Raw genomic sequence first — 72,089 nt, 5'->3', positions numbered from 1 at the left:
CGGAGTTGTCGGAGTCGGAGTAGAGGGTCGGAGCTCTAATCGGAGTTGAATGGAAGAACAAAAAAAAAAAAAAACAGAACAAATGAAAATCTCAACAAAGAACATTCCCCAATTCTTTTGCAACCCAATATCAAAATCTCTTTTGCAACCCAATATCAAAATCTCCGAACAAAGAACATTTCACAAAAAATAGATTTTTGCATCCTAACAAACAACAAATAAACAGAAATTATAAAAAATAACATAAATTATAAAAAATAATATAAATAGATTCACAGAAGATTTTCGCATCCTAGAAGCATATTGTAACAAGTCCACCCTGGAAGCTCCTTAATGCGGTGGAGAAGAGGAGGCTACTGATGGTGAGAAGCGGCGGGAAGAAGTTAGGGATGAAACCCTAACCCACGTGTAGTGGAACTCGAACACGGTTCTGAGAAAATGATGGAAGTGAGAAAACGAATTGAGTAATATTAGTTGACTAAGGGAACTTGTGAGAAAACAAAGGAGGAATTTGTGAGAAAACGAATGAGGAAGTGAGAAACATTGGCAAGAGAGAAAAGAGAAGCTTTCGGCTCTAAGAAAATGATGGAAGAGGTGAGAAACGGCGTAGGGTTTCGACCTGATTCCTAAAGGCTGAAGAGATAAATATATATGAGGCCGAAACAACGCCGTTTTGAACTTTTGAGGGTTTTTTTAAAAAAAAACTTGGCAAAATATATCATTTGTACGTGGGGAGGCTCGAACGCGGGTCAACTTATTGGCAAAACACCCCATCGCACCATTAGGCCACTCAAGTACTTGTTAATTTTGTTACAACATTAAATATATTAAGTTAAGTGTCGGAATTCGGAGTCGGAGCTCGGAGCCAATATGGACTCCGGACTCCGACTCCAACTCCGACTAAGGGAGTCGGAGTTAATTCCGACTTCGTCGGAGTCGGAGCCTTGTCGGAATTCGGCCGGAGTTCGGAGTTCGGAAATTTTGCCCACCCCTAGCGGCTATTATGTCGCCTAGTTCTTACCACTAAACATGCCGTCCAGTTGTTATTTTTTTTAATTTTTTTAATTATTAAGTAAAAAAATATGTTAATATATTTAAAATTATTTTTTTAATTATTAAATAAAAAGCTAGCAGTCAAGTGAGCATGCTCCAACGGCATATTAGTTTGAGAAATGATTTTTGCAGTCGACAAATGTAAGTAGCGTGCAGTTGTTTTGAAAAAAGTAAATTAATATGAGACCTACATGAAAAAAAAAATTATTTTTATAACTTTTGTTATTCATTCCTTATAATCATTAAAAAAAAAATTATTTTTATAATTTTTTTATTTATTTCGTACAGCCATTTATATTCTATTTACATTTATCGACTACATCTAACAAAGTCTTATTAATTTTTCTCTTTATATCATTCTATAGAGTGCAAGTTATAAATATATTATATCCAAAGAAATATCATCTTAATTTGAAAAATTTTATAAAAAATAATTCTCAGGTCCGAGCAACTCCGACCATCTCTTCTATGGCCGGTGAAATTCGACGATGGAAACGAGATTTGATGAGAAATAAGCGATAAATCGAACTTAAAAAAAAAAAAAAAACTAAAATTGGAGCTACTTACTGACACGTGTCGGTTACTCGAGTAAGAAAGTCAATATATATTGAATGAGTGCTCGGTAGTTGATTAGATTTAGACAGCAAAGAAAAAGAAAAAGGACCGTTTGGTTTGATGTGACGTGACGAGACAGGCAGGCCAGGCAGGTGGGGCCCTCTCGGGCACGTTATCTCTCATTCTCATTCATTTTCTTTTCCCCTATCGTGCGCCCCCTCCTTGCTAAGATGTGCTGCGCGTATGGCGCAATCGATCCAGTCTGATTTGGTCGAGATCGGTTCCATCCAATTTTCTGATTTTAATATAATATATACAATAATATACGATAAGTAATACTTATTATTAATTTAAAAACTCATAAATATTTTAACTTTCTTAAAATATATTTTTTATATTATTATATTATGACCTATTTATTATATTATATTTTATAAAATTTAAAATATATTTTTCTAATTAAATATTACAATAAAATAAAAATTTTAATAATTAATTATATATATTAAAAAGGTGATAATTAGCATATTGATAACATTATTGTAATGTTACTGTAGCGTTAATTGAAAAAATAGAGATGAGATAAGATTACTGTTTAGATATACAGATGAAAGATGAAGTACACCTGAAAACTATCTCATCTATGTATTCAAACCGGATCTTATAATTCTTAATTTTATCAATTTATTTATTAAATTAATAATTTTTTAAAAGATTTAATGCGACACCCTAATTAAAAAAATTAGAAAAAACCAAAAAATTAAATATGAAACTTGAAAAATAAGAAAATAAACTAAAATAAAATAAAAATATGAAACATGCCTAGGTGGTATGATGTCTCCTTGAGGCCGGAGGAGACTTTGGTAAAACTGCACGTTGCTGTGAGAGACGGGAGAAGGTTTAGTAGTAATAAAAAGACCCTTGTTATGTAAAATTTTAAAGAATATTGTCTAAAAAGTGTATCTAATGGATGTTATATTGTATTTTTATTTTACATTTCTGTACAGTATTGCTGCTAGATATAGAAGCAATTGTATACAAATGTAAACATGTTTTTATTTATTTTCTATCTCTTTTTATACTTTTTCTCTTAAATTAATTTCTCTTATTATACTTTTTCTTCTATAAAATATTAAAAGTTATAATATTAAAATAATATGAAGAAAAAATAGATAAACTGATATATAGCATATTATAAAAGTCAGTATGTAAAATAGAAAAAATAAAATTTGATAATATATTTTAAATGATACGATGAAAAATTTATTAGGAATGCTCTAAGTAGAGGACTGTGAAGAAATGTTAAAGAGTATGTTTACTAACGTAATTGTTATTAAATATTTTTAAATTATTTAAAAATGATTTATTATTATTTATAAATTGTAACCACTTGTTACATTATTGATCATTGTTGAATTTTTTCACAAATAACTAATTAATACATTTAAGATTTTAGCGAGTTATGATAACAATTTCAGTTAATATGAAATTAAATGTTTATTAAGGTGATACGCCCCTTTCATTCATGTATATATTCTACCTTTGATAATCAATATATGATATACTCTCAAATTTCTTTTAGAATTTAGACTCAACATTCGATTGAGTCTAATTTTAAATTAAGACTAATATTCAAAATTTTAAATACTCAAGATTTAAATTATTAAATTCATATTAACTCAAATACATACGAGATTTATAATTTTTTTAAATTTATTATAAATATATTTAAACTTATCTTATGTAGGTTTTAGAAAACTCACTTATTATCTTAATTTATTATTATTTATAAAAAGAATTAAATTAATTTCAACAGCTCAATATACAAAATCAAATAGTTTGAAAAAAGGGAAAAAAAAAATTATAGTCATTGAGTTACTATGGTGGGGGCTTAGGCAGAGGAGTGGAGTCCCAAAATCTAGGCATAGATCTCAATCAGTGCGGACATGAGTGATTGGAATTATTTCGTCCTGGCCTCCTTTGTCGCTTACAGACAATAATAACTCACGCGGTTGGTAATAATAGTTTTGCTACGGAAAGGTCAATTCACTTAATCATTAATATTAATAAGAAAAGAGTTTTTCTACATACAAATACAGTTATACACTAATCTATGTATTAATATTAATTTATTTATATTTTAAATTTAAATTAACATTATTTTTAATAAAATCTACTTTTTAACTAATCACATCATATTAATGTACAGATTAGTATACAATCATGCTTGTAACTATATTTTTTCATAAGAAAATGCTTGCTTGCTCTCTCTTCAAAGTGACTACTAGTAATAAATGTTTTTTAATTTTTTAATTTAATAATTAAAGAATTAATTTTAAATATATTATTATTATTTTTTAGTTTTTAAAAATATTTAAATATATTAAAAAATTATGAAAAAAAGAAAAAAAATATGCATGCGGTCTAAATGAGCGATATACTCTGAGCGCATATTAATATATCATATCTTGGTATTAAACATTTAAATTAATATTAATTTTAATAAAATTTATTTTTTAACCAATCAAATTATATAAATATATATATTGATATATAAAATCGTTTAAAATTAAATTTTTCCTAGTAATAATATTAGAGATTTTCGTTTTTGTTTAATAATATTTTAATAATTTTATTTACAATTTTGATATATAAATTCAACTTTTTTATATTTTAAGATTTTGTCCAATTTTAAATCTATTTTAAATGATAAAAAAATATTGGTATGATTTATTTATTTGCATTGGAACCAATTATTTAATGATTGTGTATTAAAAAATAAATTTAGTGTTAAAAAATAAATACACTCAGCATGATATGTCATTAAAGTTTTTTAAAAGTCAGATAAAAAAATAAGTGTAAAATTAAGTGGCTAGCCCAGAACAGTCGACCAATAATTCAGTTTATTTAAAGTTTTAAAATTTTAATTTATTTTTAAATTAACTTATTATTTACCAATTTTATTTTTAAGTATTTTTCTCAATTTAAATGGTTCTTAGTTGATTTTATAATGTTAATTTTTTAAGTTTTTTCTGTTTTAGGTTTTTTATGTTTTCAGTATTTTTCTAATATTATTTGAGTTTTTTTTTTTTAAAAATTGGTATATTCTTCATTTGTAATTGATTTTTGAGTTCTTAGTTAGTTTTTGTCTATGTTTTTATTTAGTTGAGTCTCTTTTAGATAATAAGATGAGATTAAATGATCTGTAAATAATAGTAAAATAATTTGAGAATAATAATGATGTAATTTGAATTAATATGTTTGATGAAATTTTGAAAACGAGAGAGAAAAAATTTAATAAAAATACTTTAAAATTAAAAATATTATTAGAATATAATTTTTTAATATAATTTTTATTTTAACATTTAATAAAGTTGAATTATTTTTTATATTTTATTTGAAATTTTAGAAAAATTATAATGATTAGATGAAAAAATTTAAAATTTAAAATTTAAAATTAAAAAATGTTTGTAAATAAAATATGATAAAATGAGATAAGATGAAATGAGTTGATAAGATTTTATTATCCAAACTTTAGTATTATTTATGCAGGTAGATGAAGAAGCCTCACTTGTTTTCGTAGATGAGATTAATTGAGATAAAAGTTGAATAAAATATTATTAAAATATATATTTTTAATATTATTTTTGTTTTGAAATTTAAAAAATTAAAAAATTTATTTTATTTTATATGAAAATTTGATAAAATTGTAATAATAAGATGAGAATAATTGTGAAAACAACCATTAGATTAGCCAAATGTATTAGATTAGTCAAATGTCAGTGCCCTTCATATTTTAGAGAATGTCCACTAAATTGAGCTGACATCGAATTAACTAAACACAATTCATCTAAAAGATTAGCTATAATAAATTCATCCAACATTCCATACATGAAGCGCATTGTAGCACCTTCATATTAATATTTTATTATTTTAGAGATTCCTCTCGCTCACACCCAAAATTCAGAATTTATGTAAAGGACATGCAAACCAAGACAATCTTCATGAGGGTAAGAGTGAGAATGATCTCTATCCTTTGCGATTTCACAAGACCACTCACAAGAGTAGGCGTGGCTTGGTGGCTGTACTTGGCATCAAGAATTCTTTAAAATTTTGAAACTCTTGTTGCCCAGATGACTAACACAAGAGAGGAGGTGAATTGAGTTGTATTAAAAAAATAACAATTATAAATCAAATATATAATATAAAATATAAACAAAATATGAAATAACAATAAATATAAAGAGTAAGGGTAAGAGAGAAGCAAACTGAGTATGTTAACGAGGTTCGGCCCCACTGCCTACGTCCTTGCCTCAAGCTACCCCTTGAGGATTCCCAAATTCACTATTCAACCTCCTTCAGGTGGAGATAGAAACCTATTACACCTTTGAACAACACCGCTACAAAGGATCCGTGTAGAACACCCTCTACACTTGCAATCACCTTACAAGTGGTGATTCAACTATTCCCCGTATAGAATACTTTCTACACGTACAAGGGTTATACATACCATTTTTCTGATACAAAAACTGATAGTGGGTAGGTTATCAGAAAACAACTCCTCAATGAGTGAAATAAGAACAATACAGTACAAACTATATCTCTCAAAATGAATAAGAATTAAGGCTCAATGCTTAGAGAAAAGAGAATGAAAGTTTTGAATGAATGTTGTATGCTCTGGATGTTGTGAATGTGAAGCTCTTAAATGATCTATTTATAGGCATATGAGACTTCATATTCAAATTTAAAAAGATTCACATGTCAAAGACAAAATCATTCATTTTTTCAAAAAAAAATTCAAATAAAATGTTCTTCTTTTTCAATTGTCAAAGACAACATTATTCACTTTTTCAAAAAAATCAAACCTAATCTTTTACTTTTGGCATATGACAAAATGAGCACACTTTCATTTTCAAAAAATTCAAACCTAATCTTTTACTTTTTGCATATGACAAAAGGAGCACACTTTCCTTTTCAAAAAATTCAAACCTAATCTTTTACTTTTTGTATAAGTCTAAAAAAGCATCAATCACTTTTGAAAATATTCAAATAAAACATGCACATGTGAAAGATGACAATCAATCATCTTTAATATTTTCAAAGTTCAACTCTTTAATCAAGTCATGCACATGCAAAAGATGACAATCAATCATCTTTCAAAATTTTCAAATTTAATTTTCAAAAATATTCATGCACATGTGGAAAATGTATTTTAATGCTTTATGATAAAATATTAATTTTGAGCATTAATCTTAATTTCGAATTTTGAAGAGATTTACAACATTATTCTATAATTTTAATGTGAACTTGTTCCCTTCTTGCTCATGCTTGTTTCCTTGATATGCTTGACTCCATTGTGTAGACAACTTGAGTTTGAGACTTCTTTATTCTTTGAATTCATTTGTTATCATCAAAATCCATGTGTAAATATATAATTACACAAAACTTAAAATCTTGGGTTCAACAACTCTAAATTACGACACCATTCTATTGATGTATTCTCTCGTGTTATTAAGCAAAATAAGCTCCTTATTTCAAGCAATGATCTTAATAAAAATACTATTTGTGATTCTTGTCAAATAGGCAAGGGAAAAAGATTACCATTTTCTGCTTCTTCTCGTATATCTACTACCCCTCTTCAATTAATCCAACATTTGAACCTATGTGATACTTTCAATGAGTGGGTGCAAATATCATGTAATATTCGTTGATGACTTTTTCTTGGTGCACATGGTTGTATTCTCTACAACAAATCTCAAGTCTATGAAATATTTTTCAAGTTGAAACATATGGTTAAAAACCATTACTCTTCAACCATCAAGCACCTCCAATTATGTGATGGCCCAAACTCTGTTCGGGATCTGACAAAGCTTGAAGTACTAGGACATGCAACACAAGGTCAAATACACCCGTTCATGACAATTAAGAATACAATTCACTTAGTATACATCTAACAGTATGCATTATTTATAGTAGATAATTTCTTTTTCTTCGAGCACTATACAATGTATCAGAATACTAATCCCAAAATATCTTTATGTTTCATTCATATAAACATACTCAAAAGTAATATTATAGTCCAACCAGTCTTCAAAGTAAATTGACATTGTATTGGAGCTGAAACTCCTTAGTTGTAGACTAAAATAAATCCAGTTTATATGCCAAGTCACTCATGGAGCTTCGTTCTCACTACTGAGACCACATTAAAAAACTGAAGTATCATCCACATTAATTCTTTGAGGTTCATCCTTGATCTACTCGACATCATCCAATCTAGAACATGGTGATGCTCCATCAAACCTTGGCACAACTCCTACCATTCTCAGGGAAATTTTAGTTAGGACTGCCAAGTGAGATTTTCAAAATCTCAGAAAGTGAAGCTTCTAAGCGACCAATAGCATGAATAGACATGCATGGCAATAAATGACTTGTATGTTTCATGAAATGGACTTAACACGTATGACTTGGTTTGAAAATAATGTGGCATGAACTTGACTTAGAAATAACATGACCTGCTTGCGTGAGTATGAGATATTGTTACAAATACATGGTTGAATACTGACTTATTCAGAAAATGTAAAATGCCAAAGCCTTGATGTTTTGTCAGGAATATTTAAACAAAGCAGGTTGCCTCCGCCAAAGATTCCATCATAGATACTCATACAAGTAAAATGCTTTCGCCATGAGTATTTTATTAGATGTACTCTTAACAAACAAAATGCTTTTGTCAAGAATACCTTATTCAAGTTGTTATTAGAGATACTTTGACAAACAGAATGCTTTCGCCATGAGTATCATATGCATGCCAACTCAGAAAAATATTTCTTGACATACTCAATGATGATGACATGGCATTCATGCTATGTGACAAAATAACATGTAATAGTAATGATGCTATGCCATTCGTAGCATGTAACGGATAAACATGTAACAACATAATGACGTGACATTCATGACATATAACAGATAAATATGTAATAGACATGATTACATGACATTTGTGACATATAATAGATAAAAGCGTAACACATGATGACGTGACACTCATGGCATATAACAGGTAAACATGTAATAGATAATCGTGTAACAATGATAGATGATATGTAGCAGATAAACGTATAATAGACATGATGGCGTGTTATTCATGGCATGTAATAGATGAGCGTGTAGCAGATGACATGACATTCAAGTAACAGATAAATGTGTAACAAATGACATGGCATTCAAAGAATAGGTAATCGAGGACATTGCATGGTATATTTAAACGATTGTAACACTGAGCATAATAAACATAAATATAAAGTTCTTACTACCACACATATGTGAAAATATCGAAAGTAAGTTAGAAATTAACTTATAAATTTTTTGTTTAAAGCAAGAGCGTAGCGTAATGTTAAGCAAAGCGTAAAAAGATGTTTACTAAAATAATATATTTTCTAAAGTAAGAGTATCTGACTTAAATTCCATAAAATAAAAATTACTAATTTAGAGCTAAATTTGTAAAGTTACTACTCTACTTGTGAGAAACTATAAATTTGCCCATAAAAATAAGGATTTTGCAAAAAAACTTTAAAACTTAATCAAAATTTACATTCCTGATTTAAATTCCATCCTAAATCCAAATATGGACTCAAAAAAATTAAAACTAATCACAACTATGCAAACTCTCTCTTGGCTAATTCACCATTAGGCAAAAACTATGATTTTGTTGCTTCTTGGCCATTCAACATACTAACATACTTAAACCGAATTTCCCAACTTTCAAAAATCACATCCTTAGTTCTAAAATAATGCTAAGACACTAATTTACATATTTCTTAACAACTTAAACACACTACCCCATAGAAAATATCAAAACATTAAGATAAGGTAAAACAGAACCAACTCTTGAAATTTTGGGTCTAACACCTTCAAATCAACTCTAAGGACTCCAAAAGTCTATAAATACTCTTCTAACAAGTTCATCACTCCAAACTAAGTGATAGCATGCTTGAAAAATCAACAAATTACAAAGTCACTAGATTCTTGATTTTCTTGAAACAAATCTTCAAATAACAAAACCATATACCTCACATTCAAGTTCTAACTTGATATAAGCATTAAATCTAGCATGTCGTGATAAAAATTTCATCAAAACATATTATCAAACCCGAGAACCTCCAAATTAAGTTTTAAACAAACTCTTGCATGTTTATTAACACTCTATCAAATATCTAAACCATAACTCTTAAAAAATAAACTCATAGCACATAGATTTAAGTCTTAAGAATAAAATATATGAAAATCAAAGTCATAAGATCAAGTTCCTAGAACCAAAATTACAACCTAAACTAAAATAGAAACTATTTTGAGACAATCAGTTTCTAAGACTTTGTAATCATGCAAAACTCTTTTTATAAAACCTAATATGCTTGGATCACACCATTCACTTTCACATAAACATGTGAACACTTCATCCTATCAAGATCTACCTAACATTTTATCAAAATTTCACAAAACAATCAAAGTTCCACACAAATATCAATACTATTAAAACTAAAACCTTTCCATCATCAAGCCCAATTTTCATCCATCAAAACTCCACAAACAATTCACCAATACACATCCAAGTAAACTAGACTCAATGATAAATAAAATGGAAGATGTTAGAGCTCAAGAAAATACTTACAAAGGCTAGAAACTATCTTTAACTTTCACAGTTTTGCTCTTGGAAAACAAAGGAAAAAATAACTAAGAGTGGAGGTAAAGGCAAGGGGTGTGGGGTATAGATGAAGGGGCTAACATGGGTGGGAGGTTTGTGAAAGTGGAGAAGAAAATGGCTGAAATGCTACTGATTTTTCAGTTGTTTTTTGGGTCAAATTGGTGAGGGTTCTAGCTAGGGTTAAGTCCAAATGGAAATTTTGTTGGTCAAATATAATTACCAAAATATAGGGGAGTGGTTAACGGTGTAAGAGTGTGAAATTGAGTGATTAGTTTCATATATAAGTGATTTAATCAAATAAGAAATTAATCAAAACCGGGTGTGTTTAGGGTTTGGGAACCAATTTGGGGTGTCCGTTTCCTCTAAGGGTTCAGGATTTTGGTTCGCTTCTAATTTTTTGGAGTTTCAATAGGGTTGAAGCCCTCTTTTGGTTGACCAATAGTGTTTGGTGTAAGATAATATAATGACAAATTTGAATCACACTCCATATCTTCACACTTTGTTCTCCATTTGACCTATGTCCTAGGGTTTTCAAGTGAATGGTTAGGATTTTACCATGTGTCTAACTAAAAAGTATTCCTAGTGATCTTAAGTAGATTTTGACATTCTACATGGCGATTTGACAATTGTTTGAACCAGTTGCTATGTGATGCTCTCTCGAAAGGTTACTATTCATCCAAAAAACTCAAGCTTTTTATTATACCATAAAATCTTAAATATTTTTATGAGTTTAATGATGCAATTTGTTTCACAAAATTATATTCCTAAGTGGCTTACTTAAAAGAAAGGCAACTCCATCTACTATTCTTCCAAAAAATTGAAACTTATTATTATACTGTAAAACCCTAAAATTTATATGAATTAATGGTGTGATTCGTTTTATAAAATTATACTCCTAAGTGCCTTAGTTAAATAGAATTGCAACTCCATCACTATAGTGGATTGGGATCCGACTATACTAACAGACTAAAACCTAGTCAATCGCTCCGTTCGTGAAATCTTTTTGGGATTTTATGATGTTTCTAAGATTTAAAGAAATTAATTTATCGAATTTCTTTTAGATCGATACAAATTAGATGGTGAAGGAGAATACATGTCTTCTTATTTTCAAGCTTTCCTCTTCAAGCATTACATTATCCATCACAAGTCCTGTGATATAAAATATAATATAAAAGAATATGGATAAGAGAGAAAGAGGGAAAGAGATTCTACATTTTTGTTTTCTCAATTGTTACTGAATACAAGGCATACATTCCTATTTATAAGAAAATTACATTCAGATAAAAATAAGTTAAATATCTTAAACATTATGAAAGTCAAATCAGGATAATATCAAATTAAATTATTGATTTGATATTATTTTTAACATCATTCCTCAAACTCAAGGTGACAAATTTTGGAATCTTGTGTTTTAAATTTGAAAATAGTATTCATATTCATTAATTGATTGTCGATGAGATGATGATATTGGTTATGAAGTGACTGGCAACTAGAATATCAAATCTTGAGTTCTGACTAACAATGGGGGGCTATATATGGCCTTGGTCAACTATTGGATCAAAATTAGATATGGGGGGGCTTCAAACAATGTTTACAACATATCAAAATCTAATAAATGTAGGTCCCATGACTAATACAGATACTCTAAATGCATTGATTTGAGACGATATATAATTGAACGGCGATGATTTTAGACCACGCACCTCTTTTGTGTGTAGTGTGTGGTGTATGCGCCTTCTCCACAACAATTTTCTATCTTTTCTTTTGATGCAAATAGACATTTTTATTTGCTTTCTCTTTTGAGAAAGAGGGTGTGGAAAATTTATTCAAATTCTTTGAAGTAGTCGAGTTCAATACATCATTACCTATTGTGGCTTTAGGATGCAGCATGGGAATCCCATTTCAATGAAAACCATCTTTTAACTATTATTGTGAAAATTTGTTGCTCTAGACGAAATGAAGCCTAATGAATTAGTCCAGGGAGCAAAAAAATATATATTTATGCTATTTGATCAGCCAGCCTAATGAAAATAAGGAGGAAGGCCCAACAAATCCCTCCGTTCCCCCCTACCCAAAAAAAAACAAAAAAAAAAAAAAAGCACGTGAAAATAAGGCCCAATGAAAGCTGACAAAGAAAACAATAACAAAAGTTCTATTCTCAAATTCTCGTCTGAAACGTTAACTTATATTGGGGGCCCAAGTATATGTGCAGCAAAGTGGTTCAGTTCCTTTTTTTTTTCCCTGCAATAGGCCCAAACCCTATTTACTTTCCGAATCAACTCAATATACGACTCAGTAGCGTGTTGTTTTTTCAATATGCCTGCGAAGAGAGAGAGAGAGTTAAACTGTGACCTTCCTATTAATAATTAAATAAAAAGAAAATCAGTGGTTTTGTCGGGCTTTGGATTGGAGCCCCCCATGTGTCTTAAAAAGATCAGTTACTTGTTAGAATTTTCAACCATTTCTAAGATATTTTATCACCGAATTTCTTTATATTATAAGAGCAATTTGAATATAAAATTGAGATGAAAATATTTTAATTATGAGATTTATGGAGACAGAATTTCTAATCCAAACTACAAATCTCCAAAATGTTAATATATATTTAAATACATAAGTTCTGTTATATACAATTATTTTTACGTATTTTTTGTATATTTCACCAATATGATTAATCAAATAGTTATTTTATATTAATAAAATTGTGAAATAGTCAATCGCATCAATAAAATATGTAAAAAAATATATAAAAATAATTGTACATAGTTTTTTTTATAAATAGTCAATCATTACAAATACTATGTAATAATTAATTGGATCTACAGCTATCAAATCTTAAAAAGTTAAACCCGTATCATCTTACTCGTAAACTCAAATATACAAATTTTTAAAAACTATCTCATTTTATCTCAATTTAATAATTTTGCTATTATTTATAAATCATCTCAATTCATTTATTCTCATCTTAATATCTAAACGGGACCTTAATCTTTATTTTCACATACATCATATTCACATGACTAAATATAATAAATATTTATTTTTTAAATATAATTTATAATGTCTAAAAATGTACTAGTATTGTAGGATAATATGTAATTTATATGAAGAAATTAACTTTATTCATGGTCATATAAATTAACTTTATTTATAGTGGATATTTTTTGAAGTAGTACCTCAGATTTGTATTAAAATGTATTTAATATTATATCTAGAGAAATCTATCCAACAAAATTAATTAATATTTACGCGAATATTATAAAAAGAAATAATAAAAAAGGAAGATTGAAACGACATCACATAATTTTACCGAATAACATAAGATATTGAACTGGGGACGCTAATGGTATAGTTTCCAGACTCCCCAAACCTCCACGCCTCCTTCACAGCATTTGCTTTTCGTCTCTTATCTCCGCTCGTTTTCACAAAACCCTAGTTCTCTTGCGGAATCTGTGCTCCTACTTCACGATGGGTACGTCGCCAACTGTTTCTATCTTTTTATCTTAGAATCTCTGTTTCTTTGGTTTCATTTCTCTATCTAATACCTTCCTTTACGCATGCAGTTTTTGAAATAATTTTTCGATAGATCTTTGTGATTATTTGAGCTCTGATCTGAATTCTCCTAGTGTTTATTTGAAATTCCTTGCAAATTTTCCGAATTTTTGTTTGTCACCTTTTTATCTTTTGCTCAGAGTTCTTTTTTTATTCTTTTTTCTTTTTCTCTTTTCCATAAGGATTCCAATTATCCTCCGTTTGGTTAAAGAGAACAAAAAACTAATTCAATTTGGGGACTAGACCTTATTTCTTTTGTTACTAAAAAAGGCTTAGTTAGTTAAATTGAGCTTGAGTTACTGGAGTTTCTTTCTCGAATGTTGAGAAATCCATAGAAATGACTTGTATTTACTTCTTCTGGTAGACGTGGATGAGAAAAAAATGATAGATATCGCGGAGGATATACGGTCTTTGCAGCTCGACTCGGCAGGTACTATTGAGAAGACATTATTTGTTAAAAAAATAATAGAAATGGTTGATTATTGCTCTTTGTTTGAATAATTTTGTTTATGTTTTTACGGGAACTTAGCAGAAGACAGTAATGGGGTTGTAAATTCTGAAGATGCAAAGGCAGAAGAACCTGTGGAAGTGGATAAGATGGAGGAAGGTTGGTAGTGGCATTAAAGTATTGTTTTCTACGTTGTTATCAGACATTTGTGTTCAAGGTTTCACTGTATTTTTACTAAATATTTGATTTATATGGTGTCTGCTTCTCTTCAACTGTATTTTGTTCCTGCTAGAGTTAAAAAGGTCATTGAAATGGTGAATGCTGTTAGAGTTTTTTAAATCAACAGAAACATGTTGAAATTTAATATGATAGATAACTTCAAATTGTGATAACTCTGAATGTGAGTTCTTGAATCACACAAATGCTTACGTACAAAAAAAAAAAAATGAAAAATGTTAAGTGTAATATAATTGTGTTCTATCTTATATGTTTTTATTTCTATCTTTTTACATGTAAATTGTGTTTATTATGTCTCCATTGAGTTGTAATTTTTTACATTCTATGGAGCTGATAAAGACTTGAGTTTATATATTTTGAGACTATAGTTTCTTTCTGCTGCATAGAGTTGAGGTACACTTCTCTCATTAGATGCTTTCTTGTATACCCTTTATTTTCTTCAAGGGTACCTATCCCAATTTATTAAGTATTAATAAAAATCATTATGGAAGGCAATGATTGACTTTGCTCATTTGCCAAGGCCTTTAAAGGGAAAGGCTACGCTCGGCTCTTGACAATCTGGGTAGGGGTTGAATTTGTTGTGTTGAGGGTTGCAAGTGTGTTAGGAGTAGAGCCATTTGAGGTAAACAAGGTGATAAAATCTTGGGTTGAGGAAATCAAATATTCTATAGTATTTCTGGAGCCAACAATCATCGAGATCCTTAGTGTAGGAGATGGAATTTCAAAAACCTATTGGGCTCTGCTTGTGGAATAGTTGTACTGGAGAAATACTTGGGCCACAATTATAGGCCTCTAAGTGAAGATGGGCTTTGTCAATAAAATGTGGGTATGTTAATAAAAACTTGGGCTTTAATTGAGCCATTATCATATCCCTTTTTTTTCAAAGCATCAACCAAAAGCCCAATGGTTGGCCAAGCTGTGGATTGGTATGGGGCCTTTGAGTATGAGTAAAGACCTGAGTGGCACTGTGGGCCAGAACCAATACTGAATTCATAAGCAACCATGGCTGAACAGGTTGGAATTGGGGGCTACGATGATCAATGGTGTTTGGGGGAGAAGGTGAGCCCGTTGTCTAGAAATTAATATTAGTTCACGGGTTAGAATTGGAATCAGGTCTAGAGAGTTCAGGACCTGAATGTGCCAATATGTCAAGCGGAGAACAAAGACAATCAATGACGCTCTTGCCTGGTGACAAAACTGAATAGAATATTTTGGGGAGTCCAACGAGGTAGTCTCTAGTGGCTGGGGGGTCTGTTGTTTGCAGAGATGGACATCACCTTAGTTTTGTTCTGTTATTGCCCACGATTCTTGAGACCATTATCATGGTGATTGGCAACAAAGCAAGCAATACTGCCGGTAATAAAAAAAAAATTGTTTTGCCATAGAGTAGCGTGATTTCAATTTTGCTCAATCGGATGACCCTCAGTGCTATGAATGTTCCTTGATTGGCAAGTGAGGATAGAACCAAATGGGACAGGGGCAAGGAGTTGATTAATTTTTAAATGGCTGAGCTAGGTGGTATTGGTATGAATAAGTGCGATGTGCATCATCTGGTTTGGCGTTTGGAGTTGTATTTAAGGGTGGACGTGTTTCCGTTGAATTGTTGTGCTTCAAAATATAATATGGTTTCATTCGCTTGAATTGACACAAAGTTATTGGGTTGGGTTATTCAAAAGGTGAAGGAAATTCAACATTGTGTGGGGTTATCATGTGAGGGCTTTAAAGAGCTGTTTATGGGGTTACTCATTGACATCAAATTAGGGAATTCTCTTTAGGGGTCTCTTGCTTCCTTCAAATTGGGTTGAGATAGGAATGGAGAGCTAAAAGGACTATGATTATGATGCAAATGAAAGGTTTCTAGTCGTGGCAAGCCAAGTGGAGGGTGCACTAGATTCGCTATAAACCTTAAAATACTATCGTGGAATGTTTGGGGGTTGAATGCGGCAAACAAGCACCTTAGTATAAAAAACCTCTTTGGCAATGGAAGCTCGATATTGTTTGTCTAGATGAAACTAAGCTATACTTTGTGTCTAAAGGCATTGTTCACAGCTTGCGGAGGAGGTATCTTGTGGGGATGGGCTTGTTTAACCGTTTGTAGTTTTGCTAATTTGGGATAATTGGGTGTTAGAGAAAGTGGCATGGGTGGGGGAATGCACAATGCCTTGTTCTTTTGAAAATGTAGAAGTAGCTTTTGTTGGGATTTTGCTAGGGTTCATAGCCTAATTCTTGTAGTTAGGTTTTTGTTGGAGGAGTTGGGTGGTGGTTGTGGGAATTACTGTGGTATATAGGTGGAGATTCAATGTCACTTCATTTCCAAGTGAGAGATTGGGTGAAGCTCAGCTTTGCTCAGCTATGGTGGAGTTCGTAGATTTCATCCATGAGCATAATCCTATGGAAATCCCCATTTTCAGAGGTTCTGGTCTAACAATCAGGACACTCCTCCTTGGTCTAGAATTGATAGATTGCTTATGGCCTCGTTTGGTTACACAGATGAGATGGGATGAAAGTTGAATAAAATATTGTTAGAATATAATTTTTATTTTAGGATTTGAAAAAGTTGAATCATTTATTGTATTTTGTATATGAGTTTGGAAAAATTGTAATAATTAAATGGGATGAGATGACATGGTCTGTGTAACCAAATGAGGCCTAAATCTCACGACGGGGAAGTGAACATGATATGGGTATGGAGATATTCAAGGAGGTAGGAGAGGTATTTCAAATTTCAGAATATGTGGCTAAAAGTAGGAGGTTTTGTTGACGAGGGTGGACATCCCACTTAAAGGAACTCCCAAGCTTTATCTTGGCCCGAAAACTTAAGGCTCTGAAGAATGATCTAAGGTTATGGAATGACAGTCTTTGGTAATGTGAAACATCGGAAGTCGCTTCGAGGAGTTGTAGGTTTTGGATGGTATGGAAAAGGAGGGAGCATTATCTCAGGAATAGAAGTTAGAGAAAAACGAAGTGATCATTGATCTAGGAATGGTCACTTTAATGGAAAAGGTGTCTTGGAGGCAAAAGTCAAGGGCACTAGGGTTAAAAGTGGGTGACAAGCATACAAAGATTTTCCATTAGTGGCTAATTGAATAGGAGAAACAATGACACTGTCACCTTGAGATGCTTATTTGCTTGGTGTGGAGTATTCGGGGGGAAAGGAATGATAGAAATTTTGAGGATTGTGAGAAGACGATGGAAGAGCTTAAGTTGCAAATTGGAGAGGGTTATGCGGCAGCCCTCAAATTGTGCAATGTGGAAGATGGCTCTTATTTGCCTAGTGTGAGTGTTCAGAGGGAAATGAATGAAAGAAATTTTGAGGATTGTGAAAGGACGATGGGAGGGCTTAAAATATTCTAATCCAATGCTCCATTTTCAACTTGTACTTCGGCTAAGACTTCGTGCTCTTCATACATGTTTTGATTACTTTTTGATAAGTAACGAGTTTTGATTATGTACCTTGCAGCAGGAGCTTATGTCCACTGTGTCGTTCGCTAATACTTGTTTTTCTTTATTATAGATCCTGCCTTGTTAGTGCATGAAAATAAGAAGAATGTAGTAATGTGGTTTTCCCTGTATACAGTGACCTTTTAGATGCTTCCCAGTTCACCATTCTTCTTTACTTTTATAAAAAAATAAAGATCCTTCCCAATGAAGCATAATTAAGTTTTCAGATTTTACTTGCATCCCATGTAAAGTATGGTTGATGGAGTAATGTTTTAGATATGTTGACCTTAATATGCTGTTAGAGTTGCTAATATATTAATGTACGCATTAGGAGCCGGTTTGGAAAATTGTGGTTTGCATCTATGGTTCTTCTTTTTTACTTTTTTTTTTTTTCTCTTTTTTTCTCTCTCTCTCTCTCTGTTTTTTTTTTTGATCGATGAGTTGAACATGGACCATATGGGTCTTGAGTTCATGACCTTGTCTATTACCCCATTTCATGGTGGGAGGAGATGGTGGTTGAGCCAAAGTCTAATGTCCACTTTTACCCAATTTTGTATGATTTTTATTATATGTTATATGAATTTGGAATATATAACTAATCTGAATAGCTTTTTGCTTTGGTTGGTTTCAGATTCAAAGGAAGATGTCCATAATGAGGCAGTGCAGGTTGAACATAAAGGTGCTGCAGGAGTATCTTTTAACTTTTTATTTTTTACAAAATTATAGTTTTAACTTATTGTTTAATAGCTAGATTATTTTTTTTAATTTTGGCTCCAATCATCATTTTCTTGTGTGCTTGGAATCACAGTAAAAGACAAGAAAGTCTCTGCCGCGGACGATAGAGCAGCAGCAGAGGAGAAGGAATTATCTAAGAAGAGACATTTGAATGTTGTTTTCATTGGCCATGTTGGTAAGTTCATCCATTTCATGGCTGTTCTTAATATAGACTGCTGACTTCCAGGATATATTCTATCTTTTGTGATGATTATCTTTGAATGGCCATTGATGATGTCATTGGTAATGTGTACTAGTGAGTTATCTGCACTAAAGATCAGCAGTGCAGTTATCTAGATGAGTGATTATGATTGTTGCTTTTTTCTTTTTCTAAAGTTTTCTCCTTTCTAAAGATTTTTGAGATGAGGGGAGGGGAGTTATTGTCACATCCTCATCCTATTAGGGATACGATGCTGCATATTGTTATTTCATAGTGCAGAGAGAGAAAATTTTGTAAACCAAAAGCCTAAGCAACCTTTATTGATGAACTTTTTACAATGTACCATGTAGTTATAACTCCTGAAAAATAAACTTGAAGATTAAAATTAGTCTTGAATCTAAAAAACATGATACTAAACATAGGCCCCTATTTTGCCACAAGCACTTGCTAAAAACATCTTCTTGATGAAGACACAATTCACACATTCTTTAAAAAAAAGAACTCCACACTATTCCTGGCGTGTAGACTAGTTCTTGATAGTATCTGGGTTGTTAAATGAGTCAAATATCCAGTAATAAGCATATTAACGTCACTCATTTTTGAAAGGAATTAATAAATTATAGATAAAAAAAGAAAAGAAAAGGCATTAATAAATTACTTCACACATAATAAAAAAAGGCATGGACAACACTTGATAAACGATAGTGTACTAGAGTGGGCAACTCGACAGACCATACAGGATGGTTGTCTTCGTTTGTTACTTCTGTACCATTGCCGTGTTCATTTCATTCATACAGCCAAAAACATTTAAAACATTTCATGCATATTTCTTTCATTTTTTTTTGATAGGTAATTTCTTTCATTATTTTTATTCATTCTTTCCTTTGTTCTTTTTTTTTTGGGATAAGTAATATTTTTTTTATAATTTTTTATTTTAGATATCAATAGGAGTAACCAATTATACTGGACGTATACAAGAAAACACTTAGCCCATACTAAAAAGCCCCTAATGGCCCAAAAACCATGAAAACTACCCAAAATACACCAAGCCTGAATTTGAATGGAACATACCTCCCCAACCCCAGCCCCTTGTTTTCCTGTTAAACTAATCATCTACCCGAAAATCCCACTACAAGAATGCCAGAAAATCCTTCACAATGTCCTCCCTTTAGTCTTCCCTCGATTTGAGTTATCTCCCTTAGCATCATAGTTGATTGCCCATGCAAGATGCTTTAACTCCCTGCTTTTCTTGAAATGTGATTTGGTTTCAAGCACGTGGCTCGTCTTGATTGCAGTGAGTATTGCTTTAAATTGGTCTTCATATTCTCCATGTGAAAGCCCCAGGATTTCTTGACACTTATTAATTTTATTCAAAACCCAATCCAATGGAGAACCCACTATATTGTTTACCGGAGGAAGAGAAACCTGGGGAACGACATTATCCTCAGACAAAGTACCCAACTGCACTCCCGACTCTAAACCTTCCTCCACATAAGGCACCAACGATAAACTGATAATTTCATTTCTTCCAAATGGTTGCTCAACAGCTATATGGTGGTTGTTCATTGTTTCTGTCACCTCCCCACCATCAACATTGCGTGTATGTACTCCATCACCTACTGCTCCCTCATGAGACATAGAACAGGTAGGGGAAACACAAACTTCTGTTACCCTGTTTGCATCTTCTAAAAGAGGCTCGACTATTTCTTCCAAAGTACACAAGACCCTGGAGGGACTCCCATCTTCAACTAAAAATGAACCCTGTATAGAAGTACCAACCCCATGTGCAACTGGTGTTTGAGGCCCTACTGCTCCCTCAGGAGGCATAGTGACACTGGCATGAACAAAGATGCCAACATCTAACGACCCTATCTGTGATGGTGTTGAAACCTTTGCCGACATACTTGTGGCCTTCAAACTTGAAGGATTTGCCCCCTGCCCTCCCTCATCCATTCTCGACCCACCACCAAAACCCTCAACTAGGTCCAGCCCTTTATCCACTTTAATCATTAGTCTCTCACATATTCCATAACTCCGTTCAATTGAGCTTTAACATCCCACAAGACCCCCTCCACTTCTCCCAGTGTCACCTAACGGCTTTTGTCTCCTACAAGTGCCTTCTCCTTTCCTTCTACCACTGAGCTAAACTCAGCCGGACTACTCGTTAGTGACCTCAATACTTCAGCATATGAAGCACCTTTGAATGAAGAAGGCTTTCCCACTATTTTTCCATCAACAAACTCTCCCCTGTTTTCATGCTTCAGAATAGTGGTTTTGGACCCGGTAACACTTTGAATGGACTGCAGAAAGCCTCTCCAACCAAAGCCATTTGCGCCCTTCGGAATAACCAACAAACCTTTCCTACTTCCATTCCGGAATTCTGAGAGTTGCAGAAAGCTACCCCTTGCGTTAACATGATGTTGAATTATAAAAAATCCATTATCCATCCTTAACCCTCTGAAGAAACCTTTATGGCAGTTGAGTTCTAAACAATCCTCAATCCCCTTAGCCACCCACGAAGCTGCCATCCCACCTAGACACATGAACTTAGTTATCCTTTTGCTACGTTCAGAAATATGAAAACTATTACCTCCCTCTTTCGTAAAAACAAAAGTTTTCGATTCCACTTTCAACCACCTCTCGCCTTCCAACAAAAAGGAATCCGCATTGCGTGTCGTCATCGACATATCCCAAATCCCAAATCAAAGATACCCTACTGCTCCCACTTCATCATCTTAACGAAAAGAACAGTTCTATGCCCACTACAAATCTAATGCAGAGCCACTGAAAGAACTCCCAGATGCAAGAGAAGAACTACCACAGACCCAGGCAAACGTATCCTGACTCCAATACAGCTCGATCAACCAATAAACTCGAGTAAACGATGACCCAAATCAGAAGCTACAATGCAGCACACGATCAAACAAAGGCCCTAAAAAAACACTACGGAAATTTCTGTGCAAAAAGTAGACAGAAAGTGTTTCCACTGTTGCCGGAGAAGTTATCGGCGCCCGAGTACTCCCAAATGGTTCGCCGGTCACGGTCGACCCTTTATGTGTAAATGACCGTTGGATCCGACGGTGGTACAATCACTATTCCACTGCCTGTTAACTGCCCTTGTGAAAACCTCTGTCGTTGGAAGGAGAAATAGCGTTGGACGTCGGCGAGGTTGCCGTCGACCTTGTCTGTGCCGGAGGTGAGACGCCACTCGCAGGACCAAGGGTGGTGGCATGTAGGGTTACGGTGCTCTCTCTCTCTCTCTCTCTCTCTACTGCCTTCCCAACATGAAGATGACTGCAGTGCCATTACTTTTGCGATATTCTACAATATTCAACTCCCTTTATGTTTGGTTAGCTGCTCAAAATAGCTCCCAATTCTCTAGCCCTGATTCTTTCCTTTGTTGTAGCATATTTGGATGTGGTTGATCCATTGTTACTTATGCTTCATAGTTATAATCATGTTTTGTGTCTTGGTTGCAGATGCTGGTAAGTCCACTATTGGAGGCCAGATACTTTTCCTCAGTGGTCAGGTGGATGATCGCACAATCCAAAAATATGAAAGAGAAGCAAAGGAGAAAAGTAGAGAAAGTTGGTGAGTCCTTGCTTCATTTCTTAACTGCTGTAAAATAAAGTTTGCTGATGTATGTTAGAACATGCAGGAATGCAGATTGGTTATAATTTTTTTATTAGATTTGTGCATAGAGCGTAGTGTCCTAAATTAGTAGACCTTGGGCATTTGACCAATTGAAAAGACAGGACATGTTTGGTGATTTGAAGCAATATAGTAAGCACTGTGCCCCCGCTTAAAGGGGTAGTTTCTTGTACATACTGGGCTAGGCCTTTTCTTTAATTAATACAATTTTGATTACTTATCAAAAAAAATATAGTAAGCACTGCAAACCATGTAGTGAACTTCTTAGGTTCCTCTTTCATAATTTGTCTAGTTTGTTCTTTCACGTAACATTTTTATTGAATTCAATCTTGTTATGAACTTGTCAGTTACCTAAGCCTGTACATAGGTTATTGCCAATCATTTTCCTTGAAGAACTAAGACTCAAATAACTTATTAGGGTAATTTTCATTTTTGGCTGAGATTTATTTTTGCTTGTATGTACATTCAATTTATGACTTATTTGGTTATAGTCATCTCCTCTTCCCCCTTCTCATCTTTGACCTCCTTCGCCCCTTTTTCTCTTGATGCATTAATATGTCTATTGACATTGCTGAACGGTGCTGGTAAAAGCATGCTTCAGTGCAAAACACCATGGCTGAAGCGTTTTGCTTACCAGAAGTGAAGAGCCATTTACAAAATAATGCTTTTGCTTAAAGGACATAAAAGTGTGTTTTTGTAATTTTGTTTGAAAAGATATAAAGTATTAGTTCAAGACCCTGAGAATTATGTAAAAAAAAATTCTTATGATAGGTGAAAATGATGTAAACAGATATTCTTTGGTATTTAGTTGATATTGAAGATCATTGACGTACTGTGGTGCTACATGTTGTCATATGTGATGCATATGCTTTTGAGTTTTGAACCCAATATAACTGTCCAAGTTGGCTTTCTAGATGGATTGATATTTTTGATTCTTATGTTAGCATAGAAATCAATACATACAACTCTTGAGCTTTTTTGGTAATGGCCTTTTTGTTCTATTTTGGTTCAACCTTGTACTTTAATTTGATAATGGCTATTACATCTTGTAAGCATGTATTTGCTAAAGCACAAGGAAATTATATAAAATGTTGTTTAAATTTTATGTAATTAGTTGATCATGATTTTCAACCTTTTTTGTTTTTAATTGAGTGTTTATTATTATTCATAATTTGTATAATTGCACACTCTATTTAAATCAAGCATGCGCTTGTGCTTTGTGCCCATGCCTTAGATGGTATTTGCGCTTACTTGCGCCTAGTGTTTTCACCAACACTGTCTATGAAACATGTTAAATGATGCTTTCGGGTGAAATTACATGAATTATAGTCTGGATCCACAGTTCATGGTAATGATCTTATAATTCGTTTTCCTTTTCTGACCACTAATACTATTATTGTGTTATTGTGTTAGGTATATGGCATATATTATGGACACTAATGAAGAGGAGAGAACCAAGGTATGATATTTATATGTATGCTAATAGAATTTGCATACTTTCTAGGCAATATAATTATTTCCTGTTCTTGAAATAACTTTATTCATAATATTTTATATTAGTATAATCGGACTTTTCAAGATAAGGAGCGCTCATTGGAGGAGATTAGATTGTTCTTTGTCAAAGCTTTATTCCTATGGGCTAAAGCTGTAGATTTCAATGTCCTGGATTTTCTTGTTTCTATTTCTTTCTCCTAACTAGGTGTTACCTCTTGTATACTCTCTGTGTACTTAGGTTATGCCTATTTTCATTAATATAATGTTTTACTTATCAAAAAAGGGGGAGAAATATTTTTATTCAGAATTGTTAGAACTTATACGCTATAACCTGCATTTACCCTATAATCTAATAAATTTGTGATGCTGATTGCAGGGTATTACTGTTGAAGTTGGAAGAGCTCATTTTGAAACAGAGACGACAAGATTTACAATTTTAGATGCACCGGTGAGGGAGCCTAATGCCCACAATTCACTTTCCAGACACTATTTTTCCTCTTTACATGGATTCTTTAGAATAATTATTACTGAGGGATGAGTTGACAAGCTAGAGAAAGTGCGTCGTACTATTTGTTTGACCACATCATAGAAACTGATAGGAGACTTTCTTGGCCTGTCTCTAATTTTGTTAGCTACCCCTCTACCCATGCCAGACAACGGGTCAGCTAGATGGATAGATTTTAGGTATCAGTTTGTTCATATAAGATGTTTGCATCACATACTTCAAATTGGTAGTCCTATAGTTTTTATGAAAAGTAATGTATAATTGTTTCAATATATATCCGTAAGCATCCGTACACAAACACAAACTCTCTCCGTACACATGCAACACTCTCGTCCGACTGGCGTTTTGACGGTGGTGTAGTTTGTACGGTGGAATATGATTCTGTCTAGGGAGTTAGTGGTAGAATCAAAGAGGATTGCTCTGGTAAGAGAGGGCGAAAACATTCGTCTATTGGAAAGGGGTTGGAAGGAGAAGTATGAGGTGGTTGTGTGCCGCAATACGGTGTTATGGCTTGTACGTGTGTTGGAGGAATGCTTGAGAGGGGGGAGGAAGGAGGTGTACTCGGTGGTAAGGGAGGGCTATCGGAGCTTTGTCTCACAACGTTGTACAAACCATCGAGGACGTTATCTATCGTTGCAGAGTATGGACGCGAGGGAAGAGTTTCCTTACTCTGTTTTCCGGAAGGTTCAGGTGGTTGGGGATGGAAGAGCCTAAAGGAGCTGGCGGAAGAGATGACCCAGACGAGGGAGCCAGCAGTTAAAGTTGTCGGGGATCAGGCGAAACGAAGGGCAAGGAGAACATCCAACCTCACGTACGCAGAGGCCCTCACGGTGGCGAGACCAGTGCTCGACGAGAAGAAAGAGAGGGATTTCGACCGGGATGGGGGTGTGTTTCGAGCCCCTCAACCAGTACGGAGGTCAGGCTATGGCAGGCCTACGGTCGGGCAGGAGACGTGGGTGAGCAGTAGGCGACTGTTGGAATTGCAGGGACAGTTGAGGAAGCTGCAAAAGGAAATGGACGAATTACGTACGTATGTTGGGATGAGAATGGAAATAAAGGGGAAAGGGGAGATGAAGCATGGAGAAGCATATATGGGCTCGGGGCCGTGTGATCAAGGGCCACAAGGTTTTATATGTGGCCGCAGCCCCAACCCGTAAGTCAACAGGAAATAGAGAGGCTGGGCTTTGTGGACAAGGCCCAGCCCAACGTCGCGTCTGAAGAAGTAGGACTAGGGCTTGGGTTTGGGCTCGGGCTGTCCCAGCCCACACCAAGTTTAAGTCCACACCCATCACCCAAGAACCCGACTCCTTTTCCTCTCGACCCGTTGTCCAGTTACGGGGCTTCTCGGTCAGGGATGGACAGTACCCAGTGCCGAATTTAAGTGTGTTTTCGCCAGAGAGTTCAGAAAATTTTTTCTCACTGTGTGGTGGCCATACAACGCCGATTTGTGTAGGAGATAGGATGGAAGGCGGTTTGGAACTCTCAATCCACTCAGGTAGTGATTCGGAGATGTAGGAAGAGAAGGGGGGCGATGACTGTAACCTTTCGGTGCAGGGGGATTTCGAGCTTCCTACTGATGGTGGACAGATGGGCTTGGAGGATATAACTTTGGATGGAGTTTTTCAAGAAAATCAGATAAGTAGATTGGAGAAACCCACCCCTTTGAATTTTTGCTTGCCTCCTCAACCGAATGTGTCGGAGTGGGTTTTTCACAAGGTGAAAGAGATACAGAAAATAGTGGGGCTTGAATGCGATGGGTATGAAGAGCAGTTCATGGCCTTGTTTACAGCAATTGAGGCGGGGCATAAACAAAAAAATAGGGATGAATCCAAGAAGCACCGGGAGCTCAAAAGACTGACTTGGTCTATGAATATGAAGGGCAGTGCTAGTAGGGGGAGGATAAAAGGGAAGGGGCAGACCGTTACTCCATGAAACCAAAAATTGTGACTTGGAACGTCCGTGGGCTGAATGATGTGGATAAGCGCATGCGGATTAGAAATATGATCAGGGAATGGAAAGTGGATATTGTATGTTTGCAAGAAACTAAATTGAAGTGTATTGATAGGGGAATTGTGTGGAGTTTATGGAGCGGGGTCCATGTGGATTGGGCTTATTTGGCCTCAAATGGGGCGTCAGGAGGAATTGTGGTGCTGTGGGATAGACGTGTTGTAGAAAGGGTCGATGAGTTTATTGGCAATTATACGGTGGCATGCTCGTTTAAGAGTGTAGCCGATAACTATCTTTGGGCTTTTGCAAGTGTTTATGGCGCCAATTTAGACACAGAAAGAAGCTTGTTATGGGATGAACTTGCTGGGATTCACAACTAGTGGGATCTCCCCTGGTGTATAGGGGGAGATTTCAATATTGTGAGATTCCCAAGTGAAGCGTCGGGAAGTAGAAGAGTACGACCAGCAGTGGAGGCTTTCTCGGAGTGTATCTTTGACCTGAACTTGGTGGACTTGCCTTTAGCTGGTGGTACCGCTACTTGGTCTAATAATCAATCATGGTCCTGACTGGACCGGTTTCTAATTTCACCAGAATGGGAAAGCCATTATCCGGAGGTTTGGTAGAAGCGGTTGTCCCGTATTGGTTCAGATCATTGGCTGATTATGCTCGATTGTGGAGGCATTTGGAAGGGTCGGCGGCCTTTTAAATTTGAGAATATGTGGTTGAAAGCGGAAGGATTTGTGGATAGGGTTAAACAATGGTGGTCTTCCTACCAATTCCAAGGTACTCCTAGTTTCATTTTTGCAGCAAAACTAAAAGCTCTCAAAAAAGATGTACAAGCATGGAACTTGGAATCATTTGGCAATGTAGGGGAAACAAAAAAAGCGAAGTTGTTGGAAATTCAGGAGATTGAGAGACTTCAAGAGGTACAACACCTCACTCAGGCGGAACAAGAGAGGAAAGTTGAGCTGGTTGCAGAAGTTGAAATGTTGATCCTATTAGAAGAGGTGTCTTGGCGTCAAAAATCAAGGGCATTATGGTTGAGAGAAGGGGATCGGAGCACAGGTTTCTTCTACAGAATTGCTAATTCACACAGGAGAAATAATAATATTGAGATGTTGAAAGTGGATAGAGTGGAGTGCAGAGATGAACAGGTAATCCACAATCATGTTGTGGAATTCTATGAGAACTTACTAAAGGAGCAGTTGGGATGGTGGCCTCCATTGAATGGGCTGGTTTTTAACACCATTGGGTTGAGTGAGGCATCAAGACTAGAAAGGGACTTTGAAGAGAGAGAGGTCTATGAAGTTGTGCGGAAAATGGCTAAAGACAAGGCACCAGGATTGGATGGGTTCTCTATGGGATTCTTTCAAGAGTGCTGGGATATTATTAAGGAAGACTTAATGAAGGTCTTTCAGGAGTTTTTCAGGGTTGGAAGATTTGAAAAAAGCCTTAATACCACGTTCCTTGCATTGATACCTAAGAAGGTGGGGGCGACAGAGATTAAGGATTTCAGGCCTATTAGTCTTGTGAGTGGGGTGTATAAGATAATTGCCAAGGTACTTGCTAACAGATTGAGCGAGGTGATGGGGAAGATTGTCACGCAACCCCAAAATGCCTTTGTTAAAGGAAGACAGATCTTGGATGTAGTGTTAATTGCTAATGAATGCCTTGATAGTCGATTGAAAGACCGGAAAACAGGGGTCATGTGTAAACTCGACATGGAAAAGGCATATGACCATGTCAATTGGGATTTCCTACTTCATTTACTAAGGAGGTGTGGTTTTGGGGAGCGGTGGAGGGCCTGGATCCGTTGGTGTATTTCTTCGGCAAAATTCTCTGTTTTGTTGAATGGAGTGTCAGTAGGTTTCTTAGTGAGCTCACGTGGATTGAGACAAGGGGATCCGTTATCTCCCTTGTTATTCATCATAGTCATGGAGGCGCTAAGCAGGATGATAACGGTATTGGTTGCGAATGGTGTTCTGGCAGGTTTCCCGATCGGAACCCCGGATAGGGGTATTATTAATATTTCCCATTTATTATTTGCATATGATACCTTGATTATGTGCGAAGCTGACCAAAGGCAGATGCAAGCGCTAAAGGCCTTACTTTTTTGCTTTGAGGCAGTCTCTGGTTTGAAGGTAAATCTGGACAAATCAGAACTGGTGCCAATTGGGATAGTCCCTAATACCCGTCTCTTGGCACGAACTTTGGGTTGCAAGATAGCTTCATTCCCTATGACATATTTGGGACTTCCATTGGGGAGCGCTTCGAGGGCTTATGCGATATGGGATATAGTGTTCAAGAAAATAGAGCAGCGTTTGGCGGGGTGGAAAAGAATGTACTTGTCTAAGGGAGGTAGGATTACTTTGATAAAAAGTACTCTATCTAATCTACCCACCTATTTCTTATCTCTATTTCCTATACCAGCAAGTGTGGCAAACCGCATCGAGAAGCTCCAACGTGATTTTCTATGGGGGGGATTGGGGGAGGAGTTCAAGTTTCACTTGGTTAAATGGAAACAGGTGTGCCACTCGATCCCCGGGGGGGGGGGGGGGGCTGGGAGTTAGAAACCTAAGGGTTTTTAATCAGGCACTGTTAGGCAAATGGTTATGGAGATTTTCCAGGGAACCAGACTCGCTATGGAAATTGGTCATTGAAAAGAAATATGGCTGCTTATGGGGAGACTGGTGCTCTAGAGAAGCTAGAGGGGCTCATGGAGTTGGGTTGTGGAAACACATTAGAAGAGGATGGGAAGTCTTTGACCACTTTGTTAAGCTCCAGGTGGGTACAGGATCCAGGACTAAATTTTGGAGCGACGTGTGGTGTGAAAGTAGGGCCCTAAAAGATTTGTATCCCTCTTTCTTCCAATTGGCAAGTGCAAAGGATATATTAGTGGTGGATGCTATGGAGGTTTCGGGGGGACGGATTACATGGAATATAAACTTTGGTAGGGCAGTACAGGATTGGGAGGTAAGTAACATCGCAGATTTCTACAGCTTTATATACTCCATAAGATTAAACAGCCAGCAAGAAGATGTCATGTGGTGGATGCCAGCAAGAAAAGGTATTTTCTCTGTAAAGTCTTTCTATAAGGCTCTCACCTCAGAGCCCAATTCTCATTTTCCATGGAGAAAGATCTGGTGTTACAAGGCACCTCCAAAAGCTTCATTCTTTGTCTGGACAGCAGCCGTGGGTAAGATTCTTACCATTGATAATCTAAGGAAAAGAGGGATCATTATCGCAGACTGGTGTTGTATGTGCAAAGGAGGGGGGGAGTCCGTAGATCATCTTCTACTACACTGTGATGTGGCAAGGACTTTATGGAATGAGGTGTTTGTTCGTTCGGCAATGGTTTGGGTGATGCCAAAAACAGTTGAGGCAGCATTGGCCAGTTGGCCAACCATAAGAGGCAGGCAACCGATTAAAACCATGTGGAGAATGATCCCTATTTGTATCTTGTGGTGTTTGTGGCGGGAGCGCAATGAGAGGAATTTCGAAGACCAAGAAAGATCGTTAGAGGAGCTTAAACTGTTATTTATTAGAACTCTTTGTAGATGGGCCATAGCTGTAGATTTTAATGGCATGGCCCTTCGAGATTTTCTTGCCTCTAATGTGCCCACTTAGGTGGGACATCGGAGTTGTATTTCAGGCGTTGCCATTCTTGGATCAATAAAATTTATTTATTCATAAAAAAAAAATTGTTTCAATATTTTTTGCATTTAAGATCTTTATTTCTAAAACTTAGAAATACTATCTAGATTGTATCTTTATTTTATGTTTGTGGATACATCTTGTTGAGCTATCTTCTTGCCACCTTGCTCAATTTTATCTATTATTGAAATTTTTGGTTGTGATAGTGTTTTAATTATGTGGTGTGCCATTGAAGGACAAATTAACCTAGGATTGATGAGCAGATCTAAATTGACTATGACTATGGGGGGCATCCTTAGCTGCGAGTGATAATTGCATAGCTGAGGATTTAACTGATATAAATTGAACTGATTGGACGCAGTGACAAGAGGAAGAGGGGGAGACCTGGGCTAGTATGTGGATTTAGTAGATTTGTTCTTTTGATAAGTAGTAGAGAAGATATTCTACATAGGGAGATAGTCGACAGATATTTTTGATAGGATAAGAACAACAAAAATACATGCGGCCTGCTGAGTTAATTAGAATCCATAAAGCTGATCTAATCTAATTGGGAATCGGTCTTAATTGAGTTTGCAGGGGGTTTGTAAGAGGCTGCTGTTGAATGAATCATGTGGTCTTGATGTGAAAGCAAAGGGAGAGATTTATTGGCTGAAAAGGTGCCATGGAAGGAGGAGACTAGTAGAGAACTAGAGCAACTACATCTTTTGGAGTAGTGAGTTGGAGATAGAAACCAAGGGCACCCTGGCTAGGGAGGTCTATAGAAATACTGAGTTTTCTACCAACTGGCTAATTCAAATTGGGGAATAGTTCCTATGAAGCCCCCTAGTGAATTGAGATCCACAGCCCTAGCCACTTCACAGTGAAAAAAATGGTCAATAGTTTCTCCTTGGTTCTTGCACATAAAGCATGAATCCAACGTCATTATGTGTCTCCTTATCAAATTATCGATTGTTAGGGTCTTCTCTAAAGTCACTGTTGATATAAAGAAAACCATTCTTGAGGTAGACTTGTTCAGTCATACTTTTCCATGAAAAAGAACATTCGACTGCAGTGCAGGATGTGATGATATGATTTGACCTAAAATTGCTTTCTGCTGGGATGGATCCCCCCATCTCATCCTCATGGTTTCCCTTAAGCTCGAGTGAGTAGTGAGTACAAGGGGGTTTAAGTAGCAAAGAGGCCAATTTCACTTCCTAATCAAGCACTAATATAATGATTGAAATGCTCCTCCGTGAATTGCGATTTGTAACTTGGTGAAGTTCAGCCACTGATGCTTCCTGCTAGAAAAATTTTAATTGTACAAAAAAGTGGTACCTTTAATTGTAAAAAAAGTGGGGTTGAGTATAAGCTGAATGGACTGGAGGATACTGTGTTCAAATGACCATTATTTAGACCTTGGATTGGGATTTTAAATCTTTTTATTTTGGCTCTTATAGTGTTTGTTATCTATCATAGGAATTGAATGAGGAATCACAAAATATCACGATTATCTGGTTTCAAACATTATGATCTAAATATATTTTTCTGCCATAGTTCCAGTTTTTCAAAAGGGTAATGCTAGATATAGTTATGGGATATACAAGCGCCTTGTACTCTTTCTAGAAAAGAGTGGGGTCTACTATTAAAAAAATAGTTTTGTCATATGGGTCCCATATTTACTCACTTTTTTCAAAAGGAGTGTACAGCGCTTCTGTACTCCTATGATTGCAAATATAATTTTTTTTTCAAAATGTCTTCTCTCTTTTTAGTTTAAATTTTAAATTATCTTCTTGGAGAAATGCTTTTGATATTTTTTTTTTGTTTTGAGTTTTCAGGGTCACAAAAGCTATGTCCCAAATATGATCAGCGGTGCATCTCAAGCTGACGTAGGTGTATTGGTAAGATTTGTTAGAATTTTTGTACTTGATATTTAACTATCATGGATTTTGTACACTATTATTTTATGCATTGTTCTTTGATGAGTCGTGCATCATGGATATTTATTACTCTCTCTCTCTCTCTCTCTCTCTCTCTCTCTCTCTCTCTATTAGGTAATTTCTGCTCGGAAAGGGGAATTTGAAACTGGATATGAGAGAGGTGGACAGACCCGTGAACATGTTCAGCTCGCAAAAACCCTGGGTGTGTCTAAGCTGCTTGTTGTTGTAAATAAAATGGATGACCCAACTGTCAATTGGTCAAAGGAAAGGTGCTTTTCCTCTTCCTTTCCCTCTTTCTTTTTGTTCACGGTTCTGCTTTTCTACTCGTATGATCCCCAGTAGTTTCTTCATATTGCATTTTTTCCAGGTATGATGAAATTGAGTCAAAGATGGTACCATTTTTGAAGTCATCAGGATACAATGTCAAGAAAGGTATTGGAAGAATGGTTTTCTTCTTTTCCGTGACTTGTATTGTTTTTGATTTTCACAAATCTTATTAGGAAAATGCTAGTATACCCCATGAGTTTGCTCCCTCATTTTGACCGCTCATGTATTTAATTTTTTTAAATTTTTTTTTTCTTCACTTAATGATTAAGAAAGTGACTTTTAGTGTGTTGGTGTATTTTTTTTTTAATATTTAAATATGTTAAAAAAATATAAAAAAGAAAAGAAGAAAAAAAATAAGCTGGGCAGCACACTAGCACCACCCTTCTTATTATCATCTTGCATTTTCTGTTGGCCTATAGATATACATTTGTATAATTTTTTTGCCGATGTAAATGGCGTGGACTCTTTTAAGTTTTTGTTGGAATGCAGTGACATTGTAATGTGTGTTTGATGACATATTATATTTGTGTTGATTAATAATGGGAGTTCAGTAACCATGAGATTCATTTCTGTATGTATTAGAGATATGACTGCTTGGCTCCACTTTGCACCCTTTTGATGCTGTGTGCGCTATACTCAGCTTTGATGCCTTTGATGGATTGTATGGTTTTTGGATTTGCAAGGGTTCATTGATATTACTCACCACATTGATGTTGTCAATTATTCGAAATTACCTGTGCATGAGTGCTATACGATATCTGGGCAAGGTTTCTGATGCTTGCCTCTGAATTATATAGCATTTCTTCTTAGTATTCAACTCAGCTAAGCTTTCTGGATAATGTTTTCCTTATAATTACATAATAGAAAATTAATCTGACCTGACTGAATTTAAAAGTATTGGGTCTTCAGAACCAAAGCCTATAAAGGGTTTACTTGAAACATATATGTTTTTATTTTTTAAGACTTGAGCCATATTTTTCAATGCACATGAATTTGCCAACCTGACTTCAACGGTTCAACCCAATTAACCAATCTGTTAATAAATTGGTGCTTGGTGTTGTAAAATACTGGGTATGTTTTCATTGTTCTTGGTTTGTGATTCTGAACAGTATATTAATGTTTCTGATATAGCACTAGTCATAAATGGGTCTTGAACGTATTTGAACCAAACCTCTCTTCTGGCCATCTAATTTTAGTTTTATTCTTGTGAAAAATATTTGAAAGAGTAGCATGATGATCTTGAGCAAGACAAGTCCATGTACAAAGCTTTTGACTTTGGGGGTATGTTAATTTGGTCATCTATTGTGCTATGTTTGGGCTGTAACAAGAAATGAATGATAGGATTTTAACATTGTGCTAAGGATTTGGCAAACATTTTGGGTTGTAAGATCTCATCCCTTCCCATGAGATATCTAGACCTCCCCTTGGGCACCCTTATAAATCTTCATTGATTTGGGATGAAGTGATTGAGAAAGTAGAGAGGAGATTGACTGGTTGGAAAAGGATTTATTTGTCCAAAGGGGGAAGAATTACTCTGATTAAAAGTATGTCATCTAATCTTCCAATGTATTTTCCTTTCCTGCTTTCCTTTGCCCGTTGGGGTTGCTTGTAGAATTTTTTTTTTTTGATAAGTAAAATAAATTATATTATCAAAAGAAGGCAAAAGCCTAATACAAAGATTAGAGACTGCTTGTAGAATTGAGAGAATCTTCCATAATTTTTTGTGGGGTGGCCTTGGGGAAGATAGGAAGTTCCATTTAGTAAGTTGGGATAAAAGTCTGTTCCCCGGCTGCTTGTGGAGGATTGGAGATTCGTAATTTGAGGCTTTTTAATAAAGCCCTTCTTGGGAAATGACTTTGGAGATATTAAGTAGAGAGGGACGCGTTCTAGAAAAATATTATCAATGTTAAATATAGGAGGGCTTGGGGGAGTTAGAAGTGTGTATGGTGCGGGTTTGTGGAAGTATATTCAGAATGGCTGGGGGGAATTTCTTAATCATGTTTCGTTTAAGGTTGGAGGAGGAGATAGGATTCGTTTTGGCATGATATTTGGTGTGGAGACTTGGCTCTTAAGAATGCCTTTCCTTCTCGTTTTACGATGGCAAGGGACAACGATGTCACTGTGGCTGATTCTGTAATTTTTTCTAATAACATCCCCCAATGGAATGTGAGATTTATTAGAGATGTTGATGATTGGGAATTGCCGGTTGTTACAGTTTTTTTTCAGTAGGCTGCATGATATGAAAATTGTGCAGGGAAGGCAGGACAGGTAATTGTGGCAACATGCTGGAAACTCCATTTTTTCTGTCAGCTCTTGTTATAAAAAGCTGAGTGCCATTGTGCCAACCAATTCCCTTGGAAGTGTATTTGGAGATCCAAGGTGCCAAGTTAAGTTGCTTTTTTCTGCTGGTTGGTTTCCCTTGGGAAGTTTCTGACAATGGATAATTTGAGAAAGCATGGTATAATCTGCTTAGACTAGTGTTATTTGTGCAAGAAAGATGGGGAATCGGTTGATCATTTGTTTCTTCATTGTGAGGTGGCAAAGACCTTTTGGGATGAGATTTTCAGCAGGTCAGGTATTGCTTGGGTGATGCCCCATAGTGTGGTGGATCTCTTGGCTTGTTGGAAAGGATTTATGGGTGGTCATCTCATTGCTGCTATTTGGAAGATGATTCCTTTATGTTTTATGTGGTGCTGTGGCTGGAAAGGAATGGGCAGCGTTTCGATGATAGAGCATACTTGTTGGATTTAGAGAGTTTTTCTTTCGAACTCTGTCTTTGGGAGAAAGACAGTTCTGATTTGGGAACATCAGTGACTCATGAAGCCGAAGATTCTCTCTTGGAATGTATGGGGATTGAATGACCCATGTAAGCGCCTTCAGGTAAGAAATCTGATTCTGAAATGGAAAGTAGATGTCATTTGTTTGCAAGAAACCAAACTAAAATATGTTGGCAGAAGTATTATAAGAAGTTTGCCGTTCTTATGTGGGATGGGCTTCTTTAGCTTCTCAGGGGGCTTTGGGGAGTATTCTTTTGATGTGGGATTAGAGAGTTGTAAATCTGGTGGATGAATTTGTTGGGGAATATCTGGTGGCTTGTTCTTTTATGAATGTTAATGATGGCTTTGGGTGGAGCTTTGCTGGTGTATATGGGCCTAACGTTGATAGGGAAAGAAGATTTCTTTGAGACGAGATTGCTGGCCTGTGCAGTTGGTGGGAGGGTGCGTGGTGCATTGGTGGTGATTTTAACTTCACCCGGTATCCAAGTGAAAGGTTGGAGGACTCTCATATTGGTTTGGCCATGGTTTATTTGTCTGATTTAATCTTTGATCTGGAATTGGTCAATTTACCTTTGGCAGGGGGCGACTTTACTTGGTCAAACGGGAAGGCATGGTCCAGTTTGGACAGATTTTTTGTTTCCCCTTGCGAGTTGCATTTCCCTGATTTATGTAAAAAACGTCTCCGTAGATTAAGTTCTGATCATTTTCCGATCCTCTTGGACTGTGGGGGTATTCATGAGGGGCGGAGATATTTAAAGTTTGAGAACGTGGTTAAAAGCTGATGGTTTTGTAGAAAAGGTAAGAGAGTGGTGGTCCTCTAATCAGTTGTCGGGTACACCCAGTTTTGTATTAGCAAGTAAACTCAAAGCTTTGGAAAAAGATTTGAGGAAATGGAATGAGGAAGTATTTGGGAACTTAGGGGACTTATAAAAAAAAAAGTATTTGGGAACTTAGGGGACCAGAAAAAGTCTATTTTAGAGGAGCTAATTTGCTTTGGTGAAAAAGAAGCTGTCGGGGTTTTATTGGTTGATGAGAGAGAAAGAAACTTGGTGTTGCTACTGAATTGGAAAAAATTACTCTCATGGAGGAGATTTCTTGGCGTCAAAAGTCTCGGGCCCTTTGGTTGAAGGAAGGGGACAAGTGCACCAAATTTTTTCACAGAGTTGCCATTTCTCATCGAAGGAATAATGCCATAGAGGTGCTTTACTCGGAAGGTAATGTCATTACGGAACAATCTGAAATTCTGGACCACATTGTTCATTTTGATGAAAAGCTCCTAATGGAGCCTTATTCCTGGCGTCCTAAGGTTGATGGGTTGGAGTTTGATTTGATTGACCAGCCTAGTGCACTTTGGTTGGAGAGAATATTTGAAGAGGAGGTGCTCAATGTGATAAGAGGAATGGACAAAGATAAAGCCTTGGGTTCAGATGGTTTCTCTATGGCATTTTTTCAGGTATGTTGGGACATTGTTAAGGAAGACATCATGAAGGTTTTTCTTGAATTTCACTCATTTATGAAATTTGAGAAAAGTCTTAATGCTACGTTGATTGCACTTATTCCAAAAAAAGTTGGGTCTGTAGAGGTGAAGGATTTTTGTCCCATCAGCCTTATTAGTAGTGTTTATAAAATCATCTCAAGGTGCTTGCTAACTGTTTGAGTGTAGTTATGGGGAAGATCATCACAAAATTTCAAAATGCCTTTGTCAAAGGAAGACAAAATCTTGATTCTGTACTTATTGCTAATTAGTTCTTGGATGGTAGAATCAGAGGTGGCATTCCCGACATCCTTTGTAAATTTGATATGGAGAAGGCTTTTGACCACGTCAACTGGGATTTCTTGGTTTATACCCTTGGTAGGTATGGTTTTAGGGAAAGGTGGTGTAATTGGATGAACATTGCATATCTACAGTTAGATTTTCAGTTATGGTCAATGGTACACCAGCTGGTTTTTTTAACAGCTCTCAGGGATTGAGACAAGGGGATCCACTGTCCCCTTTCTTTTTTGTTTTAGTTTGAATGTGTTGAGCAGAACATTGAAGGGGGGCAGATAAGGGATTCATATCAGGCTTTTCGGTGGGCAGCCCTTCGTATGGTTGTGTTAATGTTTCTCATCTATTCTTTGCGGATGACACTTTGATTCTTTGTGAGCCAAACTGTGATCAGATCCGTTCTTTACAGGCTCTCCTGTTATGTTTTGAAGCTATATCCAGCTTAAAGGTGAATTTATTGGAGTCTGAAATGATTCCTGTTGGTTTGGTTCATAATTTAGGGGAATTGGCTGATATTTTGGGCTGCAAAGTCTCCAGCTTGCCTATGAAGTATCTTGGCCTCCCTTTGGGGGCACCACACAAATCCAAGGCTATTTGGGATTGGATTTTAGAGACGATTTGAGTGTCGATTGGCTGGTTGGAAAAATGATATATTTGTCCAGAGGTGGTAGAATCACTTTAATCAAGAGAACCTTATCTAATATACCAACCTATTTTTTCTCTCTTTTTCTTTTGCCTACAGGAGTGGCTAATAGAATGGAAAGGATATTTCATGCTTTCTCTTGTGGGTTGGTATGGAGAATGAGAAGAAATTCCATTTGCTTACGTGGGATAAGATTTGTACTCCTCTTTCATTGGGTGGTTTGGGGATTAAAAAGCTGAACTTTCAATAAGGCACTTTTAGGGAAATGGCTATGGAGGTATCATCAATAAGGGGACGCTCTGTGGAAGCTTGTTATTGATGCCAAGTACGGGAGTACTTGGGGTGATTGGTGCTCCAATGAAGTAAGAGGGGCATATGGTGTGGGGGTGTGGAAATTCATTCGTAATGGATGGGATGTGTTATTCAGAAATTTCAGATTTGAGGTGGGTAGGGGAAACCAGATCAGTTTTTGGCATGACTTGTGGTGTGGGGACGAGGCCTTGAAGAACGTTTTCCTCTCTTTCTTCAGAATTGCTTCAGTGCCTTCGTGGCTGATTACATGGATAATTCTACTGGATTTATTCAGTGGTCAGTAAGCTTTATTGGAGATGTCCAAGATTGGGAAGTGGGGGATGTTACTGATTTTTACAGCTTGCTTTATGCTTTAAATATAAATTCTGAAGGGAGGATAGGTTGCTTTCAGACTTTCCCAGCTCCTAGTCCCTAGCTTGTATTTAGGTGTTTCCGCTTGTGTACTTGGGCAATGCTTATTTACTTGCATTAATAAAATCTCTTATTACTTAAATATAGAAAAAAACATTGTGCTAGAAAATCACTTCATAAATCTAGTTTGAGTCTCTCTGTGCAGCAAAAATGTTATTGTGCAGATTTTGAACATACGTGGTGTTGTGGTTGCATGGGGATTTAAAGACTTGCCTGTGCACTAATACCTTTCTGGCTTGCAGATGTCCAGTTCCTGCCAATTTCTGGCCTGCTTGGTGCAAATTTGAAAACAAGAATGAATAAAAGCATTTGTCCATGGTGGGATGGTCCCTGCTTCTTTGAAGCCCTTGATGCCACTGAAATTCCTCAACGAGATCCCAAAGGTCCATTTAGGTGTGATTCAGTCTTTATGTTTCCTTTTTACCACAGATCTCCCTCTCTCTCTCTCACAGCTTAACTACCTCCATTCTCAACCCACCCAGCCTGTGGTCCCTGTGGAAACAGTTCTCTGGTTGACATATATGAATTCTGGTTCATGTTTCAAAATTTATTTATTTTTTCATTGACAAGATGCATAATTAAGTGAGCATGTTTTACATTGGATGAGAGGATACCTTATTGTGTGAACTGCTTTCGTGCCAGCCTGGGCGTTATTAGTTATCTGGTTAGAAATTCAGTGGATCATTGTCTCTTACAACACGTTGAATTTAAAAAAGAAAAATTTACTAGAAAAGTTTCATTACAAAGAAAGTAATAAAGATAATGCTAAAAATAATAGAAGTAATAAAGAGCTTTCATGAGGTACATAAAAGTGGGCAAAACTTAAATTCTAAGTTACAAACGTATAGCAATTCCAAGAAAGATAATGATAAAGTCGCTGGATTGCCTTTATACATTCCAACTTTGACCTATAATTCTTTTTTTTTTTTTTTTTTTTTTTCCGGGATGAAAAAACACAATGAGTGGCTGCTGGGAGAAAATTTATGTTTTAATATTAAGATTTGCAATTCCTTTCCTCCACAATAGGCAATTTTGTTTGGCATTCCAAAACATCATCTAGCTTTCTATATTTGGAGGAATTTGCTCTTTTCTTCTCAGTTGTTGGGCATATACTTTTATAGACCTCCTATTTACTAGGGTTGTGCCCTTCTGTGATTTCAATAAGATCCTATCATTCGTGTCACCCTATCAAGCAGGTCAATGTATTCAAACAATACTATTTTAGTCTTTATTATTAGTAGTCTCTTGTGTGTTAAGCACTTGGTTGATCACAATTAATTTAGTTTCTGATGGGAATGTGTAGTTACTTAATAAACTTGATTCAGAATTCACATTGTGCTCCTCTCATGATTGCTTTGATCTTGCTGATGTGGTCTTGTTTATTACTATGTCAAACTTTTAGGATGCCTATTATAGACAAGTTCAAGGAGATGGGAACTGTTGTTATGGGAAAAGTAGAATCTGGTAGTGTGCGTGAGGGAGATTCATTGCTGGTCATGCCAAATAAGGTATCCTTATTATTTTTGCTCTCTCTCTCTCTCTCTCTCTCTCTCTCCAGGAACTTCCCAACTTACTGTTGACTGACGAGTTTTCTTATTAATCTGCAGGCTCAAGTTAAGGTTCTTGAAGTATACTGTGATGAAGATAAGGTTAGACAAGCAGGCCCAGGTGAAAATCTACGGGTTAAACTGTCTGGGATTGAAGAAGACGGCATATTGTCAGGCTTCGTTTTGTCAAGCATTGGTAATTTTCCTTTCTGGATGTTACAGTTTTCTTTGAGTCTGGTGGCTAGAATACTTTTTAATGTAAACACCTTATAAAATTATAAATTCCAACCTTCTTCCTATTTCTTCTTCCCATGCCCCTTTCTCCAAAATCCCAATCCGAATCCCATGTCCATCCACTGCTGGCATTATTATTATCTGGTCTACTTTTAACATTGTGCTCTTGAACATTCATTTTTTTTTTTGGGGGGGGGGGGGGGGGGGGGGGCGGCGTTGTTGCTTTCTGATGTACTAAATTTGCTTTCCTCCATGCAGTTAAACCAATATCTGCTGTTACCGAGTTTGTTGCCCAGTTGCAGATCCTTGAGTTGCTAGACAATGTATGCATTTAACTTCCCCCCTCCGTTTAGTGGTTTGCTATTTTGTTCATCTTTATCTTATATTGTTGCTTATAATTAGGTATGTGATTTCTTAAGTACTGTGAATGTGGCTGGTTTCTAGGCAATTTTTACAGCTGGCTATAAGGCTGTCTTGCACATTCATTCTGTTGTCGAAGAATGCGAGATTGTTGAGTTGTTGCAGCAAATTGATCCAAAGACGAAGAAACCTATGAAAAAGAAAGTTCTCTTTGTGAAAAATGGTGCTGTCGTCGTATGCCGCATTCAGGTTGGCTTTGTTGCTTATTAGTATTAAAATTCACGCCACATTTCTTCTGAAAATATATCATGCATGTTGCAAAAATCTCTCAAATAGAGTTTGCTCCCAACTTTATTCTATCAAATAGAGTTTGCTCTCAAATAGATGGATGGAATCAGATTTCTCTTTCTACACCTTATTCTATTTCATGAGGCTAGTTTTAGCGGTTTTCTTGCATCCATCTTTAGCTCCCAACTTGTAATTAGGTGTTCTGTTTTGTATACTTTCTGTGTACTTGGGCATCTTCTATTTATTTGTTTTAATAAAATTTCATTTTAGTTGTCAAAAAAAAAAAAAAAAAAAAAATGATCCCTTGTGGGCGGCTTGTGGTTCTTAGGTGAATAATTTAATATGCATCGAGAAGTTCTCAGATTTTCCTCAACTTGGAAGGTTCACTCTTCGTACTGAAGGTGAGAAACTGATACTGCCCACGTATTCGATGAGTGTTTATAATATTCTTGTACGTTGTCACACGAATTGCTGTCCTACAGGAAAAACAGTTGCAGTGGGAAAGGTCATGGAGCTTCCTTCGATAAGTTCTTAAACAATTTTTGGCATAAAGGTAAGAAACTTTGTAGTGATTCTTGCATTATCCTCCTTTCATGTTACATCAGTGGTTCTCTTGTTCTCTCATCATTTTTAATAAGCCGGGAAGTTAATTTGGGCATGACTTTTAACGCAGCTTCGATGGAAATATTACCCTTAAAGAATGAACTTCGTTTCTTCTCACAGATATTTGTTTGCAAAACAATCCCAAGTGGGCTTAGTAGACTATCCTGTATCCATTTGATGATTCACTGGATTGGTTTATGAACCGAAAGCTTCACATGGTTGTTTTGATTATTTGGTATAGTGGATGAGGTCCCATAAGGAAAGAAATGTATTTTCTTCTGTGTTTCCAGGTTATCTGATAACATTGATTAAATGATTATTAGAAATATTACTCTTAAAGAATGAACTTCGTTTCTTCTCACAGAAATTTGTTTGCAAAACAGTCCCAAATGGGCTTACTAGACTATCCTGTATCCATTTGATGTTCACTGGATTGGTTTATGAACCGAAAGCTTCACGTGGTTCTTTTGATTATTTGGTATGGTGGATGAGGTCCCCATAAGGAAAGAAATGTATTTTTCTTCTCTGTTTCCCGGTTATCTGATAACATTGATTAAATGATTATTACTTGACAGGCAAATCGAGACAGGGGGACATAAATGATGCATTACATGGCAGCATGATGGGTTCCTAATTAGTACAGCATCAAATGCATGTGTTTTATGAAGAGTTAATTTTTGTGGCTAGTGCCCTTGTGTTCTGGATGGGGGGCTTTACAGGGCATTGTTGTTTTGGGTGGTTTTATGGGTGATATTTGACCTGGTTCACCCATTGCCATCCCTTAACTCCATTCGAGTACGAATAATATGGTTTTTGAGACAAAGTCTTCTCTGATTTATGTTAGTTAAAATGTGGTCTCTCTCTTTTTTATTTTTATTTTTGGAGCTTTGGCTCCCTTGAAGGTTCCTCAAAAATGATTATTGGGCTTCTATTTAATTTTTGAGCTATGCATTAAGTTGATGATATATAGAACACATTCTCTCGATCAACAAATTTGCTTGCAAGTGGTTTTATTATTCTGGTGTTATTGGTGCCAGTTTTATTTATTTATTTTATTTATTTTACTTCGTATAGATATGTGATCAATGTGATCATGTTTAGAGGGAAAACAGTTTACAAAAATGGCAAATGAATTGAAGAAAGAGATGATAATTGTGATTGTGTAAGTGTCGTGTCATTATTTTGAAAAAAGTGAATAAATATGAAATTTATATGAAAAAATATTTTTTTAATAGTGGACTCTACTATTTTTCAAAGAGATTGTATGGCACTTGTGTATTTCACGACTGTATGTAGTATTACTCTTTTCATTTTAAGAAATGAAGGATTAATTTGTGTGAAGAGACCATGATAGCAAAGCCATAAGACCTCTCTTATTAAGCACATAAATCTCCCTCAGTTTACCTTTAATGGCATTTTAATTTATAAAAAAAAAAAAATCAATGTTTTATAGTAGGAAAGATCTATTCTCGTTTTGAGCAATATTATTCTTCATTTTGAGCATTTGTCATCTTTAGCCATCCTAGTTGAATATAGAGAGACATCAAAGCACCGTTCGGAAACACACATTATCCAATCTCATATCAAAATTAACAGAAATTATCTAATCTCATATCAAAAGTTTTCAACGTAGCTATAAAACATGCTTTTGAATTATAAATCTGTGACTTTTTCAAATAATTATTATAATTTTTTCAAGCTTTTAAATAAGATATAAAAAATAATTTAAAATTTTCAAATTTTTAAATAAAAATAATATTAAAAAGTTATAATGTAACAAATTTTCAATCATTTTAAAAACATAATTAACTATCTTAATTAAAAAAAATTTCATTACTATTTACAAGTTATTTAATTATTATTTATATATATTTTTTTTATCTCATTACTCATTATGCTGCCATTTTGTCTTCTCATTTATTCTCCAAATGAAGCTTAAGAAAAAGAGAAAGCAGGTTTGGTAAATGAAAATTCTCATTTCAAATTTAAAATTTTCATCTCATAATTATAATTTTTTCAAATTTTTACGTAAAATATAATAAACAATTCAATATTTTCAAATTTTAATTTAATTTTTTTAAATTTTTAAATAATAATAATATTAAAAACCCCCCAAACCTGCCGAGTCACTCACCAATCGGCTTAAAAAATACCTCATGGACGGCATGCTTTTGTCCATCAAACACAATACTATTTATATGTGGATTGACCATTCTGTTACGTAAGATGTCTTAGCCAACCTAGAACAGGTTAATACGGCCAAAATATAGGGCTGGGCAATCGGGCCGGATTTTTTTCCGGCCCGGTCCGGAACCCGGATAACCGGGTTCCGGTTACGGGCACCGGCCCGGAAAACATCCGGGCCGGTACCCGGTTTCTACAACCCGGGTGAACCCGGTCCGGGTACCGCATTACCGCACATTTTATTGATTGCAATTGGAGATTGCACAAAAAAATACTTAAGTTTTGCCAAATTCCTGACCATAGGGGCGAAACCATTGGGAGAGTGTTAAACTCGGGATTGCATGAATGGGGTATTGATAAAATTTTAACCATCACAGTTGATAATGCATCCTCAAATGATGTTGCTGTTGATTATATGAGGAGAAGAATAAAAGACCATGATCGTACTATACTAGGTGGTGAATTTCTTCACATGCGATGTGCTGCCCATATATTGAATCTGATTGTTATGGACGGCTTGAAGGATGTAATTGATTTTGTGTCAAAGATTAGGGATGCTGTCCGGTATGTGAAATCCTCACCTTCAAGATTTGCCAAGTTCAAGGCTTGTGCGGTAAAGGAAAAAATTAGTGGGAGGATGATTTGCTTGGATGTTCCTACTAGATGGAACTCTACATATTTGATGTTGAGTACCGCTGAAAAACACAAACAAGCCTTTGAACAATATGCGTTTGTGGATGACCAATTCTTGAACCCCACTAGCAATGATTGGAAAAATGCACAGATTTTTGTGGAGTTGCTGAAAGTTTTTTATGATGTTACATTGAGCATTTCTGGTTCTTTGTATGTGACAGCTAATGTTTATTTTGAGCAACTTTGCACAATTGAGGATACATTAAATGATATGTGCTTGAGTGATGATATTATCACTAGTACTATGGGCATAAATATGAGAAACAAGTATGAGAAGTATTGGGGTAGCACAAATAGGTTCAACTTGATGATATATGTTGCTTTTGTGCTTGATCCACGATATAAAATGATGGCAATGAATTTCTGGTTGCAAAAATGCAGAGGGTGTGAGTTGGCGAATAAGATAGAGGACAGGGTTAAACTCCTTTTAGGCCGCTTGATTGAGCAGTATAACGGATTTCGTGTGGCTAGTGGGAGGAGTTCTAATGTGGCTCAAGGAAGGCCAAGCAGCACTAATATAAATATTGGTAATGAGCCAGCACCTACTAAATTTAAGATCATGTTTACCAACTTTCTTAAGGAACGGTGTGTTACGGAGTTTAGATCGGAGCTAGATAGATATTTTTCTGAGACGTGTATAGACGACTCGCTCGGTTTTGATATCTTAGATTGGTGGAGAATTAATGCCGTTAACTATCCTGTCCTTGCTGAGGTAGCACGTGATGTGTTAGCCACCCCCATTTCCACTGTTGTCTCGGAGTCCGCATTTAGTACTGGAGGACGCATATTGGATCCTTTTAGGAGTTCCTTGTCTCCAGAAACTGTTGAAGCTCTCATTTGCACCCAAAATTGGTTAAGGACCAAACCAATTAACATTCGGGATTTGGAAGAATATATACAGTCGATGGACCTTGAAGGTAAGTTTGAAACGTGAAATATTTTTTTTAATATCTATCTAATTCGGTTTATTATTTGTCTAACTCAATTTTTAATTTTTTTTAGACGATCATCTAGCTTCATCTTCAACCGAGGCTGATGTGAGTCTCCATTCCCATTCATGCTGAAAAGTTTATCCTTGGTTAATCTTCAATGGAGGTAAGAGATTTTGTACAAATTTTGCTCCTATTTTATTCATGTCTAGTGTATACGTATTGGTTAGATGCTCAAATAAGCCAATAGAAAAAAGAAATACTGAAGTTGATCCACATGCTGAAGTTCTAAACTATGTACATCGAATCAGCCATTTCTTCTTTCTATGGTTTCATGTATTTGATATTTGCCTCTACTCAGCAAGCTCCTGTGCATCCAAGAACTTTAAACCACATGGCAATATAATTATGTGCAATATAATTGTGCATTAACAGTCTTGTTTGTTTTTTGCATGCACAGAATATAATTATGTGCTGTTGTTTATATATTTAACCATGTATTTGCAGGTTTTTTACTTTTGCAAATGCTGTTGCATGTGCCTTCTCTGTGCTGCCCTTGCTGTCCTTGCAGGTTTTTTTTCCTTTTTTTTTTTTAATGGGGTTTTTGAGAAGTTTCAAAGATGAAGATTGGGCTGAGAGTTTGAGGTTGATAGAAGATTATAAAAGGGATTAAGATTAGAGTTCTTTTAGTAAAGTTTTCATTTTTAATTTTTTGGAAGTTTGATGCTATCATTTTGATTTATCTGTAATTTTGGAAGTTTAATTTTTTGGAAGTTTGATGCTGCCTCTATCCTTTCTTTGGAGCCCACTTGTAATTGTATTCTTCCTTTTCTATTTTCCCTCCTTAACTGTTGGTAGGAGATAATCAGGAGCAGACATTGATGTTTCTCTCTCTTTTAGATGGTACCAGAAAATTAAGCCCGAAAGGGTAGCATTTAAAGTTTTAGCACAGTATTAACATTCATAGATGGAAGGTACAGTAGAAAACTCTTGGATTCAGTAGTTGGTAGGAATTTCCATATGTTGGTTGTCTATATTCGCAACACCATGCTTGCAGAGAAATTCATTGCTGCTTAAATTACGAATCAGTGTTTACTATTTACAAAAGAATGCAAACATTAAGCATGTAGCAATAATTTGATTGTGTTTTTTGTTTTCATATGCATCCAAGAACTTTAAACCACATGGCAATATAATTATGTGTATTAACAGTCTTGTTTGTATTTTGCATGCACAGAATATAATTATGTGCTGTTGTTTATATATTTAACCATGTATTTGCAGGTTTTTTGCTTTTGCAAATGCTGTTGCATGTGCCTTCTCTGTGCTGTCCTTGCTGTACTTGCATCTACTACTTGTTCTTACATGATTTGGTATGGTTGTCTACGGATCAAGATCTGGAAGTGGGGTTTGCATTGCTGGAAGTGGGGTTTGCATTGCTTTTTTTGATCATCAGGAATTATTGATCATTAGGAATGTTGTATTAATTTGATTTATCTTCTCATTTTCACTTTGTGTATGTTTTTGCACGAATTGGGATGAGTTTGTAATGTGGAATGTTGATCATCAGGATTTTTTTTTTTTTGAATTGGATCATCAGGAATTATTGATCATTTCCTAATGTTGTACTAATATGTAATGAGGAATGTTGATCTGAAAAAGAAAAAGAAAAAGAAACGTTATTTGCAAGATATGAAAAGGAAAAATAAACGTTATGTGCCATTAAAAAAAAAAAAAAAAAAAAAAAAAAAACCCGGGTATAGGCCGGAACCCGGATTTCCGGGTTGTAAAAACCCGGATCAATCCGGGTTCCAGCCCGAGTCGTAACCCGGGTATATCCGGGCCGGACTCCGGCCCGGATTTGGAATCCGGGTTCCGGGCCGGGTATACCCGGATACCCGGTCCGGTACCCGGTTGCCCAGCCCTACCAAAATATAATTGGTGGCTCTCTATCCAACGAACAATTAACAACTAAATATTAGCAAGGAATCATTGACTTAAATATGGCGAGAAAGACTAGGTAAGGTGAGTGAAAACCCAGCAAGTATTATTAATGTAAGTATGGCATGCATGCCTTGGTAACATACACCACAATTAGAGAGAGAGAGAGAGAGAGAGATGGCAGCAGAGGATATAGGCAAAAGTTCTCGGGAAGAATACTCAATGAAAGGTGGAAATGATGTATACAGTTACGCAAACAACTCCTCCTACCAGGTAACCATCAATCTTAGTACTTCTCATCTTCCTGCAACTAATTTTGTTATAGCTGCACAGAAAATAGAAATCCACAACACAAGAAAATCTAACAGGGTCCACACTACTTAGCTGCTTTTGTTCTCTTTGGGTATACTTCCTCTAATCAAGAAGAGAAATTGCCGGCTTAGTAAACATTGAAACTGTATAGGTGGCCGGGGCCCGCGCTCCACGTTCTATCTAGGCTCCGCTCTTACGTCCGTCCCACCTCACATAAAAGAAAGGGAACTTCTTCCATAGAAGAACTTGGGTGGGTGGGGGTGGGGATTCAATCGTTCATTCATCAGACACATCTTCCTTCCGTGATCTATTTTATGTCAACTCTAATTAGTTACCAAAAGGCCTACTTTACATAGGGAACATCGTTTCCGAATCAAGCTCAATTACAACTCACTTTGATCCCCACGAAAGTTATAAATTGAAAATTTATAAACTTATGTGATTTGGAAGAGTAATTTGATGCACCCCATCAAGTAATATGAGTTTGATGTGTTATCATATATATTATAATAAAAAGATCTTTTTTATAGGAGAGAGTTACAATTTGATGCACCACATTAAGGTATATCAATTTCTAAATTAATATTTTATAAGAAAAATTATACTTTCAAGCAGGCGTGGAGTACCCACCCTTTACACCGAAGATTGGCATGCCAGCAGTGTGAAATTATGTATATGTGCCAGGCTTGGAAGTATAAGGTCTATCTCTATAATTTCTTTTGTGGACTAAGTACTTAAAAAAGTAAAACTCTTAGCAAGACCACTTCCTCCCAACATGTTTAATTCCTCAAGCTGTACTTTAGATGATCTACTAGTTGATTCAAGATCTGTGTGATTCACCCTATTTAACTAGTGCCACAATCGGTCGGGAAACCGAAATGATGGCAGAAGAACAAATGAATTGTACATTCAGTGTTGTGTAACAAACAAAAGACATAAATAGTTAAGAGGTCAAGTAAAGTCTTGATGTTTTATCTGTCTTTCCTTCGTATCCAAGTAGCAGGGTGTGTATTGTTACTGGGAGTGATAATGAAGAAGTTGTTGAACAGAACCCTCATTTGAACAAAGACTTGAAAACTAAGGATCTGGATCATCTCAGATACTTTTTGGGTATTGAGGTAGCTCGGTCCAAGGGAGTGAGTTTATGGGTAACGTGGTAGTCTTCAGTTGGCAAGCACTCACTTATGTTTCATTAACATAATGGAATACTAATTTATAGTAGTAGCAACGATCATGTTATTGGTTTCTGTAGTTTTTGTAGTCACAATGATCAAACATAGATTTTTTCTTTTTTGTTTTGTATTTTCAGAGAGGTGTCATTGGTACTGCAAAAGAGCTAATCACTGATGCAATCGCAGAAAAGCTTGATTTCAACAACATTGTTCTGTCAAACACGTTTCGAATTGCAGATTTAGGTTGCTCTGTTGGGCCTAACACGTTTTTTGCAATACAAAACATAATCGAGGCAGTGCAGTGCAAGGGTAAATGCCAAGGACTAGATCCTCAGCTGCTTGAATTTCAAGTTTTCTTCAATGATCACACCTCAAATGATTTCAATACACTCTTCAAATCTCTCCCACCAGATGGGCAGTATTATGCTGCTGGTGTGGCAGGTTCTTTCTATTGTCATTTGTTTCCCAATTCATCTCTGCACTTTGTTCATTCCTCTTATGCTATCCATTGGCTCTCGAAAGTCCCGGAATTGGTAGTCGACAAAACCTCCCCTGCTTGGAATAAAGGAAGAATCTACATTGTAGATTCAGAAGAAGATGTTGTCAAGGCCTATGAAGCTCAATATGCTGAAGATATGGAGTGTTTTCTGCATGCCAGGGCTCAAGAGGTTGTGTGTGGTGGGTTGATTGCCCTTATCTTTGCTGGCCGTCCTAATGGAGCCCCCCATTCTCAAACTCCACATACTTTCATTTTTAATCTTCTGGGATCTTGCCTCATGGACATGGCCAGAAAGGTAGGAAATGATCAACCTCGTCCAGTTTTTATTATCCTAACAAAAAGATTCATGCAATATCCCTTACCAAATTCTCTTAACTTTTTTTTTTTTTTTGTTCAGAGTAAAGTTAGTGAGGAAAAAGTGGACTCGTTTAATATACCAACGTATTGGATGTCTCCTCAAGAGCTTGAAGCTGCTGTGCATCGAAATGGAGAATTTAGAATAGAGAGAATGGAGAAATTGCCAGGCGTCATTAATTTTAGAGACCTTTCTAAAAGCCAAGTAATTGCATCTAACCTTCGAGCTGTATTGGAGGGTCTGATCAAGGCGCATTTTGGAGATGTGATCTTAGAGGAGCTGTTTGAGTTATTTAGAAATAAAGTTGAAGAACAACTCCCCCTCATCATGTCATTCATAAATACTGATTTCTTTGCTCTTCTCAAACGCAAAGTAAAGGACTAAGCCCCACATTTCTTTGCTTTGCATTTGAGAAGAGTAAAGAAAGAGTAATATTAGGTACAAGCTCTCGATAGACAAGTCCCATTTAGATCTTTTGTGAAAAAGTGGATTTCAATAAAAAAGAATTGTTTTTTACATTTTTTAAAGATATGGTCTACATTTTTACAAAGGCTTCCATGAGACTTGTTTATTTAGGATTTGTACAAATCATTTTTTTTTTTGTTGGGTTGGGGGGCTAATGGGTTTTCATTTTGCTGCTCTTCGTGTGCTATTGATGGCTTCTTCTTCTTGATTATAATCTATATGTTTGAAATGACAAGATTTGATTTATTAGATTCAAATTTTCAAATTAACCTTGCAAATTAAATCATGTTATATTAGCATTGTGTAAGGTGTGACACCAGCCATTTATATTACTTTAAGAAACAAAATTTACATAAAAGAGATATTCAATAAAGGTTAGTATTGTAATGAACAAGCTTCGTATATTCTTTTAATATTTTGCTATGAGTTTTAAACAAATTAAAGCAGAACGTCCTTATAACATAAAGGAAAAGTCTCGTTGTAAGCAATTCTGTGTATCAATACGAGTACTTATCCAACGTGATTGGTCAGAAAGTAAGACTTTAATGAAAATTGTGTCAATTTAAATTTTGAATATGAAAGTAGTAATATTAGTATGCAGATAGATACATGAATTCGCTTGTATATAGAAAAATTCTAATATGAAATTTTTTAAAAAATAATTTCACTTTGAATTGTTACCTTTGGCCTAGTCAAAACTCTAATATGAAATTTTTTAAAAAATAATTTCACTTTGAATTCTTACCTTTGGCCTAGTCGTCCGCGCTAGGATTGGTTCAAAGACTTTTTGCCGAGCAGCACAATGAAAGAACAGACATTTCCTTAAATAAATTTATCGCCCTCATTATATATTTATTTATTGGTTGTTAGTCTTGTTATTTATGAATTAAAAAATAACGTCTTTTGAATCTATATGTATGTATACCTACACTACAATGTGTGTGTGTGTGTGTGTGTGAGAGAGAGAGAGAGAGAGAGAGAGAGAGAGAGAGAGAGAGAGAGAGAGAGAGATTATGGCAGCAGAGCATATTGAAGCATACCCAATGAAAGGTGGAGATGGTGTTCATAGCTATGCCAACAACTCCTCCTACCAGGTAATCTTTTCAACATGATCACGTACGGATTGACATCTAATTATGGTCCTCTTCGTGCATGGTAGACATAGAACTACAGCAACTATAGTTGCTGAAAATATTCATTTTCATATTCAATACCAAGTACAGAAACCCACAACTAAAAAAAAAAAAAAAATCCATAGGTTTTGGCAGTAGGAGGTGGAGTAAGGGGAAGGAGGGGAGAAGGGTCTGTTGGGGGCATAAACTTGGTCTCGAAAATGACTTTGGCTCTGCTAAGCTAGCTGTTTTTTTTTTCCCTTCTTTTGGTACAATTCCCTTTGATTATAATCTCTCTTTTTTTTTTTTTTTTTTTTTTTCAATGATTTACACTTTTTGCGTTTATAAAACATGAAATGTTCTACATGATCACTTTCCTCCCAACAAGTTTAATTCTTCGAGGTCTACTATAGATAATAAGTTGGCATATCCTCACATGTTTCATTAATAAGGTAGAATACTAATTTAGATTAGTGGCAATGGCTATGTTATATGGTTTATGTAGTTTTGTAGTGACGGTGACAAGAAAAAGATTATTCAAACGATAACACTGGACAAGATTTTCTCTATTTCAGAGAGGAGTCATTGATACTGCGAAAAAGCTAATCACTGATGGAATTGCAGACCAACTTGATCTCAAGAACATAGTTCTATCAAACACGTTTCGGATTGCAGACTTAGGTTGCTCTGTTGGGCCTAATACGTTTTTTGCAGTACAAAACATAATTGAGGCAGTGCAGTTTAAGTGTCAATGTGAAGGATTCGATCCTCAACTGCTTGAATTTCAAGTTTTCTTCAATGATCACACCTCCAATGATTTCAATACACTCTTCACATCTGCCCCACCAGACAGGCAATATTATGCTGCGGGTGTGGCAGGTTCTTTTTACCGTCGCTTGTTTCCCAATGACTCTCTGCACTTTGTTCATTCCTCTTATGCCATCCATTGGCTTTCAAGAGTCCCGAAATCGATAGTTGACAAAAGCTCCCCAGCTTGGAATAAAGGGAGAATCCACTTCTCTAATACAGAAGATGAAGTTGTGAAGGCCTATGAAGATCAATATGCTGAAGATATGAAGTGTTTTCTGCATGCAAGGGCTCAAGAGGTTGTGGGTGGAGGGTTGATTGCCCTTACCGTTTATGGCCGCCCTAATGATGCCCTACATTCTCAAACTCATCAGAATATCCTACATGATCTCCTGAGGTCTTGCCTCATGGACATGGCAAGAAAGGTAGGAAAATAATAGCTTGCCTTTAGTTCTTACCATTCATGCCTCTTTTGATTATGATCTAACTCTTTTTTTTCTTTATCTTAATTAATTAATCGGCTCAGAGGAAGGAATGATAACCCTCTTGATTGATAGAATTATATGGATACCCCCTTTCAATCCGACCTATTCGGATTTGAACCAGACACCTAAAGATACATATTAAAAATCATCCCACTACACCATTTCTCCTCAGTTTAAGGAAAGTGCTAATTTTTTATTACCATTTTGAGTTGACAATAATAATAGCATAACATCGAATTATGTAAAGATGATTGGTGGTTGTTATGCAGCCATTGGATTTAAACTTGTTGCTGCATTTGGAATGCACAAAACATGGTTTGTTCTTACATCTGCTTTTGCTTTTTTATTTGGTTCAGGGGATAATTGGTGAGGAAAAAGTGGACTCCTTCAACGTACCAACTTATTGCATGTCTCCTCAAGAGCTGGTAGTAGCTGTGAATCGAAATGGGGAATTTAGTGTCGAGAGAATTGAAAAGTTGGCTCGTGTAACAGAAACTAGCAACCTCCCTAAAAGCCAAAAATTGGCATCTCTCATTCGAGCTGCATATGATGGACTGATCAAGGCGCATTTTGGGGATGTGATCTTAGACGAGCTCTTTGAGTTATTTAGAAAGAAAGCTGAAGAAGAGTTCTCCCTCTTCAAGTTAGGGAGATCCATTAATTTCTTTGCTCTTTTGAAACGCAAAGCAAAACGCTAGAACTTTTCTCGTTTGTTTGGTTGGGGGAGGGGGCTAATGGGCATTCAATAAGCTTTAGTATTTTAGTTAATTCATGTTCGAGCTTCTTAATGTTGTATTAAAATGACTCCGGTATGAACATTGAAAGCCAATAGCCATTAGTGGTGTAATGTATGCCAAGTACGTTGATTGCAAACTAAGGAGGCAAATGAAATCAATGTTGCTAAGAGTAGGAGTACCTATCTCTACTGAGTAGTGCTAATCTTCACCCTGAATTCATTCTTTATTCACACAAGTTGATATGACACAGTTTTTAAGTTCTTATACCGTCAACTTATATTGAAAATTACTTATAATGCCTCACATCAGCGGGTGAGAATTGGAATGACAAAATTTAAGATGAACAATAATATTTTTCATTCCTATTCCATTGCCATAGAGATGAGCAAGTCTCGCATGGCATGTATAGTTTGTTGGGTATTTTACATTCTCTGAAATTGTTGAATATTTCATTCTCTAAGCTCATCCATGGTGACATCTTCACCAACTCGCTTCAATCTCATGAAGCTCCTCCATTGTGAATTTGCCATGTTCATGATCACCCTTGACTCTAGCCTCTATACTTAGACCTGAGCAGATTTAAGTCGGAGTCAGGATTCAACTTGTTTTGACTCCGATTTCGATTAAGTTGAAGTCTGATCCCGACCTTCAACTCTGCCTCTGAAACTCGCAAAATCTGCTCCGTGTCGGTTGTGATGAAAATGTCTTGTTTTGGAAGTTGTTGGCGTAGCTGTAGGCACCATCCCTACCTTTAATTGGGTATGAAGCTTTAACGAAGAATCACAGTTTTGAATATGGCAACATGCAAAGACTCCAATGAGTGAAAAACAAGTAATAATATATTATTATATATCATCCCTTGGTTGCAATGAAAATGACCCTTTTTCATTTCAATGAAAGAGACCCATTTGCCGAACATGATCACCTGCTTAAATAAATGTATTCATCACCCTCATTATTTAGACGTTTTTAGTTGTTCTCACCAGTTTTATTATTTAGATTACGTGTTTTCAATATATATGTGTGCAGTGTCGGAACTAGCAATTTTTCTTTTACACGAGATATTTATGTAAAATGAAAAAATATTACAAAACCATAAAGCATATATAAAATTAAATCTTGATAATTTGTCAAATAACGTAGAAATAAAATTTTAAAAACACAATTTAATGTCTGTTTCAGATTTTTTACGACAATATTTTATAGAATAATATTCTTTCATTATTATTTTTGTAAATATAAAATATGTAGAAATTTTTTTCTTTGCAGAAACTAGCAATTAATCTTTTAGAATGCCATCTTTCATTAAAATATTTAAGCTAGTTTATCAAATTTAATATAAAATCTATCTATTTTGGTATCACATTAAGTATAAAATACTACAATTGAGACCTTAAATAAACTTTTCATTGATCAATAAAGTTTATAAGATAAATCATCTCCACTATTTTTCATGTAAATCATCAATCTTAAATGATTTTTATGGTATTTTCACTTTAGATTCTATATTAAGAAACTTAAAATTGAATAATAAAAAACTTTAGGGTCAATATTAATAGTTTTTTATTTTTCCTAATCTTAGTTTTAATTTAATTTTAGTGTGGTCACATCCTTGAAAATAGATAATATATAGAAATTATACAAAATCTAGGAGTTATAGGGAAAAAAAAAAAATTAGATAGAGACATTTTTATGTATATTGAAATTTTATAAAATTTTAGAAAACATATGAGAATAAGGAAATTACAAATTTTTTTGGGATGCCAATTTATAGATACATGAAATTATGAATAAAACTCGGGATAATCTGAATTTTAAAAAACTTTTGGGGGGCCATGGTCCCTCAAGCTATACATAGATCCGCCACTGTATGTGCGTGTATATATGCATGCATATATGTGTACATCATCGCAATTATGCGCAGAGAGAGAGAGAGAGTAGGCAAAATTTCTGAAGCATACCCATTAAAAGGCAGAGATGGTGCCTACAGCTACGCCAACAACTCCTCCTACCAGGTAATGTAATCTTTACTGCATCATGTACGGATCGACGTCTGATTACAGTCCTCTACACATGAACAGAGATGCACAGTGCCCTCTATTTACCCTCGTGGTTTGGCTTTGTGCCCCACTCCCCGTGCAAATATCAGCTCTCAACAAAAAAATCAACATGTTTTGTGGTAGGAGTAAGGGTATGTGGAGGGAGATGGATGGTAGGGAAAGGGGAGAAGCTGGGGGCTGGTTCATACACAAAGCAGTGGTGAGAGCCGGAGAGGTTGGGGGCATAGACTTGTGTCAAACTTACTTTCGTCGACATGTTTCACTGCCATGCACGCATGATTACTGTACCAAAGAATAAAGTGGCTTAAGCGGTTCTGGAAAATGCTTTCGATGCCTAAGTGATCGTAATGGGAAACTCCATTTTTAATACCAATGAATTAGATGATCTCAACATACATGGATTCTCTACATATATAGAGCCCGTGAGACTCTTGTTATTATGTGATAGCGGACTTATCAGCTATTTCAAATTGAAGTTTTGGTATGAAGAGCTTATCTATACTCAAACAATAGGATATCCTTCCTTGCCCGAAGGACTCTCAGACAATTATTCTCTTAGTGGGTGGGATGGACTGGACTCTGAGGGTGGGCCAAGTTCTCAAGAGACTGTGGGTTAGGAGCCCAATACATTTTTGGGCTAATCACTGATGCAATTGCAGAGAGGTGTCGTTGATACTGCAAAAAAGCTAATCACTAATGCAATTGCAGAAAAGCTTGAAGCTTGATTTCAACAGCATTGTTCTGTCGAACACGTTTCGAATTGCAGATTTAGGTTGCTCTGTTGGGCCTAATACATTTTTGGTTGTATGAAACATAATTGGGGCAGTGCAATGCAAGTGTCAATACCAAGGATTCAATCCGCAGCTGCTTGAATTTTAGGTTTTCTTCAATGATCACACCTCCAATGATTTCAATACCCTCTTCACTTCTATCCCACCAGACAGGCAGTATTATGCGGCGAGTGTGGCAGGTTCTTTCCACTCTCGCTTGTTTCCCAACGCATCTTTGCACTTTGTTAACAGTTCTAATGCCATCTTCGGGCTTTCAAGTTTCAAGAGTCCCAAAATCTCTAGTTGACAAAAGCTTCCATTCATGGAATAAAGGGAGAATCCAGATCTCAGATTCAGAAGTTGAAGTAGTAAAGGCCTATGAAGCTCAATATGCTGAAGATATGGAGTGTTTCTTGCGTGCCAGGGCTCAAGAGGTTGCGTGGCGGGGGTTGATTACCTTGATCACTACTGGCCGCCCTAATGGAGCCCTTTATTCTCAAACTTTACAGAGTATCACGTATGATCTCTTGGGGTCTTGCCTCATGGACATGGCCAAAAGGGTAGGAAATGCTAAATGCAGCCATTCAGTTTAAACTTGTTGCTACATTTGGATTGCTTGAAACATGCAGTGTCCTTAAAAGATGCTTTTATTTTTATATTTTTCAGGGAATAGTTAGAGAGGAAGAAGTGGACTCCTTTAATGTACCAACTTACTTCATGTCTCCTCAAGAGTTGGTAGCTGTTGTGAATAGAAATGGTGAGTTTAGCATAGAGAGAATGGAGAACTTGCCTCAAGTCAAAGAAGTTAGAAACCTTCCTGAAAGCCAAATACTGGCATCTCACCTTCGAGCTGCAATGGATGGACTGATCAAGGAGCATTTTGTGGATGTGATTTTAGATGAGCTCTTTGAATTATTCAGAAAGAAAGTTGAAGAAGAACTCCCCCTTATCAAGTCAGGGAGATGCATTGATTTCTTTGCTCTTCTCAAACGAAAAGCAAAGGAGTAGAACCCCCTTTTTGTTTTTTGTTTTTTTGGTGTGGGGACCCTAATGGGAGTTCATGAATAAGCTTAGTATTTAATGTTTGAGCTTAATAATGTATAATAAATGATCTTGGCAATTGTGTTTTGAAAGAATAAATGTTTAAATAAATGGATTTCCCTCTTTATTTATTTCCGGGTTAATAGTTCCCATTATTTATATAATTTATATATTAAATTCTCAATGGTGTAACATTATAAATACTAGTATTTATAACACTTATATTTTTATATATATAAAGTGGCTATCTAACATAATTTTGTTAGTTTAACGATTTTTTATTATTTTATTGTTAAAATTAATGCCGTTAGTTACATGAATCATAATAAAATTAATTGTTTTCCTGCGTAATTTCGGCAATCACATACCCACCCCTCTTTCTCTTCTTATAAGTTCTTATTTTTTAATATCTCTCTCTCTAATCACTTATGAAAAAATTCATAGTTATCAAAGCTTATGCAGCCTGTATCGATTCTGGAACCCATGCATTAATGATCATTTATTTATGAGGTATATTAGATATATATAAATATTATATTATATATAAATTTATATATGTGATTTCAAATTTCTATTCATTCCTTATATAAATAAAGAGAAATGTAAAATAATTAAGTTTAAATCTATTTACCAACTATATTTACGAATACAATTATTTCAATAAAATATTATTTATTTATCAATTTAAATTCATTATGAAACATTAAAATCAAATAATAATATCTCATAAAAACCTTAGTATTTTTTTTTTTATAAAAATTATATCACTTATTAAAAATAATCACTTTATTAAACTAAGAAAATGTGCTTTGCAAGTTAATTTACTGTTAACAGTTTGTCTTCTGTACTGCATAGTTTTGGTTCAATGTTTGTTTTTTTTTTTTTTTTAGTTTCACGTATTTGTTGTTTCCAGCCGTACCCAGGAGCACATGCAGTAGTAAATAATAAGATTTTAATTCTAAGTGCTTTAAAACTGATTTAAGTCTATCTTACTATTTGATGTTAGAAATTATATATATTTTTTCTAAAAGCATTACATTATTAATCAAAATTTTTTCCTTAATAAAAGCAATATTAATTCTTAAAAATAATATTTTTATACACTTGGGCGAACGTCCCTTGGACGTTGCCCAACTACTAGTATATATATATATACTAGAGGGAGCTCGCGATAGCAGATCGAGGCAGTATGCTGAGCAGCTATGCACAAGAGAAAGAGATGAGAGAGAGAGATTTGGAGTGATGCTGAAGGAGGGATTTGAACACTTCAAGGGAGATTTTAGGGGCTAGCATAAGTGATTGACGAGGGACATCGGTAACTCTCATGTGGAAGACGAAGCGAGAGTAATGAATACGAAGAGTCACTTGGTGCTGGAATTCAAATGGTAAAACAACATAAATGGCCACAAATGGTAGCTTAACTACTACTTAACGGGAACAATAAAACTAACGGAAAAACAAAATTTTTCGTTAAAACAACAATATTCCGTTTCATAGACACTTTTTATATATAGAAGATATATATTTGTATAAATGGTGGTTTTATAAGGAACAATTAACAAAAACTTTGCAAACAAATTTATTTGATATCAGAGGCAGAGAAGGAGCTGAACTCGGCCTCCCTCCCCTTCGGCGAGGAGTTTGGTTGAATTTTTTGTGAGGGATTGCATCCTTGAGAGAAAAATAAGTATGATATTCCTATGGGTTGTTTTTACAATTACTACTTGATCAAGCTTTTGGGTTAATGCATTACAAGAAATCAGGCATTTTCCAACGGTTACAATCGTTGCAAAAAAGTATGAAAATCGTTGCATATGATTATTTCCAGCGATTTTAACTTCTATGCACGTTCGCCGCAATTATCGCATCTTTTTTTTTTTTTTCTCAAAGCAACGATAAAAATATATGGGGAAATAGAACCAAAAAATATGCAAAAACCCTTTTGTAGCGTAACTGTGACGCTGCAAATAGAACTAATATTGTTGTAAATAATCACAAACTGCTGCAAATGGGTCATCTATTTAAGGAAAAATCTTTGCTAAAATTCAATTGCAGCATTTAATATTGTTGCAAATACTGTATAAATCATTGCAATAGATTTGAGGAATTTCCAACGAAAAATTAAAAAATTGTTGCAAGCAACCTTTTGTAACGAAACTGTGAAGCTACAAAACATAACCAAAAGCGTTGCAAATAATCACAAACTGTTGCAAATGAGGTCATCCATTTAAGGAAAAAACATTGTTAAAATTTAATTGCAGCATTTCATATAGTCGCAAATACTTTATAAATCGCTGCAATTGATCTGATGCATTTCCAGCAAAAAATTAAAAAATTGTTGCAAACAACATTTTGCAGCGTAATTGTGATGTTGTAAATAGAACCAAAAGCGCTGCAAATAATCACAAACTGCTGCAAATGGGATCATCCATTTAAGGAAAAATCGTTGCTAAAATTTATTGTCATGATTCAAACTTAATATTAAAAACAGAAGATCTTCTCATTATTAAAAAAAGTAGAAATAAATATCAACATTCAATAAGCTTACATTTAACATGACAGTAACCAACCATGAAAAAAAACCAAGTGCCATGGTATTTGGACACAAATTTCTGTTATATCTAAGGTTATATTATTAGAATATGAATGAATGAATGCATGCATATAACCATATCCATTAAATTCGTCAAAATCTAATATATTTACCTTTCTATATCACACTACTCCAATCAAACATGAGTGTATGGAAAACACAACACAACACAACCTCATGACATGTAGATTATTTTTTACCCGAGTTAATAGTTTACTCAGATAACAAGAAATTGGTACTATGATCTAATGAGATTTTCATTTGAAATATTTTCTTACTCTTTCTTTGACTTGATGTATGTACGTGTTTGAATTCTTAAAAGTAAGTTATTATTTTCTTACAGAGCTGTGAAGTAGTTGTGAATTAATTTGTATTTCACTTCTCTTTTTAAAATATTACTAATTGGAAACAAAATTGAGTGATCAATTAATGGAATTTAGGAGAATTCAACATACATTGAATGTTTCATTGACCCAAAAGGAAGATATTGCATGCGTAGACCAATTTGTGTTTATATCTATGATCGATGTAAAACAGGGATATTAGATCTTCAAGCTGTGTGGAGAGGGATTCGGAGGTTCAAGTTTTGTTTTTGGAGGGCTCGATCACTACCAAGAGACATGATTAATATATTGACATCATGATCTAAAATAGTCACCCAAAACTATAATAAGACAACTTTATCACAAGACCTTTTCTGGGTATTGTTGTTCAATGAGTTGCTTCTGGTTCAGTAAAAAGAAGTTCTATTTGCTGGATACTCAAATTATCTAATACCCACAATTGATTGAGCAATCCAAACACAAGAGGTAGATGCACAACTAGTATACATCAAACAGAGGCACATGCACATTAGTTTCGTAGAGGAAAAAAATTCGTATACATCTAAAAACGACAACTTTTGTAATGCAACCTACTTGTAAATGGGAGGAAGATAAATTCAGTGGCAATAGGAGATACCTGGAGCCCCCTTTGATCATTCTTGAAAATAGAGGACTGATAACTTTGGACTAGAAATGGAGGCACGAAATCGTCTATTCCAGCGAAGGTGGAAACGTAGGACCTAGCTTCCCAAACGGAGACAATAACCAAATTAAATGGAAGGCCGTATGCACACTAGGGTTTACGATTGGGAGATCAAAATCTTCTTTGACTTTGGTGAACCAAAAATGGCTCTAGAGAAGGTAGGTGTGGGGAAATGCAAATGGAAGAATCGGCAACCCATGCAAGAGGAGGAGGAGCTCAAGCCACTTGAGAATGCTAGGAAGGGTTTTCATTGGGGTGGATTGAGAATGGACTTTGCGATCTTGTTGGTGGGAACGGGTCGAAGTGCAAAAGGGCTCCTAAATTGGTCGGAGTGGGCAAACATGGGGAAAAAAAAGTTGGGGGGAAATTAAAAGTGAAATAGGGCATTAGGTGCGGTACTCTCAATGCTAGCGAAAATCACAGCGCTGTAAAACGAAAACTTTACATTTGACGACAAAAATTGTTGTAACAACACAAAAAGTCACTACAAATTTCGGTAGTGAATAGGCATTTTATTTTGCAGCAATTTTTTTTGTTGCAATAAGTCAAAAATCGCTGCAAATAGTCAAAAAAGAAAATTACTATTTTAAAAGTCTGCAACGTACCGAAATAACTGCTTTTAATAAGCTATTGCAGTTAGGGCTGAGAATTGGACAGTCTGGATCGGATAAACCGACCGGACCGGACCGAATTGGGACCGGTCCGGTCCGGTCCAATTTCTAAGGGACCAAAAGGGTTCGGTTCGGTCCCGGTCCGGGGGTTTTTCACCCCGAACCGGACTGGACCGAATAAAAAATTAAAAGAAAAATTTATTTATATAATAGTTGTATATAATTAATTATATAATTATATATGGTATAAAAAAATATTAATAGTAGACTATAGTTATACTTATACTAATATAGTTATACTAAATCACTATAACTAATACTTCAACAATAGCTACAGTGACCTATACTAATAGTCTACTATTAATACTAATATACTATTATATAATTTATATAGTTATACTAATCACTATAATTAATACTATGTATAGCTATATAGTATATTTATCACTTTAATTAATATAATTTAATTATCACTATACTTATATTTAATTAATATATAAAAATCATTATAGTTAATACTTATATAGTTATACTAAATCACTGATTCACCATAACTAATATTATTAATATATAGCTATATTAATGGTCTAATACTAATCATAATAAGTTAATAACTAAATCACTAGAAATATAACTATATATATTTAGTATGAATGTATTATTATATTATTTAATATATAACTATAATATATAGTACTAGTATATATTAATATATCATAAGAGTTATAGTATAAATATAATATATAAATTATAATATACTAAATTACCATAATAGTATAACTAATACTAATATATAGTTATACTAATAGTCTACTATTATATAGTTATACTAATCACTATAATTAAAACTAATATATATCTATACAATATACTTATATAGTTGTACTAATACTATTAGTCTATTATCTAGTCTAAGACTCAATTCTAATATAGGCTATATAGTTATAACTAATACTAATATTTATATTAATACTAATAATGTAGAATATAGTTATACTAACTAATTGATTCAACATAACTAATATTACTAATATAATATAGCCAAATTGAATTACTAATAGTCTAATACTAATACAATTATATAGTTATACTAATCATAAATTCATAATAACTAAATCATTATAAGTCTATAACTATATATATTTAGTATCAATGTATTACTATATTCTTTAATGTATAACTATTAACTATAATATATAGTACTAGTATAACTGATCAAAAAAATATATATAGTACTAGTATATATATTAATGTATTAACATATTATAAAAGTTATAGTATAAATTATAATATATCATATATTTGTAAATTTATAATAGTATTAGTATAGTTAGCTTAATATGTAATATGTTAGTAAATCACTATAACTACATAGAGTATTAGTAATAAGAGTATTACTATTATTTAATATAGTATTACATATAGTATTACTATCATTACATATAGTTATTAGTTATAGTATTAGTACTAGTATAGTTATTAGTACTAATAGACTAATAGTATTAGTTATTAGTATTACATGTAGTTACATATATAGTTATCACTATTACTATTTTTACATATAGTTATTAGTTATAATATAGTTATTATTACATATAGTTACATATATAGTTATCACTATTACTATTATTACATATAGTTATTAGTTATAGTATTATTACTAATAGACTAATAGTATTAGCGTATTACTAATATATATACATATAGTGTACTAATATAATTACATAAGTATTAAACAAAATGTCATTAGATTAAAAAAAAAAAAGTCAACCGTGGACCGAATGGACCGACCGGACCGGACTAGACTGAATGGACCGGATTGAACCGGTCCTGAGGGAGTTCGGTCCAGTCCAGGGTGGGAAAACCCTGGACCAAATAGGTCCGGTCCGGTCCGCAAAACCTCCTTGGACCAGACTGAACTCACCCCTAAAATTTGCAGTGATTTTATTTCCAACAAAATTAAAATTACTGGAAAATGCCCGATTTCTTGTAGTAATGGTATATCAAGTCCTTGCACAGTGAAACAAAGAAATCGCATGTTTAATTGATAACAGGTTCTTATATCCATTTCTCAACAAAGTGACCTTCAATTAAAAAGCTATCAAATCTCTGTTTCTCTCTTCTTCTTTTTTTTTTTTTTTTTTTTTTTTTTTTTGAAATACTTGGGAACAATACAAATAAGCTGCAACATGACCATCCAACAATGGCATCAAACCATGGTCAATACCAACATGAATTTCATGGTTTATTGGCAGCTTCTAAGGAACGCTTGTAGCTTCTACCAGCATTAAAATACTCGACAACCTTTTCTCTAGGAGGAAGGGAATTTTTGATGAGTGGAATTTCCAAGAAGTTCTGACCCCATTCATGGAGTGATGGAAACCTTCCAGGATCGAGTACCTTCATTTCTCCTACTTCTTCCAGAGCCTTAAGCCAATGAGGAATCCAACCCACTGCCAGATCCAGAAATCCTATCTGTTCTCCCCCAAAATATTTCTTCCCTTCAATCTGCTTCTCAAGAAACGCCAGTGATTCTTGTGCAGACTCTATGGCCTTGTTCTTTTCCTCTCCTTCAGTCAGCCAAGCTGCCCCAAATGCTCCAACAACACACTGAATTCAAGGAAAACGAAAGAGAATGATCATCATAATTAGGATCTTGTGCCTGTTTACACAATTTTCTGGTCCAAAATTTTCAACTTTTCTTTGCATTTTCGACATGGTTTGCCTCTAGAAATCACCACTTGCATGGTTCCATACACCTCCTTAGGAGTGCTGAAAATAAGTTTTGGGTTATATAAATAAGCCTCCTTCCCTGGTAAATGATATATTACAACCTATATTGAATCACATTTTGGGACTTAGCCCATATTAAAGTGAGTACTATACAGGTCTATCGAACTGAGATGAGACTATTGCAACAAGCAAATTAATCTAATTGTCCCCTCAGCTCATCTATCCCAAGATCGAATTTGGATGCCATCCCATGTAAAAATAATTAATAACAGAACATATTGAATTACACTTGGAACTTAATGAGGAGAGACTTGTTTCTAAAGCCCAAAGCAATTATATAAGCCAATCTTACCTTAATTGTGATCCAAGGACGCGAGAAAACTAAAATATGGTAAACAAGGTAGAATATAAATAATGATAATTGGTTGAGATACCATTTTCATGTACCTTTTCATCACCAAATTTAGCCCAAAACCTAGCCATGGCTCTCTCATGAGGATCGTCGCTAAGCAAAGGGTACTTGTCCTTCCATGTCTCCTCAATATATTCAAGGATGACGAGTGACTCGACGATCGGCTTGCCGGCGTGCAACAGCACCGGGACCTTCTTATGAATAGGGTTGGACTCGAGTAGGAAGGCACTCTTGTTTCTCAAATCTTCCTCTATATACTCATAATCCACTTCTTTAAGCTTCAAAGCCCATTCAACCCTGCAGCAGGGAAGGCTTTGAGGAGTGGCAATCAGCTTCACCTGATCCCCCATTCTAATGGCAGAACTTAGCAAAAAACTTACAGAATATTGAAACTCTGAACTTTTCTATTATGATACACGAATTATGTTGTTTTATATTGTGTAGTGCAGGTGGTGCCGGCTTCATATAATTGGAGTTTTCTTCTGGGTGGAGGGGCCCTGAAAACACACACCTTTGATAGGTAATACTCGTTCAAAATACGGATGCGAACTTTGACTTTGTATTGTTAGAAGAAATCTGCAAGAAAGTAATTAAATAGAAATGGATGATATGGGAATTGTCCGTATCTTTATATTTTTTATAAAGTATAAAAAATAGAAATAGACGATATGGGAAAACCTTAATTACATCATACTCTCAACATTATAATACACGAAATATTATATATGTGGTTTATGTTTGCTTATAGCTAAAAATAATGTCCATTTTTGACTTGGCCTTATTCAGATAATGAAAGTATTTCATCTCATTTCATTATTATAACTTTTTTTAAATTTCTACACAAAATATAATAAACAATTTAATTTTTTTAAATTTTAAAATAATAATAATATTAAAAATAATATTCTAAGAATATATTATTTAACTTTTAACTTTTATTTAAAATCATTTTATCTCATCTCATCTTATATAACTTTCCAAACTGCACATGAATTGAAATTTTCTTGTTGTAGGGCCAAAATCCCTTGACTAGTATTTTGTATGATAAGAAGTAACGTCAAGCAAGGAATTAAGTAACTTAGATATAGACAGATGGATTTATTATTTTCTTTCTTGCAAATAATTTTATATTTAATTTTGCAATTAAATAGAGGTATGGAGTTCAAAACCATCCCCCTCCAAATGTATAAAAAAAATAAAAAAACTTCGTTATTAAAGTTTTTTGGATAAACAAAATAAACTTAATTGAGTATTTATAAATGCTTTGAAGACAGATAAGTAGAAGAAGTGGACTTTACAATATTTATTGCTATTTAATATTATCCAAAATATTTTTAGGGTGGCAATAAGTATTGTAAGACTCAATTGATGTATCTTGTCCTACCTCCGTCTTTAAGACCCTCAAATTCGTGTACCTTAATTCATGAAATAGTGGCATAATTAATTATTAGGTATTATTGGAATACGGATGAAGTACTTTTCTTATCCTATTACGGGATATATAACATAGATGTAAGAAAAATTCTACTTATTATTCTTAACTACACACCACATATAATTTTTTATCTTTTTATGTTTTTCCTTAACAAGTTTGTTGGGTAGAAATGATGAGTGGAAAAAACTCAATTAGTTTAACAGAAAAAAAAATAATAAAAAAAATAAAAATAAGTACGGTGTGTGGTATGTGAGATGATAAGTAACAAAACTCATATGTAAAATTGATTACATAAGCAATGTTTTCTTTTAATAATATAACATTTTTGGGATAGATTGAGAATACTATCATGTGTCAAAATATTGAAAGTAACTAATTATATTTACTTTGTTGGTATCAACTAATTAATTTTACCGATGAGAAATGGATGTATTTCCACAAAATAATCTCATAAAAATATATTTATAAATTATTGATATAGTTTGATATGATACGTCTGATTTTTTTTATAATAAAAAGAGTTTTACGATCTTGAGCACCATATTAAATCATGTCAATATATAAAATTACTTTTGTGGATTTTTTTTTTTTTCCTTTTTTAGTGGATGATGCAATATTTGTAATTAGAAATTGTATAATGACGAAATATGACTCATCCTTATAGAGGTTATATACCTGAAGTTTCCTAGTTCTTTTTTATATTGGAGAGAGAAGGATCTTACATAGACAGGTCTTTGAAAGTACTTTTACCACCCCAAGTCCAAACAGTGATATTACGTGGAAGATTTATAGAGGCAAGCGCAATAAATTTGCTTTTCACCATTGGGAGAGTTTTATTTCTCTAGCTGCCAAAGTTTAGTACTTTGTTTGGAATTATATCCATTTCTCAACAAAAAAAACTTCTAAAATATTATAAGAAATGCTGTATATACAACAAGATTTCATAAAAGTAAATTTATAAATATAACTGGTGTGATTTTATGTAATTCGTTAGATTTACTTTATAATAAAAGTAATTGAGTAATACTATACACCACACTATCATCCCACTTACATCTTATTATATATGATGTAGCGCATTTATCACCATTTGATGATAAAGAAGCATGCAATAAATGATTATTAAATAGTGATAAATATACCACATCTTACTTATAAATAGGATGCAAGTGAGATGATAGTACAATGTATAGAATTTTTCGATATATAATATATATATATATATTTATACACGTATCGTTCATGGTTTATTGGCAGCTTCCAAGGAACGTTTGAAGCTTTTACCGGCATGAAAATACTCGACAACCAGCTTTTCTCTAGGAGGAATGGAATCTTTGATGAGTGGAATTTCCAAGAAGTTCTGACCCCATTCATGGAGGAATGGAAACCTTACAGCATCGAGTACCTTCATTTCTCCCACTTCTTCTAGAGCCTTGAGCCAATGAGGAATCCAACCCACTGCTAGATCCAGAAATCCTATCTGTTCTCCCCCAAAATACTTCTTCCCCTGAATCTGCTTCTCAAGAAACGCTAGTGATTCTTGTGCAGACTGTATGACCTTGTTCTTTTCCTCTCCTTCAGTCAGCCAAGCTGCTCCAAATGCTCCTACAATACACTGGGTTCAAGGAAAGCGAAAGAGAATGGTCATGATCAGGAGCTAATTGTCTGTTTACACGTAATATGCTGGGCCAAAAATTTCAAATTTTCTTTAAGTTTTCTACATGGTTTATGTCCAGAAACCACCACTTGCATGTTTCTATACATAGATCCTCTAAAGATATGTGTGGTAAGTTGAGACTATTTTATTACTATTCACAAACTATTAATTACTTTTTCACTATTATTTACAAATTATTTGCGTTCACCCCAGCATCAAAATGTAGGGCGCCTAAGACTATGTTTGGAACTTGGACTTAATTGAGAACAACTCAGTTCAGTCTAATTTTAAGTTGAGTCTAACATCCAAACACCCAACTCATAAATTATTAAATTCATTTTAACTCAAAACCTCTTTACACATGATACCCATATCATTTTTCAAATCAATAGCTCTTTATACATGAGATTCACAACTTTTTTCAACTTGCTATAAATACATCTAAACTCATTTTAACATCCAAACATATATAAACTCATCTTAGGTGAGTCTCATAAAACTCACTCAACTATCTCAATTCATTACCATTTATAAAAAACTCAACTTATCTAACTCAGCTAAATATCCAAAGAGGAACTAAGAGTACAAACTACAAAGTAAGTTTTGGGCTCTATAAATAAGAGCCTCTTTTTCAGGTAAATAATAACAAGTATATTGAATAACATTTTGGGACTTAGCCTCAATTAAAGTAACCATACAGGCCTAGCTATCTAACTGAGATATCGGAATATTGCAACAAGCAAATTAATCTAATGGCCCCCCTTAGCTCATCTATCCCAAGACCGAATTTAGCTGCCATCCTGGCCCGTGTATAATAATAACAAAACATATTGAATTACACTTGCAAGTTTGGAATTTATGAGGAAATCTAGACTTGTTTATAAAGCCCAAAGCATTTATATAAGCCTATCTAATAAACTTCAGAGTGCTATTAATCTTACCTTAATTGTGATCAACGACTCGAGACCCAAAAAACTAAAATATGGTAAACAAGGTAGAACATCAATAATGATAATTAGTTGAGATACCCTTTTCACGTACCTTCTCATCACCAAATTTAGCCCAAAACCTAGCCATGGCTCTCTCATGTGGATCCTCACTAAGCAAAGGGTAATTGTCCTTCCATGTCTCCTCAATATATTCGAGGATGACGAGTGACTCGACGATCGGCTTGCCGGCGTGCAACAGCACCGGGACCTTCTTATGAACAGGGTTGGAGTCGAGTAGCAAGCTACTCTTGTTTCTCAAATCTTCTTCTATGTACTCATAATCCACTCCTTTAAGCTTCAAAGCCCATTCAACCCTGCAGCCGGGAAGGCTTAGTGGAGTGGAAATCAGCTTCACCTGATCCCCCATTCTAAGGGCAGAACTTAGCAAAACTTTTCTTCGAAACGTTGACGGGATGAGGGGCAGGGGAAGTCGCAGCAGGGTAGTTGAAGAAAAAGCAGGTGTAGTCAGTTGATTGATTATTTCAAAATTTATAATTTTCAGGTAAAAAAGAAGGCAAAGTCAAATAATTAATTAATTAATAATTTTAAAAAAAGACTAGAATAGAGCCTGCCAGCCTGGTCGCCGAAAACAAGAAGGTGGCAATTGTTTATTTCAGTGACGTCGTTTCGTTGCTTGAGAAAACGTACTGAGATGTGATGTTTCCCTTTTAGCATGCTTCTGTTTCAAGGATATTATAACGAGGAGTGCTAGACAGCATCAATATATCAATATTTTTGAAATGTAAAATAAAAGAGAGTAAAAGAAAAAAATTATATTTTTTAATAATGTGAAAAAATATAGGCTGTTGTTTAAAATTTCACTATTATAATTTGCTGCACAGCTATGAGCAAACTAATTAGAGATGTATCAAAATAAAAAAGAAAAAAGAAAATTACAGATGTAAAAGAATACAGCCTAACGGCTCAAGCCTAGTTTTTTATTTTTTATTTTTTATGTTTTTTATTTTTTATTTTATAAAATGATGAAATTTTATTGCATAACAAGTCTGACAACATCTCAAGAGAGATAATTGATTGAATACATGTTAGAATTTCTTCTAAACCTATGAAATTCTTTTGAAGAGATAATGCTTTTCAAGCAAAAATATGAGCAGCTCTTCTTGTATGGACAATTGACCAAAAAGCATAAGAAATAAGAATTAAGCAAAGTTATGGCATCTTAAATTAACCAATCTGCTTGAGACTAGTCTTTGTTCTTCATTGAAAGATTATTCACTATTTGTAAGGCATCTCCCTCCAATATCAATGATAGAATGTCTAAACCTTTATAGAAATTTGTAGCAACCATAACACATAAGATTTAGCTACCTGAGGGCTTGCATATAGACTTATAGGAGCACTAAGAGAACCTATCACCTAGCCTTGTTCATCTCGAATGATCACTCCTATGCTAATCTTTCATTTCTCCTTATTGACTGCAGCATATCAATTGGCTTTGTAACACTAATATGGAGGCTTAATCCATTTCTGATGGATCTGTCCAATACTCCGTTGATGAAGCTTTTGTGTTTCTGTGCATTTTTATGATGGAATTAGGATGTTTAAACTGTTTTCCATGGATAGAATCATTTCTTCTAAACCATATCAACATTGCTACTATTTTTGTTTCCTCTCGTTCATCCTGTTGGAGAGTACTACAAAGTTTGCTTCAAATGTCCATAAAAGATTCATTTGAAAAACCATCTTTTGAATTTTCTTGCTGCCTTGACACCAGACATCTTGATATCCTCCATAACTCCAAATGCCATGACCAATTGATTCTGTGTGAATTTTGCATATAGGACAGAATTCATTCTCCACAATTTTCCTTTTGCAAAGGTTGGCAAGCTCTTCATATGAACATCTTGACTGCATTTGAAACTTTTAACTTCCAGATTGATTTCCAAACAAATTCTGCATTCTTGTCATCAGAGCAACTCCCTTAACATCTAAGTTTAATCTCTCTGTGTAAATGATAGATACTTTTAACTGAAAAAATGCCAACCTTTGTATAGTGCCACACTAGACTATCCTCTCTTCTCCCAACGCAAAGAGGGATACTTTAAATTAGATGAGCATCTTGAGAGGAAAAAAGGGTGTTCAACTTTCTCACATTCCATTCGTTCATAACAGTTTCAATAAGGTCAGAAACCTTAGCATCTTCATTTGCATTTGGATTTGGTGACTGCATCATTAAAGAATGAGGCTTAGGAATCCACTTTTCTTTCCATATTTGGACTTATCTTCCATTTCTTATCCTCTATATTAGACCTTCCTTAAGAAGTTTTTGCCCTACAATTATACTCCAAGCATAAGGTGGTCTCCAGCAGATCTTCGTTTGGAAAGTACTTTTGTTTTAAAACTTTAGTAGGTAAAGATTCAGGATTCTTTAGCATTCTCCAGCTTTGCTTTGCCAACATGGCTAAATTAAAGCTTTCAAAATCTCGAAACCCCAAATCCCCAGCCTACTTTGCTAAGCCCATCTATTCCCATTTTACCCATTGAACTTTGGTATTTTCACCATTCTGTCTCCACCAAAACTTCCTCAATATTTTGTTCAGTTTCTGAGTAATCGAGACAGATAATAGAAAAATGCCCATAATGTAGTTTGGAATTGCTTGAAGAACTGCCTTCAACTTAATTTCCTTCCCTGTAGCAGATAGAAAATTTGTTTTCCAGTTGGATATACGAGCCCATGTTCTGTCTAATAAAGAATTGAAACTAGCAAATTTAGATCTCCCTACTGCAACTAGAAGTCCCAAGTACTTCTCATAAGTTCTAGTGGATCTCACTCTTACTATTTGAATAATTGTATTCTTTGCATCTAGTGAGTGTTTCTACTGAAAAAAATAGAAGTCTTTTCTTTATTTAGCATATGCTCAGAAGCCCTTTCATATTGTTTCAAAATATATAAGACTCTACTCCATTATAAAGAATTTGCTTTGCAGATAAAAGACTATTATCAGTAAAGAAAAGATGGTTAATAAGGATTGGAGATCTTCCAATAGGCACACCTGATATGCTCAGTTTTGTTCAGTAATAAAGTTAGAGCCTCAGCACATATAATAAAGAGGTATGGTGAAAGAGGATCTCCTTGTCTTAAACTCATTGAAGGTAAGAGATGGTCTTGAGGTTCATGATTGAGCAGTATGGAATAAAAAACTGAAGAAATGCATTCCATGATAAGAGAAGTCCACCTATGAGCAAATCCCATTTTATTCATAACTGCTTCAAGAAATTTCCACTCCACACAATCGTATGCTTTACTCATATCGAGTTTAATAGCTATATAACACTCATTTCCTTTCTTATTAGTGTTCAATAAATGAAGAGTTTCATAAGCTACAAGAATATTATCAATTATAAGCCATCTTGGTATGAATGCACTTTGATTTAGGGAGACGATAATAGGCAAAACTTGTTTCAATTTGTTGGCAAGTACTTTGGCCACTTTCTTGTAGAGTACATTGCATAGGCTTATAAGTCTGTACTCTATGACTCATTGAGGCTCCTTCACTTTTGGAATAAGAGTGATGAAAGTGTCATTAACACTACTAAGAGAGCTTCATCCCTGGAGAAAATTCAGCACAAAACTGCATACTTCCTTGCCAACATCCTCCCAATGAGTTTGATAGAATTGATTAGGGAACCCATCAGGACCAGGAGAACTTAGGGGAGGCATTTGAAAAATAGCTTTGTCAACTTCTAAATCA

General features: G+C 34.9%; 5 protein-coding genes and 1 pseudogene across 7 annotated transcripts; 4 read left to right on the top strand and 2 right to left on the bottom strand.

Moving 5' to 3' along the window:
- Positions 1-13,621: 13,621 nt before the first annotated feature.
- Positions 13,622-42,374, top strand: LOC122299157 (eukaryotic peptide chain release factor GTP-binding subunit ERF3A). 3 transcript variants are annotated; one of them, XM_043109161.1, is made up of 19 exons: positions 13,622-13,781; positions 14,226-14,291; positions 14,394-14,468; positions 18,619-18,666; positions 18,796-18,897; positions 22,401-22,512; positions 23,986-24,031; positions 24,443-24,514; positions 31,987-32,049; positions 32,203-32,357; positions 32,456-32,520; positions 38,569-38,719; positions 39,729-39,834; positions 39,934-40,069; positions 40,366-40,430; positions 40,552-40,716; positions 41,084-41,156; positions 41,238-41,308; positions 41,934-42,374. In XM_043109161.1, the coding sequence occupies exons 1-18, from the start codon at positions 13,778-13,780 to the stop codon at positions 41,288-41,290; spliced, it is 1,557 nt and encodes a 518-aa protein (XP_042965095.1). In that variant the 5' UTR covers positions 13,622-13,777; the 3' UTR covers positions 41,291-41,308; positions 41,934-42,374. The 3 variants fall into 3 exon arrangements, with proteins under 3 accessions (XP_042965095.1, XP_042965093.1, XP_042965094.1); XM_043109159.1 differs by having other exon boundaries at positions 14,391-14,468; XM_043109160.1 differs by having other exon boundaries at positions 14,391-14,468; positions 41,429-42,012.
- Positions 42,375-47,135: 4,761 nt separating this feature from the next.
- Positions 47,136-50,177, top strand: LOC122298501 (loganic acid O-methyltransferase-like). The gene is made up of 3 exons (XM_043108274.1): positions 47,136-47,378; positions 48,727-49,383; positions 49,486-50,177. Exons 1-3 carry the CDS (start codon positions 47,283-47,285, stop codon positions 49,825-49,827), a joined length of 1,095 nt encoding a protein of 364 aa, XP_042964208.1. The 5' UTR covers positions 47,136-47,282; the 3' UTR covers positions 49,828-50,177.
- Positions 50,178-50,285: 108 nt separating this feature from the next.
- Positions 50,286-53,248, top strand: LOC122298502 (loganic acid O-methyltransferase-like). The gene is made up of 3 exons (XM_043108275.1): positions 50,286-51,002; positions 51,596-52,252; positions 52,669-53,248. The coding sequence occupies exons 1-3, from the start codon at positions 50,922-50,924 to the stop codon at positions 53,008-53,010; spliced, it is 1,080 nt and encodes a 359-aa protein (XP_042964209.1). The 5' UTR covers positions 50,286-50,921; the 3' UTR covers positions 53,011-53,248.
- A 2,208-nt stretch (positions 53,249-55,456) lies between these two features.
- LOC122298941 lies at positions 55,457-56,887 on the top strand (annotated as a pseudogene).
- Positions 56,888-63,187: 6,300 nt separating this feature from the next.
- On the bottom strand, positions 63,188-64,753 carry LOC122298367 (glutathione transferase GST 23-like). Its single transcript, XM_043108090.1, has 2 exons — positions 64,331-64,753; positions 63,188-63,760 (listed from the first exon to the last, which is right to left on the bottom strand). Exons 1-2 carry the CDS (start codon positions 64,643-64,645, stop codon positions 63,389-63,391), a joined length of 687 nt encoding a protein of 228 aa, XP_042964024.1. The 5' UTR covers positions 64,646-64,753; the 3' UTR covers positions 63,188-63,388.
- A 1,977-nt stretch (positions 64,754-66,730) lies between these two features.
- LOC122298366 (glutathione transferase GST 23-like) lies at positions 66,731-68,845 on the bottom strand. The gene is made up of 2 exons (XM_043108089.1): positions 68,429-68,845; positions 66,731-67,345 (listed from the first exon to the last, which is right to left on the bottom strand). The coding sequence occupies exons 1-2, from the start codon at positions 68,741-68,743 to the stop codon at positions 66,971-66,973; spliced, it is 690 nt and encodes a 229-aa protein (XP_042964023.1). The 5' UTR covers positions 68,744-68,845; the 3' UTR covers positions 66,731-66,970.
- Positions 68,846-72,089: the final 3,244 nt, after the last annotated feature.

This window comes from Carya illinoinensis, chromosome 16 (genome assembly GCF_018687715.1).
Source record: "Carya illinoinensis cultivar Pawnee chromosome 16, C.illinoinensisPawnee_v1, whole genome shotgun sequence".
Lineage (NCBI taxonomy): Eukaryota > Viridiplantae > Streptophyta > Magnoliopsida > Fagales > Juglandaceae > Carya > Carya illinoinensis.
The sequence above is the reverse complement of the archived record's forward strand: the minus strand, read 5'-3'. Positions and strand labels throughout refer to the sequence as shown.

Coding starts and splice junctions, on each gene's coding strand:
- LOC122299157 (XM_043109159.1), top strand. Junction 14,469..18,618: donor AGTGGATAAGATGGAGGAAG/GTTGGTAGTGGC, acceptor GGTTGGTTTCAG/ATTCAAAGGAAGATGTCCAT. Junction 40,070..40,365: donor CTTCGTTTTGTCAAGCATTG/GTAATTTTCCTT, acceptor TCCTCCATGCAG/TTAAACCAATATCTGCTGTT.
- LOC122298501 (XM_043108274.1), top strand. CDS start 47,283: ATGGCAGCAGAGGATATAGGCAAAAGTTCTCGGGAAGAATACTCAATG. Junction 47,379..48,726: donor CAAACAACTCCTCCTACCAG/GTAACCATCAAT, acceptor TTGTATTTTCAG/AGAGGTGTCATTGGTACTGC. Junction 49,384..49,485: donor TCATGGACATGGCCAGAAAG/GTAGGAAATGAT, acceptor TTTTTTGTTCAG/AGTAAAGTTAGTGAGGAAAA.
- LOC122298502 (XM_043108275.1), top strand. CDS start 50,922: ATGGCAGCAGAGCATATTGAAGCATACCCAATGAAAGGTGGAGATGGT. Junction 51,003..51,595: donor CCAACAACTCCTCCTACCAG/GTAATCTTTTCA, acceptor TCTCTATTTCAG/AGAGGAGTCATTGATACTGC. Junction 52,253..52,668: donor TCATGGACATGGCAAGAAAG/GTAGGAAAATAA, acceptor TATTTGGTTCAG/GGGATAATTGGTGAGGAAAA.
- LOC122298367 (XM_043108090.1), bottom strand. CDS start 64,645: ATGGGGGATCAGGTGAAGCTGATTGCCACTCCTCAAAGCCTTCCCTGC. Junction 63,761..64,330: donor CTAAATTTGGTGATGAAAAG/GTACATGAAAAT, acceptor CCTTGAATTCAG/TGTGTTGTTGGAGCATTTGG.
- LOC122298366 (XM_043108089.1), bottom strand. CDS start 68,743: ATGGGGGATCAGGTGAAGCTGATTTCCACTCCACTAAGCCTTCCCGGC. Junction 67,346..68,428: donor CTAAATTTGGTGATGAGAAG/GTACGTGAAAAG, acceptor CCTTGAACCCAG/TGTATTGTAGGAGCATTTGG.